Source organism: Melopsittacus undulatus, chromosome 11 (genome assembly GCF_012275295.1).
Source record: "Melopsittacus undulatus isolate bMelUnd1 chromosome 11, bMelUnd1.mat.Z, whole genome shotgun sequence".
NCBI lineage: Eukaryota > Metazoa > Chordata > Aves > Psittaciformes > Psittaculidae > Melopsittacus > Melopsittacus undulatus.
The window spans coordinates 10,358,033-10,430,121 of record NC_047537.1 but is presented as its reverse complement, the minus strand read 5'-3'; positions in this window follow the sequence as shown (position 1 = coordinate 10,430,121).

The window sequence follows — 72,089 nt, the reverse complement described above, 5'->3', positions numbered from 1 at the left end:
CCCTTTCCAGCTTTCTTGTAGCGTACAAGAATTATACCCCTTAGATATTAGAAGACTGTTATATGGTCTTCCCTTCAGAAGCTTTCTCTTGTCCAGGCTGCCCCAGCCCAGCTCTCTCAGCCTGGCTCCAGAGCAGAGCTGCTCCAGCCCTCGCAGCATCTCCATGGCCTCCTCTGGCCTCGCTCCAACAGCTCCAGGTCCCTATTGTGCTGCTGCCCCAGAGCTGGATCAGGGCTGCAGGGGGGGTCTCCCCAGAGCACAGCAGAGGGGCAGGATCCCCTCCCTGAGCTGCTGCTCACACTCTGGGGGTGCAGCCCAGCACAGATGAAGGGTTCTGGGCTCAAGTGCTCACTGAAGCTGGGTCATGGGGAGCTTCTCCTCACTCAAGATCCCCAAAAGTCCTTCTCCTCAGGGCTGCTCCTTCCTGTCTCCCCAAGCCTGTGCTTCTGGTTGGGATTGCCCCAACCCATGTTCAGGACCAGGGCAAAGCACTTGCTGAATGTACCAGCTCTGAACCATTCACCTGAGCCTGTTGGGCCATTCACCCACATTTAGGAGGGAAGGCCTCAAAACCCACAGAAATCCCTAAAGGTCAGCAAAAGACAAAAGAACCCCTGAGACAAGGATGCAGGAAGCCGAGGTTCAGCGCATCGCATTTTCTCTACACCCACAGCAATTCTCTGGGCTCACCATGTGCAAACCATCCTCTCAGTATCCATCAGCCAGGGCAGCAGGCTCCTGCCGCAGCTTCTCCAAACAGATTTCCCCCTGGGGCAGACACCTGGCTTGGAAAATTTCATCCCAAACACTGAAAACGCTTTGGCAGAGCCATAAAGCATCGAGTGCAGGCACTGGTTGGAGTTGGGCAATCTCCACCGGCGGCACCGCTGCAGCTCCACCTGCAACGCAGCAGCCAGAGGAACCACAGGCCAAAATGAAAGATTAAAGACTAAAAGCAGTTTTAAACCCCCAAACCAGCTGAATGAGTCATTGTTCATCAGAGGAAAGGAGGAATCGGGATTTTGTTTGTTTGTTTGGGAGAGGGATGGCGCGTGAAGGAAGAAAGCTTGCTTTGTTTTGCTTTGTTTTACAGATACATCACAGGAAAAGTCTTGTTTTGAGATTAAGTAGCGCTACTAGTGAGGAGCAAAATGCCTGTCAGTCACGGCTGACACTCTCCGCGTGATGAACAAAGTGGTATTTCTATTGCACACAAAAGTAGACGGGTCCTTGCAGCACCAGCACCAGCCACAGGCAGGGACCCAGCACCAGAAGCAAGCCAAGCCAAGGCCAGCCCTCGTCCCTGCCCTGGCTCAACTTCAGCCGGGAAATAAACCCAAAGCCACAACGGGGCTGCACACATAAGCCATTAATTCAAACTGCTTCAACTATTTGTAGTAGTAAGACTTAGTAGTGAGGGCTACACGAGAATGCAAGGATGAAACAGCTGGTGCTGGTGGCACACAACATGGACCACATGAACCAAGTGCAACTGATTCCATTCAGGGCTATGCCATTTTTTTGCCTTTTCATGATAGTGAAGAAGAAATCCCATTAACAAATCATGAATCATGACCTTGCGGAGTCACCAGCAACTCCTGCTCATTTATTTTTCAAACAGAACTAAGAACTAAATCTAAAAGCATCATTACCCCACATCCCTCCTCAGCAGAACAAGAAGAAAAGGTGTTTTGGCAATAAGGAAATAGGGAAGTGTTTAAACAAAGAGCCCTGGTGCAAACCCACGCTCTGGCAGGCGCCAGCCCACCATGCCCGGGGCACTGGGTCCCCGCAGGCAGCCACCACGCAGGTGCTTTGCTAATCCCATCCCACACACCAGCACATCTGAATACAGGGAAAGCCGGGAACACCTCACGCTCATTAAGGCTTGCACTCCAAAAAACAAAACATTTCAAAAGCACTTGGGGCTTTCATTGGGCTTTGGTTTTTATTCTGTAGTTCCTATTGAAACTTTAGCACATAGGACCGGTGCTTCAACCCCGTGGTGCACCCATCTGCTGAGCCACCCTGATTCTGATTTATGGGCTGACACCAGAGATGAATGTGCAAGGCTGGTTGGGGGACACACGGAGACTGTGCCTGACTGGGAGGGAGCAAGAGGTCCCTGTGCTGCTCCAGGCCAGTTTGGAGACCCCAGCACACACTGAGAGAGGAGCTTTGTACACGAGTACGGGAATGCCAACACCAGGAATCGTGTCCTTCCCTAAAACAAGAGGGAAATTAAACACAAAACATGAATTTCTTGACCTACACAAGGAGAACTTCCCACAGCCAATGATGCTGTAGTAAAGGCACTGGAGACAGCACACAGTAATCAGTAACATAATTTCAAATTTCCTCTTAATTGGCACCAAACCCCTGAATTTCAAGGTCATTTTACAACTGTTTTGGAAATATTCTAAATCAAAACGGCTTTTTTTCATTTTCAGAATGGTGTATCATGGCCTCAGGTTTGGGTTTTGTCTTCTGGGCTTTAAAGGGGAACTGATCTCTGGAGCCTTCTTCCTAAGGCAGCAATAGTTAAACACACACTAACAGAAGTGCAAACCCAGCCCGGACCAAGCGACAGGATTACTTTCCAGACGGGTGAACGTGCCGGCGATGGAGTAGCCCATCTGCTGAGAAAACCAGTGCAACAACTGCTCCAATTCTTTTTTTCAAGCAGAGGTGCAGCACCAAACCCACAAAATAGGTTTTGCTTCCAGCACTCAGTGCCTCGGAGCCATTTTTATAATCCTTATTTTTCTTAGATTATCCCAGTGTGGTTTTTCTCCTGTTTCCTTGTTGAGCACTATTTAACCAGCACAAAGTATGCAATCATTAAACCATGCGACATGGAGCCAACTGGTCATCCAGAAATGACCAACAGCAGCAGCCAGTCATTTCTGAAATAACTGGTTTGTTGGTAAATCCATAAAAATAAAATCACCTTGGGGGAATGTAATTTGAAGGGAGCGTTGGGGGCTCAGCAGGTTCGGATTCAGCCCTGCAGTGTGCCAGGTCGCTGCACTGGAGAGCAGCTCTGCACCCTTGAGACCCTCAAGGGCATAGACTTACGGGGGACAGGCCAAGGGGAATGGCTTGAACCTGCCAGAGAGGAGACTGAGCTGAGCTCTTAGGCAGAAGCTCTTCCCTGGGAGGGTGCTGAGGCGCTGGCACAGGGTGCCCAGAGAAGCTGTGGCTGCCCCATCCCTGGCAGTGCTCAAGGCCAGGTTGGACACAGGGGCTTGGAGCAGCTGCTCCAGTGGAAGGGGCTGGAGCTGGAGGAGCTTTAAGCTCCCTTCCAACACAAACCAGGCTGGGATTCTGATATGAAAGACACAATTAGAAATATCTCTTTAGCAATAACTATTTATTTAATAAATTAATAAATCCGTTTGGAGGCCTAGCTCTCCAAGCTGGAATTTTTCTCCCTTGCAAGAAGCAGACCTGCACTGAGTAACGTCTGCCTCTGGAATCAACACTGCAAGTTCAGGCATTAATGCATTTTTCCGCATCCCCAGGGTCCAGGATGGCATTATGGGTGCCACCACCCAAGGCTCAGCTCTGGAAAGTGGATGATGTTTTTCCACTTCCTTTCACATTCAGACTCTCTGAATCTGATCACTGAGGCCCAACTATTCCAGTTTTGGATGGAAGCTGTGTAAAGCCCAAACATGCTGGTCCTCCCCAAGCACTGCTCACTGCCGGGATGCAGGATGTGTGCGAGGGCACGGTCCCCTTGCTCAGGTTTGTCTCCGCACTCGCTCCAGGCATTTACCGACTCCAGTTAGGAGCAGCCCTGTGCAATCATTAACCAGGGAGGGCAGCGGGCACTGAGTCCATGCGCCTGCCTGGCAGGGGGAAGTCACATGATGTAAGACCCGTAAGGAGCCAGCATCACTCACCATCCCACACATGTTCTGATGGACTGATAAAAGTGCCCATTCTCATGGAAAAACCCCAATGAGAGCACACAAAACTCAAACCCGCAGCTTTCTACTGACTTTAAAGACATGCTGGAAGCAGGAAGTGAGCTCTGCTGTAACTGAGGTGTTCCTGTCTCAGCAGCTGTCCCTGTGGGAACCAAAGCATTCCCCCTCCATGGCTTCCCCTGTACCTGGGCACCAAGCCGTATCTCCCCTTTTCTTAGGGATTCACTTAATCATCACATGTTCCTCTGCACTGGTATTTCAGAGCCTTGAAATCCCAGCCTGGTTTGTGTTGGAAGAGACCTCAAAGCTCCTCCAGCTCCAACCCCTGCCACGGGCAGGGACACCTTCCACTGGAGCAGCTGCTCCAAGCCCCTGTGTCCAACCTGGCCTTGAACACTGCCAGGGATGGGGCAGCCACAGCTTCTCTGGGCACCCTGTGCCAGCGCCTCAGCACCCTCCCAGGGAAGAGCTTCTGCCTAAGAGCTCAGCTCAGTCTCCCCTGTTCTGGCAGGTTCAAGCCATTCCCCTTGGCCTGTCCCTACAGGCCCTTGTCCCAAGCCCCTCTCCAGGTTTCCTGCAGCCTCTTCAGGCACTGGAGCTGCTCTAAGGTCTCCCCTAGAGCCAGCATATTTGCAGCCCAAGGCTCTGGGGTCCCCCAGGGCTGGCAAGTCAGAAACCCCACATCTTTGGTGTGAACACAGGAGGAGTGGGAAAGGTCCAGCCCTTCCAACCAGCATGGCCCCCCCCCTATCTCATCCATTTCCAGAGGCATAGGTACAATCATCCACTCATTTTAAGTTTCCCAAGTGCACTGAACCAGTTTTTCCTGCTTTCCTTCAAATTAATGGTCACCTCCAAGGGAAAGCAGTACCAGGGGATTGCAAAAGCTATGGTGCAGTGTGGTGGAGCATCTCCTGGGCATTCACACTGGGAAATGCTGCAGGAATCACTCTTTGGGAGCACTGGCTGCCAGATTTCAATGCCTGCACCAGCACTTCCCTCTCCCCTCCATGCACCCAGCACACCAAAGAGACCACTGATGCATGACACTGCCACCCCTGAATTCCTGTACCAACATGGGCAGCTTCCAGGAGCCCCAATGTCCTGCCCCGCCTGCGTAATTCAACATTTGTGCCCCCATGCCCATGGTGCCCCAGAGTGGTGCCTGCAGCCTTCCCCTGGGCAGGGGGTCGGTGCTGTTCTGGGCAACCTGTGCAACATCATACCCAAGGAGAAACGAGCCCTGTGCCCCTTCACTTGTAGGGGCTCAACATGCGAATCACCGCTTACTGACCAGCCTATTGTATTGACCAGCTATAGGGCAAAACATAGAGACATCATGGAGAGGGGCTTGGGACAATGGCCTGTAGGGACAGGCCAAGGGGAATGGCTTGAACCTGCCAGAACAGGGGAGATTGAGATGAGCTCTTAGGCAAAAGCTCTTCCCTGTGAGGATGCTGAGGCGCTGGCACAGGGTGCCCAGAGAAGCTGTGGCTGCCCCATCCCTGGCAGTGTTCAAGGCCAGGTTGGACACAGGGGCTTGGAGCAAGCTGCTCCAGTGGAAGGGGTCCCTGCCCGTGGCAGGGGTTGGAGCTGGAAGAGCTTTGAGATCCCTTCAACCCAAACCTGTCTGGGATTCTATGATCTGATTTTTAGTACTTTTCTGTAACTCTCTGTGCGCCTACAGAGAAACTGGTTTTGAAATGCGTTAGAGAATACAACTGCCATGAAATCATTGATTTTGTTGCCTTGCTTGCAGTGGGAGAAAGCCCAAAATGGAGGCTTTGCAATTTCTCAAATACAGAATTTCAGTTCCCAAGAGATTAGTAATTTTTGTTTCAAAAAATAAAATGCAGCTGAGTTATTTTGTAACAAAAATATTGAATGTCCAAACTAAGTCAAAAGTGAAACATTCCACTGCCAAAGCCCTGCAAGGCCCAACTGCTATATTAAGAAAAGAGATCGTAAAACAAACACAACTCCAAACAACCTACAGGCCACGATCACCACCATCCAACAGCAATGCTGCTTTTGCTATGTGCAAATTTCTAATTATAACCACACTGAAAAAAATTCCCTCCAAATCCAATGAAAATCTTTCCCACCTTCTCCCCAGAGACGAAATTTACCCAATCACAGTTTAAACAATTATTTCCATATGTTAATTATTTCCTGTAAAAGATTAACTCGCGTCTCTTTTGTGTCACAGTAAAATCCATGAGAAGGCCTTAAATTCAGCCTCAGCTGAGCACCAAATTCCAGGCTTTTTCCACATTTCAGGCCCTAAATACATGCTTGTAAAGCAAAGTGTAAGTCCCAGCAAACAGGTACCCAGCCAGGTCTGTCCTCACCAGCATTGCATGCGTGGGCCAACGCTGGTTTAAGCATGCAGTTGGGATGAGAAGGATCATAAAGTAGCTTTGGTGCCCACCAAGGAGAGCATGTGAGAACCTTCCTACAGAAAGGTCTCTTTAGTTAAGGTCCAATCACTCCTCTGCACTGAAGATGAAGACCCGGGTGATGCAGGTGGCTTCCGGGGGATCCATCTCATCCTCAAGAAGGAGCTTCTCCTCCTTGACATTCAGCACATGGAACCTGCTTTCTGCTATCACAAACCCAAGCACTCCCTCCAAGCAGCCAGACCAAGCACCCAAAAGGAAACCCACCCACCCAAGAGGTGGGGTTTTTTTATTCTATGTCTTTGGTTTTTTTCTTTTGGTGGCCATTTAGCTCAGCCCTGAAGGGTCAAAATGACCCAAACCCCTCCTGCCTACTGAGACAGCTCAGGGCCAGAGAGGAGGACTGATGCTACCAGTGGTGGGGAAGGGCTCAACCACCTCCGGTCCCATAAACTTAAACCGATCCATAAGACTGTTTGCTTTGTCAATACGAAAGTAGAGCATAAAGCCTTCAGGCACCAGTTAAATCTCGACAGCTCTGTATTTATAGTTATGAATAATAAGAGCTTTTCCACAGCATTACAGCAGGCAAGGCATAATTCAACAGAAATTCAATTTTTAAAGGATGATGAATTGTGATACACTGAGGGGTTTTATGCTCCTATGACTATTAAGAAGCCCATGATATTCATTTTAGTAAAGTAAAAATTGAGTAGGGCAAAGTATTGTTCACAACTTGGATAACAGCACCACTACTGGAATCTGCACACATCCCAATCACGACCAGGGAGGAGATGAGCAAGTTCAGATGAGTCCCAGGCTCTGTCATCTGATGTCAGCTGCAAGTCTGGAAATCACTGAGCATCAGCATCTTCTTGATCACCTCCCACAAGAGGCCACTGTCCCTGTCCTGTGTCACAGCACGCCGCACTCATTTTGCAACTCTCCTTTTCCTGAATTCTTTTGCATTTCTCCCTCTGATTCATTGAAAAAACACTCAAAGGCTGGTTTTAAAGCCTTCTCCAGCCTTCCTCCCAGCTTCTCATCATCTATCCCATCTCTCTGGCAATGTCCCAAGGAGTGCAACAATAACTCCAACACAGACAGCGCTGCTCTACATGGATCTGCTCTCTGATCTGTTGATTCTTCTTGAGAATCCCACAGAGGTTTTGCCCAATTAGGATTCTGTGTTAGCTCACTCAGAACCTTTTCTTAAACCAAGCATTGCTTTTCCCTCCACACACCCAAACTCCCCTTTTGTTATGTCTCTTCAGCCCACGAGTCAATTATTTGCTCCTTTAAAGTATCACGAGAATTCACCTCCTGAGACTTTGTCCCCTGAGCACAAACCAGTGTGGGGATGAATGGCAGCAGCAGAAGTGATGCCCTGGCTGATGCAGAGCTATCGTCAGCTGAAAGGCAGAAAGAGGCAAAGAAATTCTGAAGCGAGCAATTACAGAGCATCTCGTGCATGAGGACGCTTCAGCTTCACTTGATCAGCTGCTGGCTGGCTTTTACCCTCAACTACAGGGGTCTCTCTCTCTAATAAAACCCTTTATTCCAGAGCTGTATTAATAACAGAGGCTTTCAGCATCCAAATAAAGATGTTTCAAAATTCTGATGCTCTTCCTATCACTGATTTCTAGCAGTAGGCTCCATATCTACAGTGCTATGTGTCAGTTTAAAGGGACTGATTCACCACCAGCCTCATTATGCACATAAAGGCAACAAAGCTTTCCAGTCCAATGCATGAAAAACAAATGCTTATCCAGAGACCTTCACACAAACTGACTGGTGCTGAGGCTTGGTACCCTGCTGCCAAGCTCATTGTTGCCTTAGGGTCCTGCTTAAATCCAGAAACCAGACCCCAGGGCTGATTCCTGGCACTGTATCACAGGTTTGCAGCAAGGCTTAGGGTCGTCTGCTCGCCATGGACCTAGAAGGAAACATACATACCCCATGGGACCTGGACCCCTGATCCAGCACAAGAACTCTCACATGTCCCTCTGCCAACACCCAGAAGAGCCAAGCTCCCCATCCCTCCTATGGCTGTGTATTTGCCAAGGGCAGTCACACAGAGAGGGCCTGCCCAAAACACCGTTGAAGAAACACTGGAAAGAGGTTAAATAAGGAGCCTGATGACAGAAGAGGCAAATAGGATAGATACGGTTCCTCCAGTCTGCAGCTTCTCAACTTCCTCCCAGCCTCATCCAAGGGATCCCCACTGCCCACCCTTTCCTCCTTTGTTTTCACAACCTCCTCCTCCAGAGCTCATGGTGCCTCAACACGAGAGGGATTTGGACCTGCTTGAGTCCAGAGGAGCCCACAGAGATGTTGTGAGCAACCAACTGGTGCTCCCAGCATGGCTGGAGGCCGGAAACTTACTCTCTGCCACCAAAACCTCTTCCCTGAACACCCCGGTGGCACCCAGGGAGGACAGAGCTGACCCCACACACATCATCCCCTCCTCAACTCTGGCAGCAGTGTTCCAGGTGAGTCACACACACAGATCTTCAAAACATGGCTCTATGCAAAAGCTATGAAGACACCTAGAACTTTCCACACCATTTTCAACCCAATCCACATGAGGAGCTGCAAGTGACTGCTATGATGGTCCCTGCTGCCATGAGCCCTGGGGAAAGCCATGCTACCCTCATGCCCAGGCGCATCATGGACATCAAACAGCCAGGGCTGATACACCTGTGAGAACAGCCATGACCTTGGTGGGGGGACACCCATCCCTTCATTCCCCTTGGACTACAATTAGGTCCAGGTCCTCATCTTCCTCAGACTCCTTTGAGACTCCTAAACAAGGACTTGGGGTCTGATGGACATACCTACCATTGTCCTGCCACACCAAATGTCAAGAGGTCCAGGTCACAAGGAAATGATAACACAGACTTTTAACACAGATGGAGCTTCTAAACAACTGACACTTCAGACTGTTTCTGTAAGCATCACATAATACTGTTATCCCTAATGAAAAATCACAGAATCCTAGAATGGTCTGAGTTGGAAGGGACCTTAAAGCTCCTCCAGTTCCAACCCCTGCCATGGGCAGGGAGCTCTTCCACTGGAACCTGGCCTTGAACACTGCCAGGGATGGGGCAGCCACAGCTTCTCTGGGCACCCTGTGCCAGCGCCTCAGCACCCTCACAGGGAAGAGTTAAAAAAGGCAGAAAAGATACAGTTATGAAGAAGTGGTGGTTACTGTGTGATGCTGCCAGAGCAAAGAGACTGCAATGCCCACAGCAGGTACAACAAACACACCTCAGATGGAAAACATGGGGAAAGGATTCAAAAGAGTTTTCCTGCAGGTGTGAACAGCCTGTGCCAACCTGGCTGAAAAGACCTTCAGCCTCTATGTCTTCATATGGGAAAGAAGAAAGAAAACCAGCTTTGTCACATAGCCTTGGCATTGCTTCCCAGTAAGATTTATGGCTTTGGTTGAGAAAGATAACTATTTTAGCATAAGAGACTTAGGTTTTTGCTGGGCTTACTATTGCACAAGATGTTGATTAAAAGACAAAAAATCAGCCCTAGGACAGAAATCAATGTGAACACGTACTAAGTGGATTAAAAAACAGCTGTTTGATAAATTCTGAAAACTAACTCTAATGAGGGAATCCTCATTTCTTCCAAGAGAAAGCAACCCATGAAAGCATTCAATAGCTATCAATGATTTACAAGCAGCTTGAAAATCATTCCCATTCCTGTTTGCAGAGAGCATAAAATTAAAAATTAGTTGGCCGTAATTAAAGAGGACAGGTCACTAATACAATGCCAGCTGGATCGATGGCTGTGCTGCACTTGCTTAAACAAGATGCATTTTTAAGCAGCCAAACACAAGACTGTACAACTAGGAACTAAAAAATATCCACAAACCAACATGCAAACATGCAGCAGATGGAAATTGTCCTGGAAGAACAGCAGGAAACCACATCGCTGTCTTGATGGAGACCAAAGAGAGTCCTGCTACCCACGTAAGGCTATGGAGAAGAAGGTAAGGGGTGTTCAGAAGAGGATGGTGAGGCTGTCCAATGTACACAGACCTCCAGTGATGACATTATTTTGTGCTGTTTCCATCTCTCCTGCAACAATCACAGTTAAGATTGGGAAAAAGGCACACCCAGCTCCCAGCTTTTCGTATCTTACAGCTGGTATCTGAAGCATGGCCATCTCTTCTTGTTGACTATGGACATGGACATCTAAAACTAAGAGAGATTAATACCATTTCCAGAGCGTTGAAATCAGGGTTACAGACCTTTTTCTAAATCACAGAATAATAGAATCATAGAGACACAGAATCATGGAACCAATGAGGTTGGAAAAAGACCTTTAAGTGTTCCCAGCACTGCCAAAGGCCACCCCTAACCCATGGCACTGAGGTCCTCGTCTCCACGCTGTGTGAACACTTGCAGGGCCGGTGCCTGCAGCCCTGCCCTGGGCAGCCTGTTCCAATGCCTGAGCACCCTTTGGGGAAAGAACTGTTCCTAATCTCCATCTAAAACCTCCCTTGCTTGGTGCAGCTTGAGGCCATTTCCTCTTGTCCCATCCCTTGTTCCCTGGGAGGAGAAACCAGCTCCCTCCTGACTCCATCCTCTTTTAAAGATAAACTTAAGGCCAAACAAAAACTATGGTTTGACTCTGAAGCTGCTGCTCTGGGTTGTGGCTGGATGACCATGATCCCTTCCAGCCTTGAAAGCTGCAAGTCCGTAAGAGATGGACAGAACATCGTCTGGACTCACACTAGTGGTGTTCACACACTAAAGCCAGCCCCATTTCCTCAGTCCTCCCTGGACTGGCTGACTGCAGTCCAAGAGCCTGTTTATTTGTGCTGAATTAGTCAGATGGGTTTCTGTCATAAACAAAGTTAATTCTGCAGCAAATTTGATCACATCTAACAAAAATCTAGACTCAGATCCTTGGTTACAGCTGCAGAATCCAAGGAAAGAAACAAGGAATGACACAGCAGTTATTTTCTTCCCACTTTATGTCTTATAAACCCCTTTTCCTCCTTGGCTGCCCAATTTATTGTTTATTACTGCCGTAGACAGCAGCTCCAGAAATTAAACACTTAACCTCTGCAAGTTGCTCCTCTTAATGAATACGCAGCAGTTTGCTATTCATTACATCCAAAAGGCAAAGCCAAATCTGTTTCTGCTGCATTAGCCAGCACGGCTGTTGAACGCACACAGGGAGTAGCCATGGCGACCTCCTCGGAAAGGAAACCCAGACTTTTCCAAAGGCTATTGTCAGCGCTCAAAAGAACCAAAATAGAAGCAACTTTATTTTATTATTGTTATTATTTATTGCTACTTTGTTAGAAAATTCAACGCCAGTGAAGGATGGCAGCCTGGCGGCAGTAAAGGAGGAGTTTATCCCCTGACTGAGCATAGTCACATCTCAACTCAAGGTGTTGATAGTTTCTTGGCAGTGCACCTCAATTCTGACCTGGAAATAACCACTTTTATAATGACATAGCAGTTATCTCTTTGTATACCAAAACCCCCAGCACTTCTGCTGAGCCTACTGGAGGATGCTCATCTGGTTGCTTATCTACAACCCACAGGCAACTTGGTCAGGTCTACCAGGACAAAAGGACCTTGAAGTTGTAAGATGGTAATTCTTTCTACCTCTAAAGAGGAAAAGAACAAGGCAAATGAAGATAGCTTCTATGGAAGAAGAGCTCCAGAGCCTCAAGTAAACCTCACTGAATCACTCTAACCATTCAAAGCTATGAGAAACATCAACCAAAATGTCAAAAACATCCTCATGTCCCCCAAATGCTAGTTAATATTAACAATTCTGATGTGAGCTGATGAAGTAATATCTCTTCAGTTCCTGTGCTGGGAAATCTAAAACATATTATACAGCTTGCCCAGAGCCACAGGAAAAGGTTCTGTGAAAAACAGACATGTATATCCTGAATTTCAGCCTTGCATTTTATTCTCAAAATCATTCCTTCCTTTTGGAGAAGTTATCTTAGTGCCCAGGGTTATCCCCAGCCTCTCCTGGGTAGCCAAAACATCCAAAAGCCAAGAGACACAACCTGGCCAGTAAAAGGAAAAATATTAAGAGTGAGCGCTCCAAACCACTTATTGCTGCTACAATTATTATTTAATGAAAATGGGGTCATTTGATTGCTTTCCAAAGCAAAGATGGGTGTTCCTGGATGGAATGATCCAGGTGGTGAACTCTGGGCCAGAGAACACCATCAAAAGAGCGTTTATACAGACTGATACATAAGCAGCTATGATATAGAACAGGTACTGCTCTTTGGGGTCTGTTGATAGCTTCCTCTCAGATAAAAAAAGGGTTTCCTGAAGTATTCCCATGCAGCAGAGAACAAAATCAGACACTGATTGGCTGCTGAGCAGAACACAGGCAGACTCAATAAGCAGAAACAAGAAGTTACCACAGGTTCCTGCTTCTACCAAATGTAACATTTGGATTTGGCAAAAATACATGAACAGCTGAGATCTCAAAACACGTTCTCGCCTCTCCTTGTTAACCATCAAACAACAGTCCAGACGTAACTATACCTTCCCAACCCATCCACTGAGCACTCTCTGGCTCTCCACCTAAGTCCAATCTTCACACAGCCGGAGTCCAGGCTTCAAGCCACCTCTGACACAGTAACTTCTTGAGACAGAATGATACTTCCCACCCCATTCTGGTCATCAGTCAAGTAGTTTTGGTCTTCAGGCAACTGGAGGTATCCCCAGTTCTCATCCAGCATACAATGCGACCACAGAGCTTTTATAGCCAGCAGTGACGGTACAAGAATAGCAGGCAACGGCACCTGCAGAGGTGGCTGGGCATTCAAGCACTGGCCATGCATCAAACAGCGTTGGCCAACATACATGGCTTGGCATAAAAACTGCCCAATCAACCGGCAGTTGGCTTCTGGTCTTCCAAAGCTCTGATCTATGTCCTTGCAAAGCCAATGCAACCAATGTCTTCCTCCAGCCATGGGTAGAAAAACAGAAAATTTGAATGCAAAGCACAGACCTCAACCCACCTGTGTTTGAAGGACACAAGTTTGACTTTCCTCTGACCATCCTCCACAGCTGTGAGCTAACTGTGAAACTCTGCTGAAGACCATCAACAGTTCCCACTATCAGTGACTACCCACAACTCTGAGGGCCTACAACCCTGGTATTGTGACTTGTTAATGCCAGTCTGAACGGCACCGACTCATTTTTAATGAACTGTACACTGTATCAACCAAAATAAGCTGATGGAAAGGACAACTGCACATGCCACACAGACCTGCACTTTTAACCATCTTATTTTCAGAGCCAAATACTTACTCCATGATTTATTATCATGTATTTAACTTCCTGCGCTACACAGCTCCTATCTTTAAAGCTTCTGATTACCAGATGAGAAAATCCTACTTCAAACAGCCCATTAACCACATAGCTGAGAAACTACCCATCCTAGCAGCTTTAAGACAGGCAGATGAAGACCGCTGGGAACTCTACAATGAAGCTGCCTACAAAAACCAATCTAGACTCTGTAACCAAAAGGTATTTTCAGAATTACGCACTTTAGTTTATATTGGTTCTCTGACATTCAAACCTATGACCCTGCAGCATCATCATGAATCTACACTATTGGACAATGGTGGTCCTTGCCCTCCTACCTGTTACTGCTCAGACATCCCTTGCAAGGGCAGACAGATGAGCTGCAAAGCTAATGGACAGAACCAAAGTTCTTTCCCTTCTTGAAAACTGGAGGCTGACTATGTTAGAGCAGTTACGCACAAGAGCTGGATATCAAAAGCTTTTTATCATATGAGGAGATACATTTGGAAGCATCAAATAATGAAATTTTATCTTTTTTTTTTCTTTCATTTACGGAACAGACAATACAGGTGTGATGAGGGAGCACCTTCACCTTTCACAGTCCTTGGAGGAAAAGCCTATGTCCACATGGGCACGCACTTTCCAGAACACACTCTCTCATTTACACAGAAGGAAAGCCTTGGAGCAAAGCTCAGCACTGCACCAAGTGATGCCATGGTGAGAGGTTCCGGGTACCCTGGGAGGCTGCTCCTCATCACTCTCAGCCACCCCCAAGAAGTTCAAAGTACTCACACATGTTATTTCAGTTGCCTCTTACATCAGAGATGAGGCAGAGGGGAGGTAACAGAAAGGCAGGATGGGAGCTTTTAGCATCTCAAATTCTGCACATACAGAAACTGTAACGTAACGTAACAAAGAGATTCACATGGACACCCACCAGAAAACCAGCTGAAAGCTTTTGATGCACAGGAAAGAGCTATGCCAACTGAACTGCCAAAAAGGACAGAAAGCTGCTGGCAGGCAGGGGAAGGCTCGCTAAATCAAAAGTGCTCCTTCCCAAAGAGCTCCTCCATGGGCTCCTCTGCTCAGAGCACAAAGCTTTGCTCTGGATGACCAGGTTTTAATCTTTGGGTTTTTTGGGGTCTCCTCAAACATTTTAGAGGTGTGCACATTCCCACAGGTTTGACTTTCCAGCCAAGTACAGCCCACAGGGTACCTTCATCCACCCCCGTGACAAGCCCTGCTGCGATCACACTCATCCCCTCTCCATCAGACACTGGTGGACTCAGAACACAACCATCACTGGTTATAGTAGGGATGATCCAGGCTGCTGGGCTTCTAACTGAGAAACAGCCAAAGGTCCATCCATACCACTGCTGGCTCACACAGACCAGTTACCCATTAAGACCAATAACACTGTCAGGACTTTTTGCCCTTAATTCAGTCTGGGAGGATGGGAACAAGAGCCCTGAGTTCATCCTGCACTCACACACTCACTGCCATGGGCTCAGAAGCTTTCAGTGCCTGGTGAAACCCAAGAACAACATCATAGAACAGGTCATGGCTTGGAGTTACATTTCCATGCAAGCCCATGCCCAAGGTTTGAGGACTAGGGGTGCTTACAGAGTACTTTTCCTTTGCAGTTATGCTCTTGCTCCGCAGGCTGCCAGTAACAACAGCTTCCTGACACGTGCTTCCCAGTGCCCGGCAAGGCACAGGAAAAAGGAAACACAAATTCTGAGTCTATGAATAAATGTGACGTCCAATCCTGAACCAAAAGATAAAGGCAACTTAAGACCACTCCGAAAACTCCTACTTCTGTAGCAAGCAGGATCTCCTGGAAGGGAAGAGGAGGGGTGTCACACTGCATCCTGAATGAGGACAGAGGCCACCACCTCTGCTCAGAGCTCCAACCACTTGCACAGCACCCCTTTCTCAGTGTTCCAAGCACATCTCACCCCCTGTACTACATCTACACTTCCAAGAAGATACAATCTTCCAACTAGCCAACACCAAAAAGTTCTGCAAATGGACTGAATCCACAGCCAACCTTACTCTCTTGACCATGATGAATGGAGACATCCTGTACCAGTATGAAAGCTGCTGGGCCCAGCTGAGGTTGTGGAACATTGTCAGCTACATCGTTATGCTCTCCTGGATACAGATGAAGGCTCAGGCTCTTCACCTCATTCCGGCAATGCTGTCCAAGTGCTCTGAGCAGAGCAAATGAAAGCACACTTGAATGAAAAACACTTCTTTGGCTGTTCCAGCATTTCTTAGAAGGAAAGAGCCCTTTTCAGACATTAATGCATCATAATCACAGTTACACAGTGCAGGTAGACACCCTTGTTCAGGATGTGACCTTGCAAGATGCCAGCAGTCCTGGCCCTGCTCCAGACCCAGACCTGCCAGTCTGCACACACTGAGTGCAAAACTTGCTCTGGCTCCTGTATCCTGTTTCTCACTTGGCTTTGATGAAGCACTTGAAAATACATCTGAAAAGTAGCTGGACCACTCTTATGTAAGGGTGTCAGTGTGAGGAAGACTGAAGAGGCACAGACCATATAAGACACTGACCTGTCCCCAGCAGGAGCTTTGTTAAGAAAATCTATAAAATCAGGAAAATTCTATATATGATATTGCAGAATAATCATCTATCCTCTAGAGTGCTGCACCTCAGGACCTTGAAGAACAAGAGGTATTGCCTTTATGCTTGGTTACTGTTGGCAGAAATTTCTTTCATGAATTTATCCAGTTGCTGCTTTTTTATTATTTTATAAATATAAAATACAAGACTCTCAAAACCAGACAGGACAGAAGGAGCTTGAAGCATTCCTACAAAAACCATTTAATGCGCCTTTTTCATTGAAGTGTCAACACATCACACACATAAAAGAAATGGAGATGGAGTTACTGAAAGGCCACTTGGAGTGAGCAGAGCCATCAAAACCCACTTCTCAGTGCATGACTTGACAGATCCCACTCAACATAGGAGCCCTTCACCCCTGGCTCAGACTGTAATTAGCTACCCATGTGCTGGGCTGCACCCCCAGAGCGTGAGCAGCAGCTCAGGGAGGGGATCCTGCCCCTCTGCTGTGCTCTGGGGAGACCCCCCCTGCAGTCCTGATCCAGCTCTGGGGCAGCAGCACAAGAGGCACCTGGAGCTGTTGGAGCGAGGCCAGAGGAGGTCATGGAGATGCTGCGAGGGCTGGAGCAGCTCTGCTCTGGAGCCAGGCTGAGAGAGCTGGGCTGGGGCAGCCTGGACAACAGAAGGCTCCTGAAGGGGAGACCTGAGAGCAGCTCCAGTGCCTAAAGGGGCTGCAGGAAAGCTGGAGAGGGGCTTGGGACAAGGGCCTGTAGGGACAGGCCAAGGGGAATGGCTTGAACCTGACAGAACAGAGGAGACTGAGCTGAGCTCTTAGGCAGAAGCTCTTCCCTGTGAGGGTGCTGAGGCGCTGGCACAGGGTGCCCAGAGAAGCTGTGGCTGCCCCATCCCTGGCAGTGTTCAAGGCCAGGTTGGACACAGGCGCTTGGAGCAAGCTGCTCCAGTGGAAGGGGTCCCTGCCTGTGGCAGGGGTTGGAACTGGATGAGCTTTAAGGTCCCTTCCAATCCAAACCGTTCTATGATTCATAGCTTTTTCCACTGTCTGTGTAGCTCGGGCTTCCCTTTAGGTACAGAAACATGTTTTGTAAAAGAAAACAACTGAGTTTAATTTATGAAGAGAAAAAGTTTTATACAATTCGCCCTTGTTGGGAAACACTGGAGCTCGTGGGGCTGAAGGAACTGGCCACCTTTGCTGGCATTATGCCTGTGGCAACCATCCTGCTGCTGCATTTCAACACCCTTCAGCTATGAAACCCACCTAAACCTCACCAAAACCCAACCGAAACCCCACTGAAACCCCAGTGGGGCCAAGCCCGCCTCGCAGAGCACCTGGGCAGGGCACTGGTTCTCTAGCTCCCAAAGGTGTTTGGAGCATCTCTTTTGGGCTGTGGACAGGGCTTTTGTGGTTGGGCATCACTGAACCTTTAATAAAGAGGATTCAAATTTACTGGGGAAAAAGTCAGCACTAAAGAGGACTGGATAACTCCTTCCATAAGTTGCTGGCAGAGACATAAGTTCCTAAAACCAAATGAAGTAACATGTCCATCCTGTAAAACACTCACTTGCATCTACTTCAGAGAGGAAATCAGCCTGAGGTCACTTCTGTTTTTCATGTTCTGGTTCTCCTCCACAACTACACACAGTAAAATTTTGGAGGCAGTGATGTGAAACCAGTATTTAAACTTGTGCCCAGTTTTCATTTTAATTGTAATAAATCATGAAATAATTTCTCGTAGAAAGAGATTTTGAAATAGATTTTGCAAATTGTACCACCAGCAGCTTTAGAATAATAAATGTCAAGTGTCAAATTATTTGGCACTGTTTCTGAAATGTCCAAATCCCAGAATCACAGACTGGTTTGGGTTGGAAGGGACCTTAAAGCTCCTCCAGCTCCAACCCCTGCCACGGGCAGGGACCCCTTCCACTGGAGCAGCTTGCTCCAAGCCCCTGTGTCCAACCTGGCCTTGAACACTGCCAGGGATGGGGCAGCCACAGCTTCTCTGGGCACCCTGTGCCAGCGCCTCAGCACCCTCACAGGGAACAGCTTCTGCCTAAGAGCTCAGCTCAGTCTCCCCTCGCGCAGGTTCAAGCCATTCCCCTTGGCCTGTCCCTACAGGCCCTTGTCCCAAGCCCCTCTCCAGCTTTCCTGCAGCCCCTTTAGGCACTGGAGCTGCTCTCAGGTCTCCCCTTCAGGAGCCTTCTCTTGTCCAGGCTGAACAAGTCCTGCTACCTCAAGCAAGACAGAGCTGAAGGACCTCCTTCACCTACTGAGCATCACCACAACCTGCAGTAGTGACTCAGGACAGCGAAAATTCAATCATCGTGTCCAATGCAGGGGATGATGAACAATCAATTTTCCATGGAGTAGGAGGGGCCTTGGTCATTTCACAGTTGCGTTGTACCTAGAGGGAAGTCTTGGCACCAAATCTTTAACTACACCTTGAATGCTCCTATAAGACTGTGAAGGCACTATGGAGGATCATACAGTTACCATAAATATATTAAGGAAAGAAATGGGGAGCTACAGTAGCATCTTGTGCAGTCCATGACAGTCTGCTGAGTTCAGGGAAAATCTTGAATTTTCATCAGAGACAATCAAAAGGTCAGCCTTTCTGATGGGATTTCAGCCACCGGAGTGCCCTTTTGAGCTACAATCTTGAAATTAGGAATAATTCATTGATGAGAGACTCCTGATTACAGGGCTGGGGGAGGGAAACAGAAATCTGACATTTCTTTCCAGTTCACCAAAAGGTCAGGCTACTGATTTACAAAATTTACACGAATTTTAACTCTGAGGCTGTCACATTGGGCATGAGGCATCCAATTTGGAGAAATTAAGGTCACGTAAGGTCTCTAGGAGCATTTATCATTCTGAATGCAAAACATTCTCAAAGGCAAAGGCAACGCTGAAGGAGCCAAGAGCCAAAGCCACCTAAACTGGGGCTGCCAATTTAATGCACTAAAATGCATTTCTGTAGAAGAGAACCCAAGCTCTGAGTCTCTTCTTGTCACACATTGCCTAACATCAACTGCCATCGCTTCATGAAACACAGACACAGCAAAATCTGGGGCTGAAGCATCTCCTATGGCAGACTCAACAGTCCTCAAGTCATCCTGCCACCTGGCTGGGCTCACACCAGTACTGGGCGCTAACACCACCAGCTCTGCTTGCCACCAGCCAGCTCAACTGCTGGAAATCCTCCCTTTAGAGCCTAAAACCAGAAAAGTGATGATGAGGAAAGAAGAGGAGGAGGAAGAGGCAGCATGGAAGTAATCTCGAGCAGCTGCAGCAGAGGAAGGTGTGTTTCAGAACTGACTCAAAGGCCACCAGGAGGTGGGTGGGAAGCATTTCCCACAAACATGGAAAATATGTGAAGCTGCAAAGCACGAAGTGGCCCCCAAAGGCACTGCTGGGGTTCAAAGAACTATTGTGATGGCCCAAACACGGAATTCAGCCTCCACGCGCTGCCATGTGTGAGCAAGAAGATAAACACAGTTCAAACCATCCCTCTCCAAAATACCAAACCCAGTGACCAGCTTGCTGAGATTCAGAGTCCTGTTATCTGTAAGTCAGTCATCAGTGGAGATTTAGAGCGCTATGAAGTCCACCTCATGCAACTGCAGGATCTCAGCAAAAAGCCTGAAGCTCCTCCAGTCCCTGCCAAGGAAGCTCTGCTTAGCAGGTATGGAAAAGTCATCCTCATGTTTGTAAAGAGCAGCAACAAAGAGCAATCCCAACACCCATCTTCCAGCCATGGTCACCAGCCCAGACCATTTCCTCGCCAGGGAATGGCTCCCAATTTAGGAATAAAGCTACAGCCAAGGCTGAACCCCCAGCTGGTCTAAACCAGACCCATTCCCACCACTCAGCACTGCTGCTCTCAATTCTATTTTTAATGGAAAATCACTATTTTTTTTAATGTTTTATAAGGAGACACTGCTAACACATTCAGTGGAGGGGCTGCTCAGGCTCACAAGGCTACTGCAGTCTGTCCTTGCAAATAGGACCTGTGCACACTAGATGCTCTGGTGCTTCACGTGGACTTGTTACCCAGCACGCCTGGCAGCACTGCCTTCTTCACGCAGGAAGAATCAAGGAAATCATCTTGACTTCATGGTAATTTATGCTCCAGCTATAACCTCTGCCCATCAAACCTTTGTCCAGTTTATTCCTGTTTATGCTGCAAGTAGATTCACATTTGCTAAGTTCTTAAATATTGAAAGCTGGATTTTACAACTTTCCCTTCAGCAAAACAGTTCAATGTTTAGTTCCGTCTTCAAAATTGCCTTGGTACAACTAGATTTTAAAATAAACTGCTACTTTTAAAACTATTTGAAAACACCAGCTCCTCTTTGTATTTCATGTCTTGGGGGGGAAAAAACTACAAATCCAATCCACAATCAGACATTTGCCTTTTTTTCCTCCTTTTTCATTTAGTAACTTGTGAATTCATGCATTGACCCAGCTGAACAAAGGGCAAAGATGTTAAACTCCAGAGCCCAGGAGATATTTGGTTACTCATTCAAGGCCTTCTGCAGAGTCTAAAAATAAAATAGAGACGTAGTGTGGAGAAGCAGCAGATTTAGAAATGGTAAATTCAAATCAACAACCAAAAAGGGGAAGAAGATAAACTGGGAAGAGATTAGCTGCTTGCTGTGCCATAATGGGGAGATGGAGTGGGCTGGAACTCATCAGACCAGCTACATAACCACTGAATCATAGATCCCAGACTGGTTTGGGTTGGAAGGGACCTTAAAGCTCATCCAGTTCCAATCCCTGCCATGGGCAGGGACACCTTCCACTGGAGCAGCTGCTCCAAGCCCCTGTGTCCAACCTTGGCCTTGAACACTGCCAGGGATGGGGCAGCCACAGCTTCTCTGGGCACCCTGTGCCAGCGCCTCAGCACCCTCACAGGGAAGAGCTTTTGCCTAAGAGCTCAGCTCAGTCTCCTCTCTGGCAGGTTAAAGCCATTCCCTTTATCGTATCACTACACGTCCTTGCAAAAATTCCCTCTCCAGCTTTCTTGTCAGCCCCTTCAGACACTGGAAGGCTGCTACAAAGTTTTGGCCAAATCTGAAGGGAATAAAAGCAGTAAGAGAAGCAGACATTGGGTAACAGCAAAGACAGAAGGGGTGTGGGAGAGCTAAAAAAGAAAAAGATTTCTATTATTTTATCCATGAATCTTCTTTAGAAGGTTTCCCTTCAGCAGGGAAGTGTTGAGCAGAGGCAGAAATTTGGTGAACAACCAAAACATGGCTGGGAGTGCCCATGGCCATGAGGGCAGAGGTGACCTCAACAGGTACTGCGGGTCTGTGGGGAGGGAGCGCTGGCTCCCCAACCAAGAGGAAAAGGAACTGGAGTTTTCCCTGCCTTCCCTTCCTGCTGTCCCTGAAAATCACACTGCATTGAATCCAGAAGCATTCTGAAATTTTACTAGTTTAGGCAAGATTGAATAAGCATGTAATTAAATTAATTACAGAATCACTGCTCTGCATCCTACTGCAGGAATAGCAGCGAATCAACCAAATGGATTCAAAATCACTTCCTAAATGCTTTCCAGTCAAATAAAACTTCAAGAACAGTTTCAAACCACTTACAGAGCAGTCCAGAAAAATCCAACCTTTCAACCAGTTTCCTTCACCCATGCAAAGATACACTCCCAAAGGGCACGACCTGAGCTGGAGCATTTCCCTTCCTAAATAAACGGCAGCCACTTGGAGCCAGATGCCTCCTCTCACTGCCTGCATCCCCTGCCTGCCACTCCTGCCTGCATCTCCTACCCCACTCACTGCTGTTTAGCTGCCATCCCAGCCAGTTTCTATAGACAGCCCCCCACATTTCTAATGAATCACCCCTCTATACAAGGAGGAGGTAAGAAATATCCCTGCATGAGCTCACAGCTAAAGGGTGCATAGCAAAGTGCATGTGCAAATTGAGGATGGGGCCTGATTCCCATCAGGAAAGGTGCCACCAGCCCTGCAGCCGCAGCCTCACACGCACCAGCACCACAAGAGCTGAGTGTCTCCAAGTGCTGCATGTGGTCTCACACAATAAACTTGTGCTGGCACAGCTGGAGCAAGATGTTCAGTCTTGGTCAACTGGACACAACATTGCTCTCCTTTCCTGGGGATGTTTAAAATCAGAGAAGCCTCTTTCTCCACGATGGGAGAGGGCAACCAGAGCTGGATTAACTACAACCAGCACAAGCTGTATCCCACCCTGACAAACACGAGACCACAACCAGTAACATGACCATGGGCAGAGCAGAGAGCAGGCACAAGCATCCGCTCTCCCAAGAAAACAGGAATAGGCTGGCACCGCCTCACCCGCGCAGCTGGGGGCAAGGCTGCCTTTCAGTTAATGCTTAATGGGAAGGTAGTTTCACATAACACCACGTCTGTGAGCACCTCTGGACCCGTCCCCTGGACACCATGGGACCATCAGAGAATCACGGAATCATGGAATGGTTTGTGTTGGAAGGGACCTTAAAGCTCCTCCAGCTCCAACCCCTGACACGGGCAGGGACCCCTTCCACTGGAGCAGCTTGCTCCAACCCCTGTGTCCAGCCTGGCCTTGAACACTGCCAGGGATGGGGCAGCCACAGCTTCTCTGGGCACCCTGTGCCAGCGCCTCAGCACCCTCCCAGGGAAGCTGAAGACACAACAGCTGAAGCATCCCCTGTGCTGACCACAGTGTGAAAGGGACAGGACATGAACACCCCACAGGACGTTTCACAGCTCTGTAGGTGCCATCCGGGACTGAAGACCACCACTGGGAGAATGAGCAGAAACCACTAAAATCAAGCAAACCACTCAAATCAGGGTAAAATTATGAAAGAAAACAAAAAAAAGTAACAGATCCAGGCTTTATGGTAGGAAAGGGTTGAACCTGATCTCATCTGGCCTCTATGTCTTATGATGTGCAGGGAAAACATCAGAACAGTGCTTGGTAGCAGTCAAAGAGGAAAAGAGGAGATAAGGAACTGTTAAAAAAGGCAAAATAAACAGAAAACCCAATTGTGCCATATACACGTTCCTCCCACACCTGCATTTTGAGCACAGCCTGCAGGTTTGGCCATCCTGTCCCAAGAGTACCTCTGAAGAAAGCAGAGAGCAACATCATCAGGCAGAACTAAAATGAACAAAAACCTTTCAGCTAAGAAGAAGCAACGGGGAAAAGGAGTTGGGACCCCTCAGAAGGATGAAAGATGTTTAAATGCACCCTCCAGTGCTGCAGACGTGAGCACGGGGTGGCACAGGAGGGGTTTTTACTGCTCTCATGCTCCTACCTGAACACCAGCAGGATGGCAAAGCTTGGACTTGGTATGCACAGCAGTGCCCACAGCAGCATTCTGCTGAGGTTGGGAAAAGCAGAATCCATGGAAGCACCAGCACCATGGTGCCGATGCAGAACCCAAAGCGCAGCTGCTCTGCTTGGAGAGAGGTGCAGCATTTAGTGCTGCCCAGTCCCATTACAGCTCACTGGGGAACGTCCTTCAAGTTAGAGGGAAAGGAAGCAGGGATGAATTATGTGTTGTTTGACCTAGGGAACGGAAACCCATTGAGTTTCACTACTTCATCATTCCAGTGCTGCCAGCTACAGTGCCAAGATTCCTGCCTGGACCTGTGCGGAGGCAGGGAGAACACAGTGATGGTATTTCAGGTACAGAAGTACAAAGTATGTGTTCTTAAATAAACAAGCAAGTTATTTAGCTTTTAAAAAAGACAACTTTTTACTTTGAACCAATAATAACTATTTTCACATTTTTCAGTTGAGATCAAAAGAATCCCACTAACAAGGTGAAATCTTGATATATAGTTAAGCAGTGCAATGTGTCTTGATAAACCACCAGAGACAACACTGAAGGTACTTACTCTGAGGGCAGCCATGTAGCTGTGTCCATCAGCATTTTATAGGGAAAACCCCCCTAAAATATAAAAATGGACTGTGCCTTATTTTGAAATTCAGGAGGCAAAAGGCCCTTAACTTCCATCTCCAGCACACGGGGACCAGCAGTGCCCATCCTCACAGCACAGCCTGAATCATGGAGAAAGAGTGAAGATGATACTGATGTAAGTAAAACACCATGGTAAGTTCCCACTATGGCAGAAGAACCCAGCTCGTTCATCCATGTCCATCCCTGTGACACTACCAGAAAACAGCAGAGTTTGCTCAGAAATGAGTGTGGTCCCTGGTGAGATTAGGTGCTGCCTTGACACTCTCCTGATAAAGAAGCTTTGCATGAAAAGCAGCATCTCAGGAAAGCTGCTGGATTGCCCCAATTCTGGAATTTTACCCTGTTTCCTGAGGGATGGTGATGGCCAAAAGCATGTTCCAGTGCCCCAGCCTCCTCCACAGTCAGGAAAAGAAGGTTGCTTTCATCTCACTTCTTGTTACCAACCTTTTATACCCCCTGACAAGCTACAGCTTGGGAAATCTTTGCAAACTTCAGAAGAAATAAAAGCATCAGAGCTGGTGCTGCCCAGAGCACACCTTGTTCCCCAGTCCTATGGAAGAGGACAGGTCATGCCACAGGACATGAAGGTTCCCCTCATCCACAGGTCCTGAATTAGAGGGACATAGCCCAGGTAGCGCTCACGCTGCAGGAGAAGCACCCACTGCTGAAGGACAGGGGTGCTGGGCTCCTGCCCCCACAGCTCTGCTCTGCGGGACCCAAACTGGCTGGTGCACCTCACGGAACCTGCTCAAGAACCACATCTGTCAGCGAGTGCAATTGCTCTAAGCCAGTGTCCAAAGGGTGCAGCAGGGCTGTATGACTTCTGGAGAGGGCAGAGAGCTTGAAAGAGCAACAGGAGCAAGGCTGAGGGTTTCCATGAACCTTCCTGTCTCGTGCCCTATCCCTGGCAGTGTTCAAGGCCAGGATGGACACAGGGGCTTGGAGCAAGCTGCTCCAGTGGAAGGGTTCCCTGCCTGTGGCAGGGGTTGGAGCTGGAAGAGCTTTAAGGTCCCTTCCAACACAAACCATTGCATGATTCTGTGATTCTTGGAGTCTTACAGGACTGCCCTCGGGCTGCAAATGATGTGTGACTGTATTGCTTGGAGATGTTTTTGTCCCAGGACTCTGTAGTGTGACAGGAACTCGCACTGGGTCCAGTCTAAGCCTGGTGAAGGTGGTGTGGAACTGCATGGCACCATGACCCGGGGGAGATGGCACTGCTCCAGGGCTCAGAAACCCTGGTTCAGCTCCTGCCTGTGATTCTGGTAAAGCTGGAATCAGTTTATTCTTCAACCATTTGGAACCAGACTACAGATTGTGTGACTACACTGCTCATCTCCATGAGACCTGACCTCAGGCAGCAATGCTGAGGAGCTGATGGAACACAAACCAAAGTGCCACCACTACTGAGTGGTGCCAGAAAATGGTGTTGGACCCCTGATGTTGTGACCAGAGGGATGATAACTCCAGATTCAGTGCCAAGCCTGAATCATGCCATGCTTTACAGCAAGTGGTGGGAATGTCCACTTGAGCTGCTGACCATCCTGCAGAGAAACCTGCTGAAGGAAACATCTCCCTTCATACCCACACCACTGCCAAACTTGAATCCCCTCTTTACTTTTAATGCCACAATCACCAGCCCCTTACACCACACAACAGGTGAGCCCTTGAATGCCTGATGCGGCCTAATGGTAGAGTGTAGTGCCTTCCTCCTCACCCCCATCCTCCTCTCCCTCTGCTTGCATCCCACTCACTGCTCCACTCTGTAAGCCAACTTACCTGGCTTTGAGCCTGGCTTAGCCTGGCTCAAAGCCCTGCTTTTCTCCCCCTCCACAACTTGTTTTTTCTAATGTGCTGTTCCTAAGTTAAGGAGATAAATTAACTCATGGAAGGCTCCAGCAAACACTAGCCCACAAGACAGGTAGCAGAAGAGCACGGACAGGATCAGCACCTCCGTCTTTTGGCAACAGCAATGCTCTTGGCCAGGCCTCCTTCTCCATCTTGCAGGCTCTGCTTGACACCCACTTCTCCCTTCCAGGGATGACTAGCAGTGCCATTAGCATCCAGAAACAAGGGCTTGGGGAGTTCACACCTCCAGTTATTCAGCAACATTGTTGGCAAGCTGAAGGAGACTCCACCGTGCTGGTCTGCCTTCAGCCTGCACTTGGAAAACACTCCTCGTAAAAAGTACACAGCTATTTTTAAAGGAAATCCTGGAAGCTTCTGGTCTTGAATGCAGCAGCAGCCACAAAGGTATGTCAAGCCAACAAGTCAATGGGTTGGCTCTGGGCGTCTGACACCATGTCGTTACACAGCTCCAGCAGCAGCAGCCAAGCAGGGAATGAGGCTGAAGTGCCGGCCAAAGCCACGGTCCTGCTGGTGGATGCCAAAAGACACAAGCATGCAGCCAGGAGCATGGCAGGAGGATCTCCAGAGGACACATCAGCCGTTTGCTGGAGGTCAGAAATCACTAATGCAACACAGAGCAGTGCTGGTGGCTGTTAGAATGCAGCACACGTCACACCGAGCAATGCACAGGTCTAGAGGTAGACACTCTTCTTCTTCCTTTGTAAGAGTGGATGTGAACAGGTCAGTTAGTGAAAGCTCACTGGAGTGAGAATTTCACTGGAAATTACATTACCCAGCCCGTAAAGGCTCCCAGCAATCCTTTCATGGAAGAAATGGCCAAGAAAAAGGTTTAAGCTCTAGAAATGGAAAGAACAGAGTTTCTAATTTTTAGGAATAACATTTCACTGCAAATCCAGTAACTGGGACAGATCAAAACCACAAGAAACCTCAAACTAAATGTCTCTGAAGGACAGGACTCTTGGAAAATGTCCCACCAACGAAGGAGAAGAGACAGAACAATTTTAGAGGGCACCTTAGGCAACATCTTGGTCCCATCCACCACAACTACTCCTACAGGCAGAAGGTCTGTGCAACTACCACTCCTCTGCCAGGACCTGAGCTCCAGAGATGTGCTATCACAGTGCAAGGTCTCCCGAAAGGAATGAGTCCCAGCACAATGTCCCACATCCCAAGGTGATGTTGCTGCAGCCACTCACACATGTGCCATGATCCCAAAGGCACATCAAGAGCCTCCTTTCAGTCATCCCCTTCCTTCCCTTCATTTCCATTTGGGCTGATGGGAGTTGGTACCCAACTGCAGTGTGTGGGAAGAGAACAGAGGTATCAGCACAGCACAGATTTCATTTTATATTCTTTTTGAACAACAAGCAAATCAGCGAGCTCCATCCACGAGGCTGGCCCCAAAAATACTATTACACCATGACATTTTCAGCACCACAACATAATCTCATCCTTCGTTTTCTCCCACTGCCTCCATGAATGATCTCCCTTCTCTTCATCCCTCCCACCACAGCAGCATGGTGCTCTTCCTAACAGAGTCCTCGAGCGTGCCTGTCCTTCAGCCCTTTGAAAAACACACACTGTTATCTCCTGCTTCTTCCTTTGCTGTGTATTTATGGTACAACTTCCAATGACAAAACACCACTCAGACTGTACAGTAATGCTCTGCTCATCTATCACAGAATCATGGAATGATTTGTGATGGAAGGGACCTTAAAGCTCCTCCAGCTCCAACCCCTGCCACGGGCAGGGACCTCTTCCCCTAGAGCAGCTTGCTCCAAGCCCCTGGGTCCAACCTGGCCTTGAACACTGCCAGGGATGGGGCAGCCACAGCTTCTCTGGGCACCCTGTGCCAGCACCTCAGCACCCTCACAGGGAAGAGCTTCTGCCTAAGAGCTCAGCTCAATCTCCCCTCTCATTCAGCAACTACAGACTTTTCAACAGCAAAGGTTCTGCAAGTTCCCAGATATCCATCCTCTATATGAACATGTTGGTGGGATCTAATTCAACGAGTAAGGAGCTGTAGTTTTAGGGATGATCTGGGCCTTAATGAAATTACCCCAGAGCTGAGTCTTGCATGGTTTGAGAAAGATACTCATGGAAACAGATACTGGCCCTCCTCTGACCCTGCAAACATGCCCTGCCCATCCTGAACCTCAGGCCAGCAGCCCAGCTGACACAGCACATGGCCACAGTACTACATGGACAGGTCTAGGCTACTCTGAGACACAGGTTCTTCACGGCTCACTGAACCATGCAGATTTCCTTGGATACTACTTACATTATCTATGAACAGGAATAAACTTCCCAGCAGGAATAAACTTCCCAGCCTTGGTGCACAATGGTAAAAACAGCCTCAAAGTTCTCTGCTGGTTCTACACCAGAAATCACCTTGGTATAGTGGATGAGATCCTTCCACATCCAGCTGACTGGACAATAATATTGCCCTTCCCACAGTATTTCTGGCTTCATAATCCCAGAGTAAATAATGCACATCCCAAGAGGCTACAGAAACAAGGAAAGAAGCTCTCTCACAGTTTAGACATCAGACTTACTCATTTTCAAGCTTTCTACCTCAATTATCTTCCAGGAAGAGGAACAAAGGCAGGCCACAACATCTGAAACTTTCTCTATGGTTTGCTCACATTTCTCCTGTTCCATGTAGTGAACCAGAAAGATTGATGTAAAAGAGTCCAGCACTGCTGCACATCCAAGCCAAGCTACACAACAAGTCCTGCCACTTCTTCACCATAGCTTAACTTCTGCACTCTATAACCAAGACACCTCCTTTGGTTTGCTCTTGCTCCAACCTAAGCCCCTTGCTCAAGTGAAAACCACCTCCACCTCCTGGTCAGATAGCAATCTGGCTACCTAACCCTGGGATCACTGCAGGGCAAACAAGCAATTCCAGACCAAGACCTGAAAATCAAAAATGTCAAGTTTTCACTACTCACAACACATATTTCTGACTTTCCTACAGTGCAGCCCAAGTCTGCCAAGCTACAACAGACATCAGTACTTGAGGCTAGGTATTTCCATACCCTCCTGCATCTAAATACTAAGTGCAAGGTCTTCTCTCCCTCCATCTAAGCAAGTTACTGGATGGATGCACAAAGAAGCTGGAGGGAAAGCAGGTCTGCTGCTGCAGGCAGGCTCACAGCAATATGTTCACTCTTCTCTCCAAAGTGGGCTGTGATTTGAAAACAGCAGTGGTGCCAGCTCCAGCACAAGCAAGGCCTGGTGCAGTAACCACAACTCATTAGCAACCATCCCCTCCATCAGGAGCTGTTGCTCTCATCTCTTTGTCTGGGTTGATAGCTCCAGGACACCATAGCCCTCCTTTCCTTTTCCAGTACAACACACAACTTCCTTTGCCACTGATTACATCTGCTGATTTACAAAAGCTTTTTCTCAAGACCTACATTAACTTTGCACAAATATCTCCCCCACATTGGTTTTTTTTTTTTTACTTTAATTTTTCTCCCCTTGAATCAACTTACCATTTTCCTCTGATCAGAATTTGGTACAATGAAATATAAAGTTGAAGGCTATCAGATTTGAGGAAAAGAGGAAAGCAGAGCACAATGACAGATGCAGTGTGCTCCTCTCTTGCTTTATTTCCCATTCAAGCCCCAAAGACACCCTGCTCTCATGAGCATTTAATGCAGGTATAAAAAAGGGGTTTCATATTAAAACACATGGGCACATGGGAACATCCTCTCCGGACCTGTTGGAACTTGCCCAGTTCCAGTGCCAAGCTTTTTCTCTATACCAGGAACACTTTCACTCTGGAGACTGTAACTCCTGATGTGGGCTAATAATGTTCACTGTGAAACCTCTCAAATCCCAGTTGAAAACTTGAATATTTAACATTTAGGATATTTCCCCACTCCATTAGAAATGTAACAGCTTAAAGAATACCATCCTGCTGCCATCACAACACGGGCTAACGACTTATCCACTGGCTACACCTGAACCCCAAGTTGTGAATTCAGGGTACTGCTGCCCCTCTTCCACCCCACTTATTTATGCTGAGGAAGGATCTTGCTGTTTCATTGCAAAGAAAAGAAGGGTTGTGCAAGGGAGCAGCAACCAGAAGGCCTAAGGGCCTCTCTGGGACGAGGACATGGAGCACAGGCTGTGCAGAACAGCATCAACACCATGCACAGCTGGACACCTCATTCAAGCAGACGGAGTTGGCAACCCCAAACCAAACACATGCAGGCAATGCTGTGCCTCTGAAACGCTCTGCATAAATGTTGTAATGTTTCAAGGGACAAGCCATAATCTACAAACAATAGGTCTGGTCACATTCCTGACAAGGCGAATTCCACCCTCCAGTCAAGATGCGACACTAGGCATCCTGCTCTTGCTGACATGGAAGCTCAGTCTATTGGCAAGGCACTGCCCATACAACCACAGCACCCCAGGAATGCAACTGAGGAGCCGCGCACTGCAGCCGCTTCAAACATTGCTAATTTCCTCCCAAATTTGTTGAAATTCAGATGATGGGACTAGATGATCTTAAGAACCTTTCCAACCCTAACTATTCTATGATTCTATGATTCTATGGTGCTGGCAGGGTGAAAAGCAGGAACTCAAAACCTGGGATCCAGAAACGCCTTGGACCGCCCAGTGATGAGGCATGCTGGTGGACCCACGAGGAGGTGTCCACCACCCCACTGTGTGCTGTGACAACTCATCTAGCGTAGTAACACATGGAATCAATCCTCACAAGCACAAAAACCAGAACAAAACAAGACCTGGCATTGCTAATCCTGCTCTCCAGGTCAGGGTAAGCAGGCAAAGGAGCCCACAAACCCATCCACCCCTGCACCAGCCTCCAGGAGAGTCACCGACCTTCCCAGCCTGTTAAAGTCAACCCCTTTCTCTAAATGAAACATTAACCACAGCGTGATATCAAGATAGAAGACGGCTTTTAATTACATATACAAAGGAGTTCATAACACTCCAGCTCTACTGCAAGGGCAGCTTGCTGAGAAAAGCAACTCTGATCAAAGCTAGAAAATCTAAATCTAGTGGGCTTACTGAGTAACTGCATAAATCATCCCCAGGCAAAACTCAGGAACTTCTACACAGAATGCATTTCATTTGTGGCATTACCTTTTGCTCTGATTTACATGTCTGTTGAACTTAGAGAGTGAGGATTCTGGAGGTGAAGCATACAACACACACACAAAAATCATCATATTTCATTGAATCAGAATCCCAGAGTGGTTTGGGTTGGAAAGGAACTTGAGCTCCTCCAGCTCCAACCCCTGCCACGGGCAGGGACCCCTTCCACTGCAGCAGCTGCTCCAAGCCCCTGTGTCCAACCTGGCCTTGAACACTGCCAGGGATGGGGCAGCCACAGCTTCTCTGGGCACCCTGTGCCAGCGCCTCAGCACCCTCACAGGGAACAGCTTCTGCCTAAGAGCTCAGCTCAGTCTCCCCTCGGGCAGGTTCAAGCCATTCCCCTTGGCCTGTCCCTGCAGACCCTCTCCAACACCCTTATAGGTCCTCTTCAGACACTGGAAGGCTGCATCCACCTCTCGATGACACGTGCTTTGTGTTTCTGTGCAAAATATTTCTATACACACACTCACAATATATATACAAATATACGCATATATATATATACACATACACAGACACATGTGTGTACCTCAGTATGTGTACTTGACAGTCATGAAGGTCATAAGGAAAAGCTTCAGGACTGTCTGTTGCATGAGGTCACCTCCACACTTAGCAGGAGAGTGCAGCAATGAGGCATTTTTGCTGTGCAACAAGAAGACTTCATGCTCCTTGGCAAGCTGCACATACCTCTTAGTTTAAAAACTAAACACAAAATGAACATGCCCAAGTGTTTTGCAACTCCCTTTGCTGTAGTTCCCAACACGTGACACCAACAGGGTCCTGGACACAGGTATCCCTGTGTATGCACCCACCAGGGACACACAACTCCTACCAGGGGCATTAAACAGCTCATTTACAAATATGCTATTCCCACATCTCCTGCCTCCAATTGCTGTCACTGTCTTCAGTGGACAAGTTTCCGCTGCTACCTTCTATCTGCTCTGAATATATCTAAAGAACCCTTTGAAGTAAAAATATTCTTAGCAATTAGATCTTCTCTATTTCTTTTTGCCTTCCTAATTATCCTTTTAACTGCCTTCTGCTTATTTTAATAGATCTTCCTATCCTCCTCCTTACCAGACTGTTTATACTTTTTAAAAGCCTGCTGCTTACTGCTTCTAATACTGTTTACATCTTCCTGTAGCCACCTCAGCTCAGTTGCTGCTTTTTGCCTGATTTTGGAGGTACCCAGGGGGAATTTCCTCTCTGATCTCTACAGCTGTTTGTAAATACCTCCTGTTTTTTTCTATAACACGTTCCCCTTGTACCTGGGAGGACTGAAGCCTCCTCTAGACCATGAAGCACTCGGAGAAAAGCCCATATTCTCCTATATTGCTTTAAGCACACTTCTCTCCACTGCTTTGTCTATCGCTTTTGCATTAAGAATATTAAGCAGATTATTTAATGACTGTGTCCCATGTGTTCCCTAACTACCTTATTCATTATCATTTCCTGCCTGAAAAAGTAAACAAATAGCCTTTTGTGCTCAATGTTACAGCAGATTACCTATGAATTTCATTAGTTATATCTCTACTAGGGGGGAAGAAGCAAGTACATTGTTTTCATCAAGGGCTTATGCCGGCCTGTGCGTGCGCACGTGCAACAGCCCAATGTTGGCAGAGGAGGGCTGGGAGCATCCCTCAGGGTTTGGAAGTGAGAGTAATGCGGGGTCCATTCGGCAGGAGAAAGGGAGTACATTAAATGAGGCTCACTCAATATTTCCTCTGTTCCTTACAATCCTTCCTCAACCATCTGCTACTGGACACTGGGAAACAGGATACTAAAGAGAGGAACAGAAAGGGAGATCTTTTGTTTCAACCACAGAATAGCCATTCTTTACAACACAACAGCAATTCTCCCCTGTCTAACTGCTACGCTCTGCCAGAAAACTCTGAAACACATATTCCATAGATGCAGAGAATAAGCAACAGCATGGAGATATGCAGCGTCCACAGTTTCCCTTGGTAGCCTGCTCTAGCAGCCAATCTCCCCTGCTGCTCAACATTTCCAACTCCTACTCTTCCAAATATTTTGCATCTTCATTTTGTCATCTGACCGTTTGAATCCAGCTTCCAGGTATTGTTTCTTGCTCCCGTTTCCTAAAACGAAGGGTTCTGGTACCTGCTTATTTTACTTTTTTAAGAAAAAAACATGGAGAACTGACTCCATGAAGATATAAATCATCAAATGAGATTTGGTTTTTGCTTTAAGCCACTTATTGTCAGGGAGGGTTTCCCAAAACGTGGTGCACATACAATCATAGAATAATTAGGGTTGGAAAGGACCTTAAGATCATCCAGTTCCAACACCCCTGCCATGGGCAGGGACAACCTCCCACTAAAACATGGCACCCAAGGTTCTGTCCAACCCGGCCTTGAACACTGCCAGGGATTTACATTTACAACTTCCCTGGGCAGCCCATTCCAGTGCCTCACCACCCTTAAAGAACTTCTTCCTTATATCCAATCTAAACTTCCCCTGTTTAAGTTTTAACCCAGTACTCCTTGTCCTATCACTACAGTCCCTTATGAAGAGTCCCTCCCCAGCATCCTTATAGGGACCCTTCAGATACTGGAAGGCTGCTCTGAGGTCTCCACGCAGCCTTCTCTTCTCCAGGCTGAACAGCCCCAACTTTCTCAGCCTGTCTTCATACAGGAGGTGCTCCAGTCCCCTGATCATCCCCAAACGTTTAGGAAGAAATACCAGTGAGTATTTCCTTTCACTCCACTCACAGTCTGTGTGTTCTTCAGCTTCTCAACATCTCTTTAAAAAAATGAGAGGACTGGAAATTGAGATATTGCATTAAAGCAGAAGCAACAGGAGAAGACAGCAGAGCTGTTCTGACTGGGGTCCCCTGTTGTGCACCCCCACAGTTTGCATTAGCCTATTTCCACAGACTCGGTGTCATTGCTCATGCTGCAGCAGTTGTCCCTTTTCCACACCACAGCCTGGTTTGGCAACTCTGCTCCTTCTCTGGCCTCCCCATCCCAAAGCACTTCCTCCAGCTCTCACTTCAAGATGCATGAATCCTGTGATCCATCATATCAAAGTTCACCCAATGAAGACTAACCAATGATCTAAATCCTTCGGAGCAGCTACACTCCCTTGTAACCTCATTTCCACCAACCCTTCGACTATCTGCAAGCATGCATTAGCCCCCGGGGCTGTGGAGCCAGACCCCATGGGGCCACTGGTGATGTATGTGGCCATCCAAGACCCCGTTCACAACCTGTTTCATACCAGCTTGATGCTACCAGAGGGTAACGACACCTCCTCCACCACGTCTGCCAAAGAGCAAATTCAATTTCACACTCCCATCGTCTCCTTTCCTATGTTTCATGCACTCCTTTGCCTTGCCAGCCCTCATCACCACATTGACTCAGACAGCACAACAGCAGCATTAGCCAATTTTTCTGGAATATTCTCACTATATCCATGCCCTACAGGATTAAAAACAGACAGAAACCCAATGACCAGACCCCACAGGAGCCTCTGGTGACCATCAGCCTCTGCTCACCAGCCCTGGTTAACGCTGGACCTGGAAGCTCCTCAGTACATGGGCTGCCAGCGTATCATACCTCTTCCTTACAAATAGGGAACAGCAATATTTATTAAACATGTCTAGTTTTTCTGCTTTATTATGCATTTTACCTCTCCTCAGTCAGGAGAAGTCTATACAAACCATTATTAGAATTTCTTTTGTTCGTAATACAAACACTTTCTTACTGTTCCTCATGCTGACAGTCACAGATTTTTTTTCCCATGTGTTTTTAACTTCCTTTATCAATTCTCTGCACTTGATAATAACTCCTAACTCAAGGATAACTGTCATCTCTTCCTTTTATTATTCAACCTTTTATTCCCCCCTATTTTCCTCCTTTAATCCTCCCCAGCACAGCGCTTCCTGGATCAGCCTCTTCATGTGGGAGGGTGGCCAGCGCAATACAAGGCAGGAGAGGGCAGCTCACGGTCCTACACAGCACAAGCTGCACCTGAGTTTTAGATCAATTTTAAACCCAGACTGGTCCTTATTTCACAGCAGAGAAAATCCTTTGCTAAAAAGCACCTGCGAATGACAGAAATCCTCTGAAATCCCACAAGGATCCACTTGTATGGCCAGGCAGGTCAGGAGGGCTGTGAAGTGGCATCTGAATCATGGCTTCCACCAAAGGGGATGGAGCCCCTAAAAGAAAGCCAGACGCCATCAAAAGCAAAATGAAACCAGATGTCTGCATATAAAAGCCTATTTAAAATAAAGCCTGAGAAAATCAAACAAGAGTAGGAGAACATCCAGTTAAAGTGAAGCATTTTCTACTGATGAGGTCATAAATATACTGTATCCCTGAAAAACTTCAAGTTTAGGTAGGAATCCAAAGTCCACTGGAATGATGAAGTTGTGTTGACAGAGAAGCAAAGTGCAGCCCAATAAATTCATACAATCCCAGCCTGGTTTGTGTTGGAAGGGACCTTAAAGCTTCTCCAGTTCCAACCCCTGCCACAGGCAGGGACACCTTCCACTGGAGCAGCTGCTCCAAGCCCCTGTGTCTAACCTGGCCTTGAACACTGCCAGGGATGGGGCAGCCACAGCTTCTCTGGGCACCCTGTGCCAGCGCCTCAGCACCCTCACAGGGAACAGCTTCTGCCTAAGAGCTCATCTCAGTCTCCCCTCGGGCAGGTTCAAGCCATTCTCCTTGGCCTGTCCCTACAGGCCCTTGTCCCAAGCCCCTCTCCAGGTTTTGTGCAGCCCCTTTAGGCACTGGAGCTGCTTTCAGGTCTCCCCAGAACCTTTATGGAGTGGAAACCCACCCCAAGAAGGCAGAGTACAGCTACCACATCAGCAAGCACGGAAGGATGCTCAGAATGTCACGGAATACCAGAGAGGCTGCAGGTCGCTGCCAAGGCAGGAAATACAATTTCAGTACCAGGACAATTCAGTGATCCTGTACCTACAGCCCTCCTGTTCCTGTACCTACAGCCCTCTTCCTCCTGTATGTACAGCCCTATTTCCTGTACCTGCAGACCTTCTACTCCTATACCTACAACTCTCCTCCTCCCGTGCCTACAGCCCTCCTCCCGTATGTACAACCCTCCTCCCCCTGTACGTATTGCCCTCCTCATCCTGTACCTCCAACCTTTCTCCTCCTGTACCTACAGTCTTCCTCCCTCTCTACCTACAACCCTTCTGCTCCTGTACCTACTGCCCTCCTCTTCCTGTACCTAAAGCCCTCCTCCCCCTGTACCTACAGACATCTTGCACCTTCAGCACTCCTGCTCCTACTGCACTTTTGGGCTGGTGGCACAAGTTGACACAAGAGAGCACCACCAAACCCCATCCTTGCAGTAGAGCTCAGGCAGGATGCAGCCAAAAGTGCCTTCAGAAGACAAAAGCCACACAAAAGAAAGTCTGTTACATTAATACTTAACTAAAGGGTACTTCAATGGGAAAACGTGTTAGGGGAGTGTTAATGGAGCAGCTAAAAGAGCTTGCAGATGAGGTGGAGAACCTGGAGAAGGCAGTTATCACCTACCAAAGGGGGCTTGTTAAACAAGTAAGTATAATTTAACAGCAGAGTAAAAAGACCATTAGAAACATAAAGACACTCTCAGAACAAAATCAAAATTACCACAAGTTAAACGTTCAAAAGCTGTATTTAAAGCCATAAAAAAAATCCAGGAAGATTTTGAAGGAATAAAACCTAATTTAAAAAAAAAAAATAAAAAATAAAAATCAAACACCCAAGCACCAGAAGTCTGCCAGATACTGATAGAGAACAAGCAGCGAAGAAAGATAAATCCACAGGATAAAAGTTCAGCTTCTTTGCATCAGTGCTCATTTGTGACAGGACTCAGCAATTCCCCTCCTGGACTCTTCTTTCAGCAGGAATGAGTTGAGTATCCGCCCCAAGCTGCAGGGTCACCAGGAAAAGATGCAGACCTGCCTAGCAAAGTTAATAGCAAAGAGAACCCAAAATAACTCAATAGAGCAAGCATCCAAAATGTGAAAGGCATTAAGCTATTAAAATCACCTGGCTACCACAAAATCAGTGGTGTTAAAGTCAGCACCCAGGAACCAGAAGGTAATGAATGTGATCCCACCGTTCTAAAAGAGCTACAGAAGAGATCCAAGGAACTACAACTGCAGAACTTCACTATCATAGCAGAAAAAAAATAGTATAAACAGTAATTACACAAAAAAACAAAAAAAATCAGTGTTCATACAGATAAAGAAGAAACACCAAGAATCAATACGGCTTCTGTAGGTGGTCATAGTTCTAGCTGGATCTAGTTGGAACTAGATGATCTTTAAGGTCCCTTTCAATCCAAACCATTCTGTGATTCTATGATGTTATAACTCACTAGTTTATGAGTCAATGTGTGGGTGGAAACAGGTGAGTGAGGGTGTAGCACCCCTGCATTTCCACAAAGCCTTTCACAAGCTTCCTCTATGAAGGCCTTTATGGAGCACACAATACTTTCATATGCACGAGGTGAAGTAAGAAGTCATCTCATTGATTAACAGCTGATTAAAAGACGGAAAATAAGGGGCAGAAATAGTTTGTTATCACAGTGGGGTCCCGCAGACATCTGCTCCATGTGCACCAGGTCTTGAAGAAAATAACACACCAGAGGAAAAACGATGTGACACATAAAATCAAGGCACCTAAATCAGACATCAGCATTCACAAAAGCATGGAGGAGACACTGAGGGCACTTCTCCAGCAGTACAGGTGCATGCTCGATGGTAGCCAGCAAAGCAACAACTGATTATTTGTAAAGAAACAGAAAGTGTGCTAAAGACCAAACCTGAATCCATAGCACCGTGCACAGCTCTTGTGAGCCCACCCTGAAAGTCTTGGCAGAAGGAATGAGGGAGAAAAGGAGGACATGGCTGATACAGGGTGTCCATGAACAGCCCTGAGGAGCAGTACCCCAAGGATGGGCAGGGAGAAGGGGCACAGAGGATGGCTGGTCACTGCTTCCCAAAAAAAACTGCTTCACATAGCTAATCCCCCAAAATAAACCCCACAAGCAAGGGAAAGCAAATATCTTTCATGCTCCTATTTGCCTAAATAAACTGCAGATGCTGCAACTATCCACAACACTGCCTCTGCTGCCAGGCTGCTGAGAATCCATACAAGGGGCTGCAGCAGCTCCTGCGGACAAGATACCAGGAGCCTCCAAAGGGTGGACACAACAATGAGGAGCAGAGGTGAGAAACAGCTGAACACTATACCTGCCATAGTGGGAAACAACGCTATTGGTAGTAAACTATCTGCCCCATACCTGGACTTACACAGAACATGGGTGTAAGACAGCTCCTGCCCTGCAGAGCTTGCTGGCATGGCTGCAGGCTCTCAAGGAAGTCCAGAAAAAAGGGCATTCAACACTTTTCTTCTTCTAATGCATGTAGTTGTTCACCAGCCAACACATGGTGATGGAGAACTGGGAATCAAAGGTGCTGATGGCTTGAGCACCTCGTCTTCCCGAGGGTGCTGAAGCGCTGGCACAGGATGCCCAGAGAAGCTGTGGCTGCCCCATCCCTGGCAGTGTTCAAGGCCAGGTTGGGCACAGGGGCTTGGAGCAAGCTGCTCCAGTGGAAGGTGTTGGAACTGGATGAGCTTTAAGGTCCCTTCAACCCAAGCAATCCTATGACTCCCTATAGAAAGGCATTCCCCATAAGGGAGAGAACAGAAAAACATCTGGGGAAGGTGGGAAAAACCAATGACCTCAACCTGAGACAGCAGAGAGCTCATACAAAAGGACAGACTTGGAGACTGGGCTTAGAGCATTATCTCTTCTGCTTTGAAGTACAGATACAGGGAGATACAGCCATGCAAAAAGTCAAAGGAAAATAGTGGAGGATGGATTTGTAGAGGTGTCCAAGAGGGAGAAAATGGTTACAATCCAACACCTCACCTTCCCCACGCAGAATTATTAATAGTTCTTGCACAAAAATTAGTAACAGAGACAGTGTGTTTGCTGGCTCCTGCCTCACTGAGTCAGCTTTGGGTCACCCTTAAATCCACGGGGAAAGAATAGTCCCAAATTCTTCGAGTTTACAGCTCTCTGCAATGACTACTTGGAAAAACCTAACAAAAATAATTGGACAAAAAGTTTAAAAGTTATGATGTCCCCAAAAAAAAACCCGTTCTGCAGTTTGCTTTTGAAAAATTTCCTACTGCTTTTTTGGGTTTGTGGGATCATTAAAATAGCTGAGCTGGGAACGTCATTTACTTGGTTGGTTTTGCTAATAAAGAGTACCTTCTGGGATGGAACAGTGGGGATGTTTATGGGGGAAAAAAGGCTTTTTGTGAGTAAAATGGAATCAACTATTGATATGCAAAATAGACCAAATGATTATTTATATAACACACTATTATAACGTGATCAAACTTGAAATATTAAGAAGAAACCCCAACACTTTGGCAGAAAAGAAACTAAAATGTATTCTTTCTGGTGCCAGATTATTTCCAAATGAAAGCGTGTATTAATGCAATATATTCCTTGTACTTATTGTGTAAGGGCTCTCTTGCCATCGGGAGTTAAGGTGGAGGGACGGTGTGTTTTGGAAACAACACTGGCCAAACACTTGAAAATTACATAAATCCAGAGGAGACAGATAATTCTTTTTTTTTGCTATTTTTGGGTGGGAGGAAGGAAGAGGCTTCAAAAATGTAAATATTCAAATGCCATTTTTCCTCCCAAATGCTATTTTGCTCCTGTTGATATTCTCTTAACAAAATGAAATCCTTCTGTCCTGCAGAGTCAAAGGGATAGGCTGAAGCACGGGAATTAGGTACCATTTTACTGACTTCAGTCAAAGCTACTTGTGGGGAAATTTAACCACAAGCCTAAATCCCTGCAGGGCTTGTCCCTGAGAGAATTCCTCAGCAGAACAAAAATTAAAGCATTGAAGATTTAAAAAGAAAAACGAAAAAAAGGCAAACCACACATCCTATGAGGAAAAGTCAAGATACAAATGGAAAATTCCTTTCTGACTGCATGGATGCTAATTGCATACCTTATGCTAGGAGCTGAATATCATAAATTTCTCCATATATATTTAATTAGGTTAATTTGCAAAACGTAGACATATGTCTGCTGAAAGTAGACAGGAACATCTCATTTCATGTTTTCAATATCACATAATGAACTACGATCACAAGCACTGTTTATGCTGAGGTAGGAAGGCCCAAGAGCTGTCCATTACCCCAGGAAAGCACATTTACCAGTAACGCAAACAACCATCCCCACCGTGAGACTGCGTCTCCTCCATGTTATCGGGAACCAAAAGCAGAAGGAGTATTCTCAAGTGAAATCTACTTTTTAGCTACTAAACCAATTATGACTATGGCATAAAGGATTAAATACATGTGCAAGCTTTCAGGAAAAGGGCCTCTTGCTTTTCTCAATTTTGGGGTATTTTTTCTCATTTATGAATGGCACTATTTTCACTGAGGATGCTCCAGTGGACTCACACCTACATCTCTCCAACATCTGCCATCCACTTCCAGAAGTGCAAATCGTATCAGTGTTCTCAGAGCATATGGGATATAGCCTGGGCCTTGCAAACTTGCTCTGGATTTATTTTGCCTCCATCTAATACCATTTATTTGGATCCATTTGCATGTTTTATTCCTCACCCAGCATCCTCTCGGCACACAGCAGAGCGGGTCCCCCTCCAGGGCTGTCTCTCTGGCAGTGTCCTAACAAATCCAATTGAGGAGAAACACTAATTCTGACTGCTGTTATCACCAAGGAGCTGAATTTATAGGCCTTTAAAATAAAGACAGATAAGAAGGTAAAAATATCCCTCCCTCAGAGTTAATACCTAGTGTGCCTCAGCAGCATTAACCATCAGCAGAGAGCTGAAGCCACATGCCCCAAAGCATTCTAAACATGACAAGAGTCAAAACACACCCAGGAACAGTCTTCCTGGTGTTCTACTATTAATTCCTTCACTGACGAAGCTCACCTCCAGCCCTGGCAGCCTGCAGTGGTCCCACCAGCTCATGCTCACCACCAAGTACCCACAAGGCCACAATACCAGGTCCTGACCCCTCCTCTGGTGTCCCTGCCACCACCATCACCCTGAGAATGCACTTCAGCATCTCAAGAGCCCGACATGGGCTCCTGTCAACAGCATCACCTGATGGCAAAGAGAAATCCTACTGATTGCCAAGGGGATTTTCAGATCCCCTCTCTTACCTGATCCAAATCCACCTGTGCCTCCCTACACAGGTTTCAAAAGTGCACACAGAAATTCAAAAAGGTATTTTGTTTCCAGCAAATAATTATCCTGTGCCCTTACAAAGCTCCCTTCCCACCCCCAAAATTACAAATGTCACAAATGCTGGTCACAGCTCAGGACTTGCAGCCCACAGACAAAAGCTCATTGGACCTCAGTGACAGATTTACACTTGGGAAGCAGTAGCTGTTCTTGGCTTTCCAGCTAAGGACCTAGCAGGACCACCTGCTCACTGTTCACTGGGATGCTCTCAGCTCAGTTCCCAAACTACACTCAACAGTCTGCATACTTACTAGAAGAAATAGTACAAATTTGCTGAAGTAGGGCTTCATTCATCCTCCCCTCGTGCAGGCAAGTAATTAGAATAGCAATTAAAAAAACCCTCACCAAAATAAGCACAACTCCATCCCAAGCATGCACCCCAAAAGCTCCACATCACCCTTAGTCCTCAAGGACCACAACCATGCTCCGCTCCCAGTGGGGTCAACCCACATGGGTTTTCCTCCAGGTTCCTCCCTCAGCTCTCCCACACCGTAGGAGCTTCTGGCTTTGGTTGCAGTTTTGCAAACTGAGGTTTAATACTTCTAAGAATAGTTCTAAAGCAATTAAATACTCATACTAAAATTGTTCTCACCATACTGGAAGCAGAACCTAAATGACAGGCCTTCAAAGCAAGCACACCCAACTGCTTCTGAAAACTCACTTCTGCTGCTATTTTGGGGCAGGAAAGGATACCTACACCCACACAGAGTAAAAAATGAACTTCCAAAAAATTACTTGCTGCCTGAGTGTATCTAGTAAAATTAAATCAAAACAAGTACTAAAACCTGAAGACTTTGGAGACACAGTGGTGCCATCAGGGCACAAGCATAATCATGTCTGACCCACTGCAGCAAGAGCTCTGCTCACCTCTGCTGATGGACACATCTGACCAAAGCAGCTCTTCTCATTTCTACCCACTGCTGAGATACTGGACCTTATGTGATAACATCCCTAATTTCTCACACACTACAGAGGATACCAATGGCTCCCTGAGCTCCTGCGTTATCTGGCCAAGAGCTGCTGAGCCCCTTGCTGATATGGACCCACCAGACCAACGCAGCACCCAGGCTCACCAGAGATCTGCACTCTCTATTGATGAGGCTCTCAGACAGGTCCCCAAGCATAAACACGTACATGTACACACACTCAGTGACTCCTCAATGGTGTAGGCAGCTCCCAGCCTCTGCTCCATGCACTGACATTCACATCTCCCTCTGTCAGCCTCTTATGAGCACAGGCAAAAATCTCCAGTTGCTGCTTTTCCACTTCCAGCCTTATTTTAATACAGATGCCAAACAAACAGAAGTACTCCATGGTGCATGCAAGGAAGGCCTTGTCTATGTAAATCTTTGCAGGTACGGCACACCAGATCACCTTGGTAATACAGGTAAGAGAAACAGAGAAGAAAGACTCCCAAGAAGAACAACCCTAGCAGAGGAACTGGTACAACAGACTGGCCCCACCACTGAAAACCATCATGTATAGCCACCCTAGGCCCTTCACATGCACACAGCAACAGGTATCTGCTAATATCACTTTTACACTCTCCCAATGCCACATCCTTCCCCAGATACACCTCCTTAGTAAGAAACTTTGCAGTTGCACTTTCAAAGAGTACAGAGGAGGATTTTCTCTACTTAACCTCTTTTTTCTGCCACATCTTACACTGCTCACTTTGAGAGCAACAGAGACGCAAATAAATACAAAATCCCAGACTGGTCTGAGTTGGAAGGAACCTCAAAGCTCCTCCAGTTCCAACCCCTGCCACGGACAGGGACACCTTCTACTGGAGCAGCTTGCTCCAAGCCCCTGTGTCCAACCTGGCCTTGAACACTGCCAGGGATGGGGCAGCCACAACAAGTAAAAAAGTAAAATCCAAGTAAGTCAGAAAAGCCATCATGCAGCTTGCCTGGCACCTCCACATGCATTTACACACTTAATAGAACTGATGTATGAAATATGCATTACAGATCACCTGCATCAATCATTTTGGTATCTGACCAGCACATGCATGTTTCAGAGGCCAGCAAAGCACATTCTGTGTGGGAAGAGCCCAGACTGCTGACCCCGGCCCAAAAGGAAGAGCACTAAATTTTACCCACCACCACAGTCCAACTAATGGCAGTGGGACAGCAAATAAGGCCCAGGACTATGGGAGGTCAGATTCAAGGTCTAACTATCCAACATCAACCAAGGGAAAGCAACCCTGCCTTTACAAACACACTGTCCAAGGAGTGGGGCATAGGCAGCTCTGACACCTCCAGGATGCATGTCTTGGGAAGGTACCTGCTCCACAAAACGGGCAACTCCTCCAGCCTTTCTCTTCTTCCAAAGAAGACACAAGCATATAGCAATGCCACCTACATCCCATGACTCACCTCAGTGTGCAGCAGCTGCGGGTGCATCTCAGCTTCCCAAGAGCAGGCAGGGCTCAGGAGGCACCAAACTGCTCCATCCAGAGTCAACTGCACTGCTGCAGTCATGGGCTTTGCAGAGAATCAACTATCATGAAAGCCACCCATTAACCCCATCTACTGCTTATTATTTGTGATTATTAAAGTTTGCATCCTCTCCATTATGCCCCTAAGTTATATATTACATAGGTATTATATATCAACACGTACCCAACCCCTTCACTGTACACCATGTGTCGCTGCCTTTCCGAGTGCCTCTTCCCACTCCTGGTGCCATAGCTTAGCTCTGACTGCTTACAAGGCTGGGACGAGTTACACCAGAGCCACGTGCCACTGATGAGAGACACATCACAAATGGTTATTTTTCATATACTATCCGTGGTAAACAGCATCATTCATCTCTATTCCCTTGCTCCAGACAAATCAATGATTGTTAATGCAAAGTCAACACGTCCAGATGTAGTTTGCATACTAGTTAACCACGAAATTGGCATCACATAGCACAAAATAATCAAGAGACATTCAAGGAACCAAACAAAAGCAACAAGGAGGCAGATGACTAGCAATTAATCCATAAAAGACCTTTAAAAATGAGAAACTTCTTCCCCAGAAAACACAGTATGGCCAAACTGAATCTGTAAATGGGAAATTCTAAATATATGTAATACTAGATGCTCAGAAATTCAGAAATTACAAGAAATACATATTTCTTGGTGCCATTTTCTCATGTCCCTTACCAAAAGGCAACCACAGCCTCCAACCACGCTCATAGCCCCTTTCCAGGCACTTCTTCCCATCACCCTCCCATCTCAGTCCCACTCAGCACATCCATGCACAAACAGGGTCCAATGCTGCAAACGGCCCCTCTGACAGAATTCACATTCATGGGCAGCTTCCCATGACTGTGGGTCTGACACTGGCCAATTACAGCCCCCAGCACAATGAGCACACACATTATTGCTGATGTGGATCCAAGCATGAACTGGAGCAACTCACAGCGCACCACAGAACGCCAGGAGGAACAGGGGGATTCAGCAAACCCTTCTGCATATGCAACATGCTTCAGGCATGCACGTAATCCCACAGAAGCTACCTGGGCTGGGCAGCCACACACTCCTCCACATGGATAACACCTGCACCATGCCGTTTCCAAAACCATGGAATCCAAGAGTGGCTTGGGCTGGAAGGGACCTTAAAGCTCATCCAGTTCCAACCGCTGCCACAGGCAGGGACCCCTTCCACTGGAGCAGCTTGCTCCAAGCCCCTGTGTCCAACCTGGCCTTGGACACTACCAGGGATGGGGCAGCCACAACTCCAAAATCCAAGCAATGGCCACAATGCTCAGGCTGAGGCTCCACTCACAATGCCAGGACCCTGGAAGTGCAGTTCCCAACACCGCTCACTCACCCAGAGCTGTGCCACAGGGACCACGCAGCACCAGGGACCGAGATCCACCACACCACAGCAAGGTCTAAATCCTTCCACAGAGACAGCATCCAAAGAAGCAGGCACAAACCATGAACGTGCATCAGCACGAGCCTTGCATCAGGTCTCGCAGCCCCCAGAAAAATTAAATTAATCTGATTTTTAGAACATTAATTTCACTCCTTCACTTGCAGAACTGCAAACTTGACTGTGCACCACCGGGGCCACGTGACTGCACCGCGAACTGCGTTTACAGCATTGCATTATGGCAGTGACATAGATTTAAATTAGTCTGGAGTTATGCGAAGAGCCTCATAAGGTTTTATATGGTGCTTGTGTAAATATTATCTACTACTTTAATAATATTATGTCTGTTTTCATCCAGGGATGAAAATATGCTTATTTTTGTCCTCAACAAGGATAAGGTACTTGAAATTCTTCTTTTTCTTGCAAAATCCATTTCACTGATGTCACAAGAAATCCATTGGTGTGGCTCTGCCTTCCTCCTCCTCCCCCTCCCCCTTCCAGGCTGGCAAAGAGCAATTTCTAAAATGATAAATATTGATCAACTTTCCAGAATAAGAAATAAAAATTCCCCCTGAAAGCGAGACTGCAATGACAAATTATGAAATCTCTTTTCCAGCAGGAGGAGGTTTCTGCTGGAAGGACACCAGCACACAGAAAGGTGAGATTCAGGAACCCATTATAATCTCAAGAACAGCTTTTCATCACTGATGGAACATATAATGGAAGCTGTTGTTTAAAAGAAACTGATCTACACAGAGTTAAAGACTGGAAAGGTTGTGGCGTGCACACCTATGGTATGACAGCATCCCTACAAGTTGCAGCCCAGTGCTATGGAATCGCATTTTCCTCTCTGCAGAGTAGATATGCAACACCCAACCCACACCAAAATTCACTGAATTCCTACAACAGCTGAAACCAGGTTAAAACAGACATAAAACATGTCCCTCCAAGCTTCAAATCCTCTGTTTTAGGGTAGCATGAGAAACTTTAAAAGACTGAACTGTTAAATTTTGTCACTGAGATCCAAACTTGAATGTATGTCATAATCTATAATTAATATGCAGCACCCATCAGTGTGTGTTCCTCAATCCCAAAGTACATCCATGGTGTCTCCTCCCAGATTTTGGGGTGACGGTGTGGGGCCGGGCAGAGAAAATGCAGCATCAGAAAATCTCAGTTTGGAGAAAAAAAAAACTTATTAAACCTTAAAATTAAAAAACTTCTATTACAGCTAAATGGTTTCTTTGGATATAACCACAGAGTACGTGAAAGTTATGGGATGCAGCTTAAGGAAGGGAATTCTTGGAAGTACAAGAAGATGGAAAAGCCACTACACTAACGCTTCCTGGATAAAACCATGAATAAAATATTCTCTGGGATCCTTTAATCCAGTTTGGAGCATTGTGTGTCATTTTCACCTATGTGTGCACCCCACTCTAACTGCCCCAGTGCTGCTCTGCCACCGAGGTACTCGCTTCAAAGAGAGATCCAGGAAGAGGGTGGGTCCTTTTCAGGGAGGCTGGGGGGGGCGGGGGGGGGGGGAATTAATGCACAAATAAACCCATGAAGTTGACATTTCAGAGCATTCTCTCCTCCACCCAACAGTTTTCCTGCTTTGACAATTTTTTTCCATCACCCCCCCCCACTTTGAACAACCCCAAAAGTGAAATGAATAAAGGGGAGGTGAGAAAACAGCCCCCCGAGCCCCTGAATTCACCAGGCACTCCTGCATGGTTTCCAGCAGTTATCAAGTTACAGTGAAATAAAAAATAAAAACCGAAAAAAAAAATTAAAAAAAAAAAACCACTTCAGGGCTTTGAGATCCAGATTTAAAAATAAATTCTGGATTGAAATTTAATCTTTCCTTTTTAAGCGCCCGGATTTCAGCATCTGCTGCCCGGCAGCTCCAGGAGCTCACTTCTGAGTTCAAAATTTAAAAATGCCTTTTTGGAAAAAAAGAAAAAGAAAAAAAAAAGAATAAATAAAAAAAGAAAAAAAAATCCACCACCAAAAAACCCCCAAAGTGCTGCAGCTGTGAGCCAGCCATCTTGCTATTTTGTCCCCATTTTAGAGAGGAGACTGTGTCAAGGTTGGTAAAACTCAATGTTGACCTAATCTTTCCCTTCCTCTCCCTCCCCCACTTTGGGGGGGAAAGGCCACGTCTCTCTCCTATATTGCTTTTTTCTTGAAACAATGCGTGTTTCAGTGCTCTTTTGTTATTTATTTTTAAAAAGATCAATACCAAGACCCCAGTATTCAAGGGCAACCCTACAATAATAAACCAGTGTGTGCTCAGTCCAGAACTCGCAGGCCCCCCGTAACAGCAAAATAATAGGAATGGAACAGTCTCAAAAAAAACAAAAAAAAAAAAAAGGAAAAAAATTAAAACAAAAAAAAATGGAAAAATAAAAGATTTTCAATTCAAACTCCAGAGGTTTATAGGAAGAGCCAAGGAGAAAAAGGACTTAGAAATTGTGAAAGAAATATCATGGCTAAGCCCTTTAAAAGCACTTTAGTTTTGCTGGTTCAAAGGGAAAAAAAATCAAAATCACTAAATCTGCAATTCTCTTTTTCACAATATTGTTAATTATGCATATTCATAAAATCATGGCGGACCTTATCATAAACCTGGGTAAACACTAGATTTGTGTGATCCACAGGATCTGCACTTGGTACAGTGTGTTTTATAAAAGAAGGAAGAAAAACAAACCCAACTAAAATCCCTCCTATGGAAATTTTTTTCTCTACAAAAGAAGTAGGAAATGAAATGCTGGAAAGTCTGGTTTAATTATGCCAGGAGAAACCAGCCGAAAAGCCAAGAAATTCAAACATAAAACTGACATCCGACTCTTCATTTTGCTTGTCCTCGTGTTTTCCTGGCCTGTGTTTAAGAAGCTCATTGTTTCTGAGCAGTTTTGCATGAAATCCAAAATCACCCCCCAAAGAAAAAAAAATTTTAAAAAAAAGGAAAATTTGGGTGTGTCCACAGCAAATTTTCTGGGCTCTGATTTTCCTGAAAAACTCATTTGACACAAATAACTTTCAGCACTGCAGCAAAGAACGAAAAAAAAAACACCCAAAATTGAAGAAAATCAGTTTCGTGCTGCACAAGTTCAAAATTACAATGAAGTACAATTCCTAATTGCTCCGGAACAGCAATTCTCCCACTTTCCCAAACTAATCCCCGACTGCAGCTCCCAGCCCCCGGTGTCCATCTCCAACTTGATCCACTTCCCTCCCAAGCACCCTGCTGCCTTCTCCTCCCGAAAGACCCGGGGTGCTGGGGGACACACAGAAACCTGAATTCATTCAAATTCCAGCTTAATTTTCATTTTCTTAAGAGCTGGGCTGTGAATCCGAAGGGACAAAATCGGGATTTGATGCGATGGGGAGCAGCGGGGGGCGCCCCGAGGCCGCGGGGATGGGCCCCAAACCCCCCGCCCCAACTTTGTGCAAAATAAGAAATAACAAAATATTTCCTTTTTTTTTTTCAATTTTAATTTCTTTTTTTTTTATTTACGGAATAGTCTCCTCCAGGGGGCGTCGTTTTAATGGAAAAAAAAAAAAAAAGGAAAAAAAATCCACCCACAGTTCGGGAGAAAATTAGAGAAGGGGGGGGGGGGGGGGGGAAAGGGAAGAAGAAGAAAAAGCCCCAGGAAAGGGAGCGGGGCAGCGGCGGCGCCCGGCGGGCCGGAGCGCAGGGCGGCCGGGCCGGGGCAGGGCAGGGCCGGGGTGCGGGCTCCGGGCCGGGCCGCGGCCGACGGCTCGTCCCCGCCGTCATGGCTGCTGGCGCCGCTTTGTTTTCCGCCTCGGTCCGAGGCGTGCGGCGGGGCCGGTGCGGGCCGTGGAGCCGCTGCCCCGGCTGCGCCCCCCGCGCACTGCGCCAAAGCGCCGCCGGCGGGGCTCCGCGACGGGGCGGCTGCGGCTGCCGCCCTCCCTCTCCCTTCCTCCCTCCGCCTCCCCCCGGGGGACACGCCGCCCGGCCGCCGCGTTACCTGCGCTCCCGTCGCCGCCGCCGCCGCCGCCGGAGCGGAGCCGTCCGGCTGGTTCATGAGGCTGGGGCTGGAGGCAGGCGAGCCCCGCGCCGCCGGGGCCTGCGATCCGCCGCGCACAATGCCGGCGCCGCCGCCGCCGCCGCTGCCTCCTTTCCGCCCTCCCAGGAGCGGCGAGTGGGGGCGATGCCCCCGCTGCGCGGGTGGGCGGCTCGCCGGGCTGCTGCAGCCCCCCTTCCCCCCGGGGGCATGGGCCGGGGCGGCCGCCGCGGGCACGGGCGCTGCCGCTAGCGGCGCGGCGCGCAGGGCTGGGCGGGCGCCTCCCGCTGCCGAGCCCGCGCCGCCGCCATCACGAGCCGCTCTGGGGGCAGCTCCAGCCGCAGCGCGCTCGCAGCCAGCGGCGGCGGGAGAAAGGGGCTGAGTCTGGCCCAGCGCGGGAGCCGCCGCGCTGCCCTCCGCCCCTGCGCGGCCCCGGCCCGGCCCGGCCGCACAGCTCGGCCGCCGGTGGCCGCCGCCCGGCGGGCGCGGAACCGCTCCGTGCTGTGGGGCCGCCGCCGCGGCGCCCCCCGTGGGGTGGCGATGCGGAGGGGAGAGGGGTGCGGACCCCGGCCCGCAGCCTGCCCCTGAGAGCCCTGGCACAGCACCGGCACCGGGCACCAGCCTCGCCTGTGCGGCCCCGGTCTGGCCCCGAGGGCAACGACGGGAGGTCCGGCCGGGGCAATGGGGCTGACCCCGGGTGCGCAGAACACCCCGGAGCCTCTCCCGGGAGCTACCGGCTGCACCTCGGGGTGTCTGAAGGCAAAGGGCCCTGGGGCAAAGCGGGACCGAGGGGACCTGAGAGTGAGGGGACCAGAGAAGGGCCTGGGGAGCATTGCCCCAGCCCTTGCAGCACACCCATCCTCTCTGCCCCTGTAGCCCCAAAGCACCCAGATGTTGTCCCCCTATGCCTGAGAGCTGCTTCAACATGAGTAAACCCTTCTCCCATCCTCACATGAAACTCATCCCAACACCATCTGCCACCGCAAAGAGCTTTTCCTGAACATGTGCTCACAACGCTCAGTGCTGCCCAGCAAACTTTGTGATTTTCCTCCAAAAAGCATCAAAAAAGGCAGTGCTTTTCCTCCCCTGGAAAAAACACAGCGTTAACTACAAACCTAATCCCACCTCATGCATGGTGTTATTCTCCCTTGTGAAGCACTTGCTAAAATGAGGTGGTATTAGTAGACTGAGGAGAGCTTCAAAGATATTGCAACACAAAAGTATTATTTTTCTTAATATCTTTCATGCAGATTTCGTTCCCAATCTCTGTACAGTGGGATAATGTAATTACAGAGCTAAATAAAAACAAAGGGGCAGGGGAACTGGTGGAGACGTTGGGCACAGAAAGATGTTTTCCCAGTGAGCTCGGAGGGATGTGGGAAGTCAAGAGGCAAAAACCACTCATGAGGCTCTTTCACCCCCCTACGGATCAGATGAAAGCAAAATAGGGTGTTTAACAAATAATATAGTTTGAGTAATGTTTGGGGGGAAAAATGCCATTTTGACATGGAATTTGTAAAATGAGATGGTGCATGTAGATGTATGTCCTTTGGGAAACCTTCCTGAAGTCAAAGCTTGGAGAAAAAAGATCTCCACTTCTCTGTGCACCGTGACATCCACGGGCCCATTTCGAGCAGCCACTGTGTGCTTTTAGCATCTTCAGCTATGGAGAATCCACAGCAATTCATGGTGACTTGGCCACCTCCACTGCTGAAAGACAAAACCATGGCTGATTTCTAGTCTAACCCCGGTTTGGTCCTGTTCGGTATGTTTGTAATGTGGAAGAGCCTCCTGCCACCCCCTGTCCATGATCCATGTGGGTAAATCATCCCTTTGCCATCTTTTGGGGGCTTTCTTCTCTCTAGAAAGGTGGTATTTGAGCTCCTCAAGCTTCCTCAGCCCAAACCTTCTCCCATTTCTTCTGGCTGTGAGCAGAGAACAGATGCAGGAATAGAGCAGCAGCCAGGAAGCTGCCAGAAACACCAACCAGCTCTTCTTTTCCACGTGTATTTTTAAGATGCCCTTGCAGTCTGCTTTGGCTGTCCAACTGTGCTGGGTGGTGGGATTGGGGCCCCATGGGAGAGAGTTGCCAGTTCGTGGTCAGATCCCAGAATCTGAAGTCTTTCTCCTACGGGATTTGGCTTTGTGAAACTGCGGTGATCTCTTCTGATTGAAGAGCCTCTGTTCTCCTCTGTTGGGGTGACATCTGATACAGAATTTCTGCAAGCTGAGACATTCTGAGTTAGGAAATTTCTATTGCTTAGGTCTAAGGAATTCCAAGGATGTTCAATCCTAGCAGGATGAGATAGGCGTCATGTCACTCATGCTGAAGTCCGATACGATGAGCTGACCTTTTCTCCTGTGTGTGAGGGACCAATGATTTGGCCAGCCTGTGACACTGGTGGTATTTGGTGGTCTCTTCTGTCCTGACTGGTACCAAGTTCTTGCTTTGTCTCTCCAGACTTCCTCATGATGATTGACCAGACCTCGATAACCCACATCCTTCATTAAGTGACAAAGACTGATGGGCCAAATCCAGCGGGGAGCTGTCCCCACCATGCTTCAAAACTGACTTTCCAATAAAGATCAATCTTTTATTTCCGGTGTCTGCACAGCAGTGCTCACTCCCCCACAGGATTCCCAGCCTGGAAGCCTCGAATTCCTCCTGAAACCTCAAGATCTGTGCAGCACCAGCCACAGATAACTCAGTGATTTCTCTTTGATTTCCTCCCTGTAAAACAGGGCAGCAGCAATGTTTCCCCATGCCCAGGGAAGCTCTGTAGTCACTGCACAGTGGGAATGCCATCCTGGTATTAGCTAGGAGTAGGTTTCAGGCAGGAGCCCACCTCCCATATGCTGGAGGAGGTAGGGTCCCAGCTGCAGTAAACTGATGTGATAATTGTCATGACACACATACATACAAGGGCTGGTTCTATGAGCTTGATAATCTTGATGTGTGTGAGTGACCCCAGGTGTGCTTTAAAGGCAGCAGCACACACAGTTTATATTCAGTACAAATGTCACAGCCAGCACAGTGTCTATCATGAGGTGTCTACGTGTAGACTTCTACTTGAGCTACTGTGGGAAGGATGCTGGGAGCAGACTGTTGGGTGACCCAGTCAAGGGAGATGCCACCTTAGCCGTTGGAAACAGTGTTACAGTGAACTCTGCTTCACAGAAGTGCAGCTGAGGGTGAAGTTAGGACACGCTGGAAGTGAAGCCCATCAAGGTGATGAGGACTCTGCATGAGGCACTTGTGCTGCTTCCAGCGAGGAGCCTCTTCACAGGGTATGTGCACAATAGTCTGGAGGAGGAAGTTATTGATAGCAGTGTGCTCAAGTAAATCTAGAGCTCATGTTCATCTTAATCCTGACACAGTGCTTGCTCATCTGCGCCAAAGGTTCTCCCAATGGGACGCAGGGGATCCTCTGTTTCTGTTGAGTTTGAACTCTTTGTCTGAAAGCTGAGGTTGAGTCGGTGACGAAGTAAAATGCTGAACACCTCCCATGTGCTGCCATAAATAAGGCAGAGTCACCAAACCACAGTGAGGAAATGGCAAAAGGCCTATTTATAATCACCACTATCTGCAAAGGTACTTGTGAGACCAGCAAAAGACTAGAATAAAAACTCCCCCCTTCAGTCTTCTTGACCCCAGTGCTTTATACTGAGGCATTAAAGCTAATTAGAAATGTTTGCCAATGGTTATATAAAAGGAAGTGTTGGATTGTTATTTGTTGTTGTCAGCACTGAAAGGGTTCTTCCCCTTCTAGCTGGGATCATAGAATCACAGAATGATTTGGATTGGAAGGGACCTTAAAGCTCATCAAGTTCCAATCCCCTGCCACAGGCAGGGACACCTTCCACTGGAGCAGCTTGCTCCAAGGCCCTGTGTCGAACCTGGCCTTGAACACTGCCACGGATGGGGCAGCCACAGTTTCTCTGGGCACCCTGTGCCAGCGCCTCAGCAGCCTCCCAGGAGAGAATTTCTTCTTTATATCTAACCTGAACTTTCCCTCTTTAAGTTTAAACCCATCACCCCTTGCCCAGTTGCTACAGTCGCTGATGAACATCCCTCTTTGGCATCCTTGTAGGTATCCCTTTCATCCCCTCATTTGCTGGGACCATGTGTGCTTCAAGCACTTGTTGTCAGTGCCTGCAATTCCCTCTGAGGCATCCACAGTGATCCCACCCCCAACACAGACTGGTGCTCTCTGCAGGGGGTTGATGCCAATAACACATTTAATAACCAGCCGTGTTGAACAGGAGCCCCCAAAAATGCAGTTTTAGATCCTTTTCCCTGCAAGGATGATTGACAAGCTTTTCATTTGCATCAGAGCAACTTCAGAAATCAGAGTGGCTGAGTCGTTAGGATCAGCTCTGGGTGATGAGGGTAAACACCTGTCCTGGGGAAATTACAGTGGAAGCCATAGCTGCTGACCTTGGAACCGACATTATGATTTTGGGTGCACACAGTGTTTTGCTTCCTGTTCTGGGTGGTTTTGTGAAGAGGCCAGAGGTGTGCACATCTCAGGACATGGATGAATTTCAGGAGCAAACTTGTGGGTGTGGGAGCATTTATAAGCATGTGGGTGAGTATTTTACCTATATACAAAAAGAACCCTTAGGTTTTAAAAGCATTAAAATGTATGAACACAGCAAGCTCCAGAGCAAACTGCAAAGCAATAAAATCCCAAGCCATGGGGCACCTCTTGCCCACTCTTTAATGACCACACAACACATTTCTGCTGACGGTGAGAGGCTTATTGGTACAACAAAGAGCTTCCTTCTGCCTCCAATAAATAATGCAATGGCCACCTCCCAGCATGGGAATCACCTTTGCATTTACCTAGAGGTACAAGGCAGGAGATCCCTGCTCATGGGTCAATGTGGCAGCTGAAAGCGCTTTGCCACTGGCCTTTATGGAAGGAAGATGCTTGAAATACAGGCTGGAAAGAAGGGGAGCATTGCAGGTCTGAGCTCCTGGGTGCTGCCAGCCTGGTGGTAACCCAGGAGATGTGCTTTGGGTACAGCTCAGTTTGCACATTCTACCAAGGATTGTATTTGGCAGGAAAAAAGTTGTCCAAGAAAATTCAGACACTGAATCAAAGAACCTTGATAAATGGGATTTAAATAATAGATTTAGCTGAAAATCCCCAGAAAACGTTTTTTTTTTTATCCACACATCAGGTGCTGTAAGCTTAGAAAGAGATAACAAAATGTTTGTAAGACAGAAAACGTTGAGTTTCTCCTTTAATTGAAAAATCCTATGCGGTATTGATATTCCTAGAGAGATGTTATGTTAAGGAGTTTATACTGAGAGATGTATCATCACTATTTGGGGGTAAATTAGATTAAAGTGATTTGCAGTTATCCCCATGCTAAGTAGTATAAATGAAAGAAATTGAAAGTTAAATTTGTACTTAAAAGAAGTGCATGCAGTTCACTGAGGAAATCCTAACTCTACTCTGCCATAACACACAACTGTCATCTGAGTATTAGAGAGGAATTGTAGCTTTCTGGGCCCATAATCAGATTCATCTGTCTCTTCTTTACAGTGTCATGGCAGAGCAGAATTAAGAATATTTGCATGCCTTAAATTGAGTCTTTCTGCTTTAATTGTGTAATTATGGAAATCACTGTTTAGGGATCTGTAGTTAAGGCTGTGTTGAATTTTGTACTTCAGGCAGGCACACAATCACTTTGTTAAGGAGTATTCCCTGCAAATCCCAGCTTCTACTTTGTGAGTATTGAATACATGTCCTGGGTATGTTTTTGCAAATTCATTAATTAACTTATCAGTTAAAACTAATTAAAAATCGGTCCTTTAACAAATCTAATGCATTGTGTCAGACCTGTCTTCTTTTTTCCTGAAGATCCTATTAACAGAATAATGCAGACCCTGCAACCTCCCTGCCTAATTAATACTCACTGAAACCCTATATATAAATTTCACTCATAGACTTTATTCTACAGTGAATGGTCTTGTATGAGACTGTACTTGATAAGTGAAGGTTTATCAACCAAGGCAAGGTTTTCCTTTAGTTTCCCATCAGAATTTGCCTCCCTTCCAGCTTCTGTGGTCCCACATAGCAGGGTCACAAGCCCAACCCCATCCCATGTTCACTGGGTTGCTCTTGCAGTGAAGCCAGATGAAGCTTCACATAGCAGTAAGCTCTGGAGGCTGGTGCCTGCCCTGGAGCAGCCAGAGATGGTGGAGAGTCAGGACACAAGCATTAGTTTGAATAGTGAACATGAGCTGTCTTTTAAAGTCATTGTAACACCTTCAGTGCTTTGCATGTGGGCTACAGGGTGGGAGGTTGAAGAAGAGAAAGATTTCCTGACTCTTTTTACCATCACAAATAAAATATACTAAATACAGGACTGAACTGGTATAATTAACTTTATTAGCACTCATCTGGGGTGCTCCAAACTGCCCACTCACAGCTTCACCGCACCTGAGTAATGTGTCCATCCCAGATGCACGCCAGTTAAAACCCTTAGAGCCGCACCACCACAAGGAGCATCACCTCTGAAAACAGCCCATAAACTTCCTTGGGCTTACTGAAGACAAAGAGCCTCACCAAAACCTAACATACTGTCATTTATAATCCTGCCAGAGCTGCTGACCCACCTTGTGTAAGCCTGGGCTGTGCCCAGTCCAGTTGTGCAACTAGCAGAAAATCACAGATCCTCACCAAATGGCACTCAGTAAAACTTGGGATTTCTCTCATGGTAGCAATCCCTGGCATTACTCAGCTCTCACGGGAGTTTACTACCCCTCAGAGATGAACTGGGAAGAAAAAATGGTAAAATGGAGCAAGTGAAAAAAGGGCACCATTTAAAAATGCATTTTAAAAGCAAAGCTCTCCTGGACCAAACCATGCTGGGGTTCCCAACAACACTGGCTTTGCTCTCAGGAGAGCCCACTGCAATCCTGCATCCATCTCTGGGACCTCCAGCACAAGAGGGACATGAAGCTGTTGGAGCGAGGCCAGAGGAGGCCATGGAGATGCTGCAAGGGCTGGAGCAGCTCTGCTCTGGAGCCAGGCTGAGAGAGCTGGGCTGGGGCAGCCTGGACAAGAGAAGGCTCCTGAAGGGAAGACCTGAGAGCAGCTCCAGTGCCTAAAGGGGCTGCAGGAAAGCTGGAGAGGGGCTTGGGATAAGGGCCTGTAGGGACAGGCCAAGGGGAATGGCTTGAACCTGCCCGAGGGGAGACTGAGATGGGCTCTTAGGCAGAAGCTGTTCCCTGTGAGGGTGCTGAGGCACTGGCACAGGGTGCCCAGAGAAGCTGTGGCTGCCCCATCCCTGGCAGTGTTCAAGGCCAGGTTGGACACAGGGGCTTGGAGCAAGCTGCTCCAGTGGAAGGGGTCCCTGCGCATGGCAGGGGTTTGGAACTGGGTTTTAAGGTTCCAGCCAACCTAAACCAGTCTGTGATTCCATGAAGACAGTCCCGTTCCTTTCCTGAGCACCTTCTCTAGCTGTACACAGCAGTTAGGGATTCTCACCCCTTTCCTGAAGCAGGGCTGGCTGCCCTATCCTGCCATAGGACAACTCAGCTCCTTGGCCCCACAGGAGCCCCCAGTTCCTCCACTGAGCCAGGAGGCCCTCAGCACTCATCCTCCTGCTGCGCTGCTGAGCCCGTTGCTCGTAAATTAACAAATTGCAAATACAACATTAAATAATGGCAAATGTGTACTAACAAACAAACAAATAAATATTCCCAGTGCTTTATTAATAGAATTTTGACAGCTTCATTAGGTTGGTGAAATTTCCAGATACTTAATGAAATAATGCTTCATCCCTTGGCTTGTGAGATAAATTCTAATGAAATGCGCAATTCCAATTCATCACCAACACAGAGCGATGCTCTGCTCAGAAGGCACCATCACACTGCCAAGGGTTTTATTTCCCTGACATTATGATCTTAACAGTTTTATTTTAACAGTTAGAATGGTGCTGCCTAATAAGTTAAATAGCAGAATAAAAGATCCCTCTTGAAGGAAAAAAGTATATGTTTAGGTGGAAGAGACTTCAGAACAGATTATGGGTTGTTTTATATTCTAAATATGACACATTAATATCTACTCATTTAATACTATAATTTTTTTTTTAAGTTCCTTTCACTGAGAGATGATCTTTATTTCTCTGAAAATTGCCTGGTGGAATCCCTACTTGTGCAAATGATAAGTGAATGCCGCACACCAAGAGCTAAATGCTCCAGAGCTCAATGGAGCTGCCCTTAAATGAACAAAGTAAATGGAAAAAAATTAAGTAGAATTAATATTATTAAAGATAATAATATAAATTATTAGTAGTATTCTATTAAGGTCAGATTAATCCCACTACAATTCAATTGGAATAATACATGCAATTTATGCAATCACAAATGTTTTAACATTTAAATTACCTTTTAGGCATTCTGGAAAGCTGTATTTTACATCCCAGAGCAAAGGAAACATGACCCCAAGCCAGGATCGAGCCCCCTGCTCTGCGCTGCTCCCTGTCAGGGCAGCACCCCAAACCTGGCCAGGCAGGGCTTCACCCCCCACAGCATGGAGCAGTTCCTTGGCTCTCCTGGGGGCTGTGGTACCAGTTGAGCTCTGAAATTCAGCTGCAGCCTCTGATCCAAAGCTGGTCCTTTGCCTTCAGATGCTGAGATTTGCACCTCTGGGCTCCAGGTCTGGGATGGGGCTTGGAGCAAGCTGCCCTGGTGGAGGGTGTCCCTGCCTCTGGCAGGGGTTGGAGCTGGAGGAGCTTTAAGATCCCTACTACCCAAACCGGGATGGGATTCTATCATACCCAGGGGATGTGAGCTCTCCTGCCTCTGCAGTAATGTGAATGATGGATCCCCCAAAAGTGGTACCCAATAAAGGGGCATCCCAAAACCACGCTACCCCCTCAAAGGGCCCTGGAGGCACCCAAAGCAATTGTGGTGTCCCCCAAAACTCCTGAGGCAACCCCAAATCTCCCTGAAGCACCACAAGAGCAGGCAGGACCCCCAAATGGGGGGTCTGGGGCAGCCCAGAAGTGAACCCCACTATCACCCTGGGGCCCCCAACCCCAAATGAACCCAGAGGACCAAAAATCATGAGGAGCCCCACCAAACACCCCCACCCCAACTGGGGATGCCCCCAAAAAGCTGTCCCCCCCCAAAGCCACCAGCCCCAAATCGTTTCTTATTGCCCCCAACCCCCTACCCTCTATCAGGGAGCTGGGGGGCAGCCCCAGAGGGCGGGGGTGCCTCATTTGGGGTATCGCCCCCAAAAGACCACCAGCAAGGAGGTCTGGTGGGGGATGAGCAGGAGCACCTGCAGCAGGGACTGGGAGCACTGGGATATTGAAACCCCAGCAGTATCTGGGGCCATAGTGGCTTATATGGTCTGTACTGGTGCAAACTGGTCTGTACTGCTCCATACTGGACTATGTAAATTTGCAGATGACACCAAGTCTGCTGGAGGGTAGGAAGCTCTGCAGAGGGATCTGGACAGGCTGGATCCATGGGCTGTGGCCAATGGGGTGAGGTTTGAGAAGGCAAAGTGCCAGGTCCCGCATTTGGGCCACAACAACCCCCTGCAACGCTCCAGGCTTGGGGAATAGCGGCTGGAAACTGCTCATGGGAAAGGAGCTGGGGGTGCTGACTGATGGAGCTGAACATGAGCAGCTTGTGCCCAGGCAGCCAGGAAGCCCCCAGCATCGTGGGTTGTATCAGCACCAGTGGGGATTGTGCCCCTGTGCTGGGCACTGATGAGGCTGCACCTCGAATCCTGTGTTCAGCTCTGAGCCCCTCACTACAAGAGAGACCTTGAGGTGCTGGAGTGGGGCCAGAGAAGGGCAATGGAGCTGGTGCAGGGCCTGGAGCCCAAGTGTGATGTGGAACGGCTGAGGGACCTGGGGGGTTCAGTCTGGAGAAGAGAAGGCTCAGGGGGACCTGATGGCTCCCTACAAGTGCCTGACAGGAGGATGGAGCCAGGAGGGGCTGGGCTCTGCTCCCAAGGAACAAGGGATGGGACAAGAGGAAACGGCCTCAAGCTGCACCAGGGCAGGTTTAGATGGAGCTGAGGAACAATTCCTGCCCCAGAGGGTGCTCAGGCATTGGAACAGGCTGCCCAGGGCAGGGCTGCAGGCACTGGCCCTGCAAGTGTTCACACAGCGTGGAGACGAGGCCTCAGTGCCATGGGTTTGTGGTGGCCTTGGCAGTGCTGGGAATAGTTGGACTGGATGAGCTGAAAGGGCTTTTCCAACCTGGTTGGTTCTGTGATTCTATTAGTTCAAAAATCAGAATGAGTATTTATAAACCTCCATGCCTGTCTTAGCCTGCAAGGATGATGTGGAACACGAAGTGTTTGCAGGGATCACACTGTCCTGTGGCCAGAAAGCTTCAGACTCTGCCCTCATGTTTGCCCTGGGAACTCCTGCCAGGGGGGAGCAGGAACAGGCTGCCCAGTGGCTGAGTGACCATGCCTGGAGGTGTTTAAAATACATGTAGATGTGCCCTGTAGCGACATGGCTTAATGGCGAACCTGGCAGTGTTTGGCTTACAGCTGGACTCGACGATCTTAGAGAGCATTTCTAACCTAAATGGTTCTATGAAAAGGGCACATCTCCAGAACACAAACATCAGATCAGTTTGCTCAGGTGGGGACCAATGTCTCTTGGTATTTGCTAAAAATCAGCACCATAACTGATGTCTTTGGGAGGCGTCAAAAGCTCAAGGGTCCCAAAGCTGCTGAGCTGAAAACCCTGCTCCAACCAGGGAGGTCCCCCAGGCACTGGAGACCTTCCCCAGAGCTCTGAGGTGTGCAGCATTGCAACCAGCTGCACTCGTGGCCAGGGGAGCTCAAGCTGCTCTGAAATGCTTTAGATTCATTTGGATTATCCAGAGAGCTGAACAGCTTGGCAAAAATCAGCAGCATCAGATTTTACTAACTACAACTCATCTCTGAAGCAGTGACTTTCTTCCTTTTCCACTTGCTGCAGAGGCTCTTTGGGACAGGGAACAATCTTCTTGATGTTTGTGCAAAGGCTGTTGAGGAAGCTGTGCTCCCAAGGGGGACAGGGATACTGTAGACATGCAAACAATAAGGCAGTAGTAAAGTTTTAACTCAAAATTAGTTTTGTGGCTGGCTGTGCATGCGGGATCCTTCACTGCATTTGTTTTGCAGCAGGGCAATAGTGGAGTTGCTCTAGTGGGATGGAACTGAATCTAAACCCACTTCCAACCATTTTACAAGCTCCTTGTGTGCCTGGGGGCTGTTGCCTCATGCTGGATCTGTGCAGGAACACTGTTACAAACACCTGTAAGGGCCCTGTACCCTGTCACCATCCCACCCTCAACCCATAGTTGAGGAGCTGGAGCGGGAGTAGCTCGGGACGAGGCCAATGTCCATGGCTGTAGTAGCACAGGGGACAGTACAAGGTGGAAAACCTGCTCACGAGCTCAGGAAGACCCTTGGACATGGGCACATGCTGGTGGTGACATGGCTGTGGCTTTGCTGGGAGTGTGGCCCATCCTCCTTGCATACAAACCCTCCACGAGCTGCAGTGGAGATCTACACTAACCCTGCTCTCTACTTCATTGCTTCCTGCAGGGATAAATACATCAGAGGCTTCAGCTGTTTTAATAATGGTGGTTATATGAATAACCTTGGGTTTAGATTAAAAATAATCATGATGTTGTCTGCTTTTTACAAAACGTTCTGCAACAGCAGGCCATAAGCCAGCTGCTGTCCCTGGATGAAATCTACACAGAGAAAGAAAGGGCAATTTGCCACGATTTTAAAGACATGCTTTTTAAATACTGTTAAGAACAATGACAGAGGACAAGCTCAGGAGAAATGGAAATCTGTGACACAGTTCACAACCATGACCAAAGGGTGAGCACTGCCATATCTCAGAGTCCAGGCAATATGCAATGTACCATTTGCAACACTGCCCTACAGCCCTCAAAGAAAAAGTCTTTTGTGGACTCTCTAAATTGAAGCTTCCCCCAGTGCCCTGAGGAGCTTATGAGCTGCTTGACCAAGGTAATGGTATTCTGACATTTTTGGATCTTCTCTGTGTCGCTGTTATTAATTTTATGATCTAATTTTGTCATTTCTGTCATCTTTTTCAAGTAGCTGATCTATACCACAATTAGGGTTTTGTTGTTGTTGATAACAGCTCCTTGTATCTATAACTCATCAGCATTCTTTAATGTATTTGGTTTCCCTTATCAATTTTCTGCCACTCAGAAATGTTAAATTACCTTGATTACTAGTTTTCCCTTTTTTTCCCCATTCTTTATATGCTGTTTCTTTTTCTAATTGCTGCTTTCATTCTCACCTAAAAAGACCTCAAAATCAAACAGCATTCTTTGAAAATTATAGTGGAAATGTAACTTTTAGCCGGATGGTGAACTCTTAGTGGGAACTTCTCAGTTTTCACTCATTTATCTGCATGTTTGTTTTTCTTCCCAGTGAGTTTCACTCATCTCTTTATTCAGCTTCATAGATCCAGGGAGAAGCACCAGGTAGATATTACTGGTTAGGACTGTCTTTTATTATCCCATAATTAATGTAATCAGGTCATGATCACCGGTCTCTAGGCAACCACCGATTTCTAGTTCAGTGATCAATTCATCTTTATCCATCATAATAAGATCTAAAATAGAATTACCTCACGTTAGGTGCCATCCCTTTTGTGTTAGAAAATTATCATATATAATTTTCAGACATGCCACTGATGTTTTATTACTGCCTGCAGGAGGTCTTCAGCTTTCACCTCCCACAACGATGTCCTGCGGAAAAGGGCAGGTTTCTTTTTGATACCCTCCAGATGGGTGCACCCAGCATCGGGCATGATGGCACATACCACCCCCCAGCCAATCCTTTCTCACCATATTAGTTAGCACACTGCACCATGCACATGTCACTGCTTATCAAATTAGCAAGAATGCCACTTCTTCTCATTTGTAGCCAGATGCAACAACTATTTTATCTCTTTTGATTCCTTCCTATCTTGCTTTGATGTGGTCACAACCTCCTGAATTTCTTATGAAGAAGATCCTCCAACTCTTCATAAAACCCTTCGACTTCTCCATCCCCCTCATTGTGCAATGTCAGGCAAGCACACGTGAGCAATCTGGCCTAGTGGAAGGTGTCCCTGCCCATGGCAGGGAGTTGGAACTGGATGAGCTTTAAGGTTCCTTCCCACCCAAGCCATTCTAGGATTCTATGAATCTATCCATGGGCATGAATAGAAGAGTGTCAAAATTGTGTCCCAACCAGATGAATGGAGGGAAACCCATTCAGGCCACCAGCATGTGTTATGTTGTAAAGGTGTTCTGATCAATCAGGATAATTCAAGATTCTGAGAAGTGTAACAAACACAAGCTTACTGAATACAACTGACTTTTACATCAACACTGGCATTGTATTTTTGTCCATTATTATTTTCTCTTGTTCGGTTTTAGACTGGGAAAAGGCCATCCTTAGGTTTTGGAGCTCCTTAAGCCTTGCTGTGTCTCAGTGTCCCACTGTCAAATGGAAATAATAAAAAGCAGCCTCTTATGTGGGACTGTGCAAGGAAATATTCTCAGGACTGCGTCAGGCTGCCTGAGCAGAGGGACAGGAAGATGGTGAGATGAAAAAAAATTAGAATAATTATTTAGAAATCAATACCTGTCTGAAACAGCAATCAATCAACCTGGAGACATTTCAGAGGAAGATCTATACTGACAGGGCAACTGATGTCCAAATAATGACTGACAATTTGCCCTGGAGAACCTTAATTGTCTTTCACCTTATGCCCACTGCAACCAGCAGCCAACCCTGAACCCCCAACTGCCCTGGTTCCAGCTCCGGGAAGATGAGGGCCTCCTTTTGGTCAGGGCTGTCCCAGCTCTGTCATTGTGGAGGAGAGATTGGAGACACCCTGATGAAGAAATCAAGAGACATGGAGAGAAGCACATCTTGCAGGGTGAAGGCTTGCCTCCTTGTTCAACAGAAATAATTCTGTAAGGAAATGTCAGAGCATTTGGATTTGTAGCCCCAAACAAGAGCAAACTGGATCATGTCTACTGCACAATAGAGTTGTTTTTAGGAGTGCCTGGAGTCAGATCAGTTCTCACAGAGCCCCAGAAAACTGTCTGGTTTGGTTTTGAACTGAAGCATGTTTCTAGGAAGGCCTGAATAAAACTGAGAAAGCCTTAAAAATGTTCAGCAAACCTTTTTGTAGGACCTCTGCTCCATCTTCCACTGGACATCAAAAGGGGTAAAAAAATGGAAGAATCCCAACAGCTGACCCAAGGCAGAGGCTGTGTTGTGACATCCTTTTTGCTGCTACAAGGTCTTCACTCACTTTCCACTTTCCAGTCGCTCAGGTTTTTTCTTCCTGGGTGAAGGGGAAGGTGATCTTCATGTTCAGCAACAGACACAGCTCACAGCACATCTACCTCGTGTGTCACCAACCTGCTGCTTCAGGTTCTACCTCATAGGATATGCTCTCATCTGCACCTTCTGAACCCTCCTTTGAGTTCTGCCTTGTTGCCTCAGCAGGTGAAGCGCTCCGTGTTCCTACTTTGTTTTGAGTTTGTAAAGGGCTTTAGTATCCGGTGACAGGTACTGAATATTTAAAGCAGGGAAAGAGGAAAAATGAGAAGGTAGCTGCCAGCTGCTCTGCCTGCAGCTTATCACTCTCCCCTTGAGGAGCCTGGTTCATCCTCTCCCATTTCACATTAATCTGGACTGCTTTTTTGTTTAAAAATTGACTTTTCTGCAAAGAAAACATGGGGATGGACAGAAAGGGATGTTGCAAAGAGCATGATTTTCCCTTTTAATACAGCAAGCTAAATAAAATTAATAGATTTAACCATTTTTTTCTTTCATACTGATAGTCTCTGGCTAGTTCCTTATTGTTTCCTCAGGGCTTGAATTATGGTGCAATAATTCACACTGAGTTGCGTGGACGGCACTCGGCTTTCAGCTTTGTGCCTGACAGTGCTCCAGGCATGAATTATTGTATTATAATTCACACCTTGTCATATCTTATTGCCGGAACATCCCCTAAATGGCAAAGCTGGATTCATTAAGTAGAAATTCAGTCAAAACTTGGGAAAGGCAGTTGATGGCAGGAAGCACCATGTACTTAGGTCTTATGAGGAACAGCTGAGGGAGATGGGTTTGTTCAGCCTGGAGAAAAAGAGGCTCAGGGGGGACCTTATCGCTCTCTAAAACTACCTGATAGGAGGATGGAGCCAGGAGGTGGCTGACCTCCCAAAGAACAAGTGATAGGATAAGAGGAACATCTTCAAGCTGCACCAGGGAAGGTTTAGACTGGAGATTAGGAGCAATATTTTCACTGAAAGGGTTGTCAAGCATAGGAACAGGCTGTCCAGGGCAGTGGTTGAGTGACCAGCCCTGAAGGTATTTAAAAGACATGTAGATGAGGCCCTCAGTGACGTGGGTTAGTGGTGGACTTGGAAGTGCTGGGGAACAGCTGGACTCGATGATCTCAAAGGTCTTTTCCAACCTAAACAATTTTATGATTCATCTGTGTCATTTTAGTCTAGAAAGGCAGAGTCCAAACAATTTAAGATAGAAGAAGAGGTTTCAGTGTCAGTGTGTGTAACTATCTGGGGTGGAATTTCTCCAAGTAAAGAGAGGTGACTTTTCCAAGCTAGATGCCTGTTTGTGGTCAAGATGTATCCACCAGCTTGTCCACAAAAGGCTTTTCAGCTGATTAGGTTCCTATGCAAACCAAATAGACTGCTTTGTGGGGACATCAGCAGTCATTTGAAAGTAAAAGATGCTCACAAGGTGGTCAAAGTGACTAAACCCCTTCCTAGGCACAAGCACATGCAGTCTCCTACATACTCTCTTCTGCACGCACTCCTTCTCCATCACGCCTTCCATAAATCACCTTCTACCAGAAGACCTGTGTGAGTCTCCCAGGGCTCACACCTGTGCGAAGCCCCAGAGGCCATCAGCACCATGTACCATGGCGGAGAGAGGCCCCAGGATCAGACTGTTTCAAAAGCAGAGGTGCAGCTTTGCCATTGCAGTGTGCTCAGCATCCTTCCCTCCTGCAGCCCAGCTCCTGCCTTCTTGGTGACACGCGTGTCCTTGGGAAGGCACAAGCTTGCATGGTCCAGGGAGGAGATCACTAATTCTGCAGCCTGAGCTCATAGAAGGACACCCCTTAAGTTAAAAATCAGATCTGTGGAGAGAGGGCTATTTTGACAAATAGCAGGAGGCAGCTGGAAAACCAGGAGTGTCTGGAAGTCATCTTCGGGAGCTGAATCTCAGCAAGTCTCACCCTGGGCTGTGCACAGTGAGCCAGCCCATGGCAGACGGCACAGACATCTTTGTGCACAGAGTGTGCTAAATGCAGTCACTCACAGAAGCTGGTGTTTGGGGTAGTCAAGAGGAATCACTGCCAAACATCTAGGTGCTTTAAACAGCACCAGGCATCTGCTGTGACTCAGATAATTCACACCCTTCATGCCCACTGCAGCTTAAAACATTTCAGTTGAAATATTGCTTTTTGCAGAGCCAATTCATGCAGGAAGCAGCTTGTGCTCAGATGGTTTTGTAGCCGTGTTCCCCCCCCCTGCTCCTCCAGCTTTCCCTGTCCTCTTCGCAAGCTCTGAGCTGAAGTGGGGAAAAATGTGACCTCTTCTCCAGCTACTTGCTCCTGCCCATTGACCAGTCCTGCTCAATGCAGGGGCAGGGAAAGCACTCCCAGATCCACTGTGGGCAAAGTGAGTCAACCCATTTCTTTTTGCCATCGGAGTAGCACTGGAAAGGACAAACAGGGAGTAACAAGTGGCTGGAGGTGACAGGACCTTCACTCAAGTTTCTTGTACAGAAACAGGGAACGTAGTGCTCAAGAGGTTATGTGCTTCCCCAGGTTCTTATTTGTCAGGACGTCAATGCTGCCTCAAGTTAAAAGAGAAATTGGAAAAGGTTCAGGACAGGCATCTTGGTCCTACAGGCATACTGGCACAGGACATTAGTGGGGAGGGAGTTGAAAAAGTGCATCACAAATAGATGATATTTCAGAAGCAACAGCCATTTGGCTAACTGCACCCAAAGAGGCCCCTTCTGACTTGAATGTGATCATCAGTGTAGAGATCAGCAAAATGCCTTATGCAACTCGGGATATTTCAGGTGATGACACTCTGGACCACAGGAAACTTTCAAGCCAGCTCTCCATTGACTGTTAACGTAGCAGAAGGCAGCAAACAACAAGAAGGCACATCTCAGAGAAGTCAGAAATCCCACCAGCTAGCATATGGGCTGTATGCAATTGGCAGGGGCAAAAGCACAGAGCCCTGAAGAGGTGAAGACAGTCAGGGAAACCCAGGCATCATTCACCCTGGTAGGGTTTGTGGCAGTGCACAAATTCAGCTCAGTGCTTTCCTGGTGGATGTAAGCACCTCTGAACCATCATCTGCATGTGTATGTAGTGGTAGTTAAGTAGTGTTTACTGACAACTGGGAATAAACATGTATTACCCTTAGTTATCCATTAATCACTAGACTAATAACCAGTTAAGCCAGCTTGTTATTTAGTGGTTGAATCTTCTCTCTCATCCTGGATTAGTACTAACAATTCCTATGCATGCTCCTGCATAGCACCACCAGTCACATTGTCATCCAGAAGGAAGCACAGTACAGCCTGCAGCTACCCTGCCACTTCCTTCACCCTGCACTAAAATCCCAGTCCTGAGGAAGGGTGACAAAATGCCATAAACAGCCAGGAAACCAAGTGGTATATGTCAAATCCAGACATCTATCACAGCTCTCAGTCAAGGTCTTGGGGCAGACCTTCACAACACCTTGCGCCAAGAGTGAACCCGGTTGTGAGGTGGGGCAAAGAGAGCCAGCAAAGAGCTTGTAGCAGGTGAAACAAACCCAGCCAACAGCCCCAGCTGTGGCACGCAGCCAGCTAATTTTTCTGACCGCAAAGAGCACTTCAGCCTGTTAAAATCCCCTTCGGGATGTTCTATGGGCTTGTCACTGCAAGAAAACAGTCTCTTTCCTCCAAGATTGTTGACGTAGCTTATTGCTGAATACTCGTCTGTTTGCAGATGTTCTATATTTTCCTGACATGAAGTTTCTTAACATCCCTTTTAAATTGTCTTTATGCTCACAATGTTGATGCATAATCTCTTTTTTCCTCGAGAAGTTACTGTAAGTGCCTCGTGCAGTGATGAGATGAAAGCCTTCTTTGTGTTCCTGCCAATCCAGTTTGTATGCCTCTGGTTGTCACCTGCAGATAAAAGCTCAGGGATGTTGTTTAGAGCTATTCTATGAAGTAGAAACTCAACTGGAGGCAAGGACAGGAGGAAAATATTAGCAAAGCAGCTACCTAATTCTTGACAGTCCCAGTACCAGCCCTTGTGAAGCTTTGCCCAAACAAGGATCCCTACCTAAAGCCTCTCAGGGTGGCTTATGAGAGCACATTGAACTTCAGCAAAGGTGCACAGAAGGCCAGTTCCAGTTGCTCAGCTGATGAGTGATAGCTCTTAAAGCTGCAATAATTTGGCAGGTCTGTGTTTAATTATACCTCAGCTGGAGCATCACATTTTGTGAACAATTATTTTCCAGACTGGGCACATAACAAAAGATTTTGAACTGTGTCAAGCTGATAGACCATTGTGTGGCTTAAAAATAACATCTTTAATGATGAAAGTCTGCCTATAGATCTTTCCATTAAACATGGGACCAGAGCATACTTTTTTTGTGACAGACAGACAACCTAGATGGACACCACCCTGTAGGCACCCCAGTGTTAGTTTTATATCCCAAGTCACCCACGCTGTGACTGGGGACAGCTGAAGCTTTGTCCCCTTGGTGGTTTCTCTGGATCTCTGTTCATCTCCACACACCACAGTACCCAGCAGCCTTTCCATCACCATCTGCCTCCACTTGCTTGCCAGGAAACCCCATCATTGCTCACCTGTAGACCTTCTGTACAGCTCCTTCTATAACAGCTTCTCTGTGGCCGTTGATGGGGTTTGCCAGCAAACCCCCAGTGAAGAAGATGATGTCCATAGGAACAAACCATTTGAAAAGGGAAGAGATCAGAGGAGGACTGTCTTTCCAAGAGTCTTACAATCTTATCATGGCCACACAGCCAGGACCTTCACTTACTCCAGAAGGTAAACCTTTAAAAAGCCACTTGATGACACTGCTGTGTTCAGCCATTTGCCCACTAGCCAGAGCATTGTCTCTAGAGGCTTTCTATCTCCTCTCTCCCCGTGGCACACTGTACGTCTGCCAACCTTCTAAACTGTTCTGTAAGAAGGCCTGCCCAGACACGAGCTGTTTTCTCTCTGGAGAGTGGTGAGTTGTTACACCAACAAGTTGTGCAGCCCAATAAGAGCTGTATAGGGTGAAACAGCTGGCATAGAACAGTCAGCATCCACTCTGGGTCTGTTATAGTGGGGCTCATTTCTGGATCCAGCCCAACAGAAATGGGATGATACTGGAATGTGTGGGATGAAACTCCTTTCTGCTTTTCATTCCAGTCCTGAGCACAGTCTTCTTTCCCAGAGGAAAATCTCATACAGGCCAAGGGATCAGGTGGATCCATCTGAGTCAGGTGGATCTATCTGAGAGGGTGGTTCCATTGCTACTATTAGCTAGGGCATAACGGTGTGGTGGGAGTCCAGCTCATAGTTCGGGCTATCACAGACAAACCTTGTGACCAGAGACACAATTGTGCCCCTTTGCATCCCTCGGCAGGTTGCAGTTGTTCTCCTTGGTTTCAATGAAGTCTTTATTGGGTATAAGAGAGGTGGGGGGTTGCAGAACTTCTCATTTGATTGGTCTCTATTAGAGTGGGAAAATGTTTGAAGTCTTCCTTTGCTTCCCACTCTGATGTGACTGTGTCAGCAAAGTGCCAATAGCATTCCGGAGGCAGTAAGAGGAGAACTGCTATTTGATAACCACTGAAGACCAGAACAGAAAACATGGAGAGATAGAATCTTTGTTTTAAACTACCAAGAAAAATGTTATGCTCTGTGACTGTGATGGAGATTATTAATGTGGAACAAAACTTCTCTTCAGAGAAGCAAATTCTTGAAGAAAGTTTAACATTGGCTTGACAGTCTCTACTGCAATAAGCCACAAGAAGACCTGGGGCTTCTGGAATATGAGATTGCTGTTGCAGCAAGAACACATGGGGAAAACATACAAAGAACACGGAAGTGAGGAAGACTCCCAGCTCCTCCTTGTCCTGGCCTGGAGGTCAAGCCAGATGATGTACAAGAGTTTCACTGGCATGCCTTCAAAGGATTGTGCACCATTGGAGGCTTCTCTGAATCTCTCCCTGCTTTCATCCCTCTGCCATTTGGAAAGGGATTGGCATTATTGTAGTTTTATCTGGTTTGCTGGCAGAAGGCTTATTTGCATCCAAGTTGAACAACCAATCCTTTAAAACATATGGAATATACAAAGATAAGTAAGCATGGCTGCTGATGACATTAACTGTAGAAACTATGGAACTGGAAGGAAAGTGCTGCATTGGGTCTGTAAAGTTTTGTTTATCTGTTCAACAATTTCTTCTTCTCCTGATGTATCACATTGGTGGCCAAAAACCAATGTCAGGATGCTCAGCCCAATGACTCTTCTTCCTCCACTTCATCTCTCCTCTTTGCTGTCCTGCTCCTGCTGGCACCCTCTGCTGTGGTGGCAGAATTCAGATTTTCAGGATTTTAGAGCTCTTTGCATTGTGTGAAAAATGTAGTTTTAATTTCTTTTTTTCCAAGGCAGGAAAATATCATACTTTCCCCCTTCTGTCCTAATGCAAATGTGGCCAAATTGATTTCTCTCCAACTTTCCATAAAATAGATTCATTCCAAGAGGAGAATTTTGGGAAAAGGTACAAGTTTGTGAAAACAGAGTGTTCTCATGGAGGCTGAAATAGTTCCTTTAGCTAGAACATTTGTGGCACATGGCCTGTGAAAGGCAGGGATTAAAATTAGGGCAGGGAATATCTCTGGGTGGGATCACAGAATGAAGAGGGTGGTAATCAAGTTAAAGGATTTACTGGGCAGACCAACACATTCTAATGCAGCAGGAGGTAAGATCTAAACAGCCAGTGAGAAGCAGAAAGACAATTGTGGGCTGAAGGGTAAGAGCAAGTGAGTCTCCCAGAAGCGTTTCTAGCCGGGGCTTTTCCAAGCCTCTTTTTGTGTCCATTGCAAGTGCCATTGGTGCATTTGCTGTGCATGACACTGCCCAGCCTGGGCTTCACTGGGGGGAGCTGTATGTGATGTCCCTGCACCCACCTATTAGACAGGACTGCAATAAGGAGGACAGGTAAAATGAGAGTTTAAGTTAGATGCAAACACACACTGAAGTTTCTCCAGGTGGTAGGTGGATAATGCCCACAGTTCAGCTGATGCTTGTTCTGGACCCTTTAATGAGGGTTTAACACTTTTGTTTTCTCTGGGCTGCTTTATGCAGCAAGGCCAATAAAGCACCATTGCAAATCAATTGAAACAAAGATGCAGGAGCAGATAACTCAGAATTCCCAAACACTTAAAATAGCTGCCACATCCATAGTAAAGAACAGAGACTGAGTTATTTAGCTCATCTTTGTTGACTAATGAAACAGCCTCCATATGGAAATGTGCTTTTTGCATATATTTTTGCTGAGAACTAGTTGAGATCAATATAGGCCAACTCTCATTTCACTTTTCTTTTGAATTACCTGGAGATTTGTTTATTTACAACTGTCTGAGCATTTGAGTATAGTCACTGAATTGATGTCACTGCAGACTAAATGGAGTTGGACTCTGCATTGACGGGAGAAGTGCAGTTGGCTGGGGTGCCAAAAGGGACCATGGGGAAGAGATGCCCAAGCTGTGAGGAAGCCCTGCCTGGGCAAGCAGCCAATACTACAATTCCCCAAGGTCTGCCTAAGTGGAGCAGAAAATAGAATCATAGAAAAGTTTGGGTTGGAAGGGACATTCAAAACTCATCTAGTCCAACCCCCTGCAATGACCAGGGACATCTTCAACTACATCTTAAGGGGTGGCAGAAAAGTGCCTGATTTGGCCCCAAATTTCACATGGAAGGAGAGGCTGTGGGACTGATCATGGAGTCAATGATCAGTCATTGGTATTGGCTGGGGACTGTCTCCCACCTATAAGAAAACAGGACTTCAGTCATGTTACGACGTGCAGGTATGAGAGATTGATCTGAAATCAGACTCTACTGTCCATTGTCTCAAAGGTTGGTATGAGAAGCTGAGATGGATTTCCATCAATCCATTGTCTCAGAAATGGGTGAGAGAAGTTGAGGTAAGACTCCAAAATCCATTGCCTGGGAGAAGGGTGTGAGGAGCTAAACTGGGAATTCACCATCTATTGTCTGAGGGATGACTGGGAAAGAGCTGAAATAAGACTCTGCCCTCCATTACCTTGAGGGCTGGTGTGAGGAATTGCTGTCCAATATCCCAAGAATTGCTGCAGACATGTGTGTGTGCAGGCATGTGCAGTAGAAGAGCTGGCTGCAAAAGCAAGGAAACTGATCTACCAGGAACGTGTAATACATGACATGAAGAACAGAGGTACTCTCCCCAACTCATTATAAGATGGAGAAGAGGAGCCATTGCCATGAGGATGACTCCAGGAGGGTACTTCCATGAGGACAACACCTCTAATGACTACTATGGACTCTTGGAGGACACTCTG